The sequence below is a fragment of the Mesocricetus auratus genome, unplaced genomic scaffold, assembly GCF_017639785.1.
Source record: "Mesocricetus auratus isolate SY011 unplaced genomic scaffold, BCM_Maur_2.0 Super-Scaffold_100020, whole genome shotgun sequence".
Lineage (NCBI taxonomy): Eukaryota > Metazoa > Chordata > Mammalia > Rodentia > Cricetidae > Mesocricetus > Mesocricetus auratus.
In genome coordinates, this window is record NW_024429201.1 from 36,661,203 (window position 1) to 36,732,715 (window position 71,513).

Consider the following 71,513-nt stretch of genomic DNA (forward strand, 5'->3'; position numbering starts at 1 on the left):
TCCCGGGACAGCCTCCAAAGCTACAGAGAAACCCTGTCTCTAAAAAAACAAAGGGGGGAAAAGGTATCTGGTATCCGGTAGACTCCAGATGGACCTCCCAAAGTCAATTGTCCTGCATACTGGAATGATAGCTGTATGACACCACACCTGGCTTCTGCTCCTGCTCTTTATAAATTATAAATACATAGACAGATGTGGTGTCACCTGTAACTCCAGCATTTGGGAACTGATGCAGAAAGGTTTGCAGATTTGAGGTTAGCTGAGGGTGCATGAGATCATCTCAAGTGCAAATAAGTAAGTGAATACAACCAAAATTGTCCCTACACATATGACAAAAGCTTGTCAAATGCACCAATAGGAAGCATAACACATAGACACAGGTAATAGAGAACAAAGAACCAGTGTTTGAAAACATTAATGATAAAGCCTTGATATACTGAAAATATAATAGTCCAGATGAAAACATAAATAGGATTAGAAGATACAAGTTAAGGAAATTTCTCCAAATATTCAGCAAAGCATGAAAAAAAATGTGACATAAAAAAAAATTATCAGAGCTGAGCAGTGGTGGCCCACATCTTTAATTTCAGCACTTGGAAGGCAGAGGCAGGTGTATTTCTGAGTTTGAGGCCAGCCTGCTCTACAGAACAAGTTCCAGGATATCCAGGGCTGCACAGAGAATCTCTGTCTCAAACCACCACCACCACACCCCCAAAAAAGGAAAAAGAAAGAAAAACTCTCAGAACAATACAGAATTGACTTAGAGGCCTAAGGTCTAATCAAAGTCATTCTAGAAGGAAATAGACAAGAAGATAAAGACAGGAAACATCTCAAGAGTTGTCAGATGTGGCCAGGCGGTGGTGGCACAAACCTTTAATCCTAGCACTCGGGAGGCTGAGGCAGGCAGATCTCTGTATGTTCGAGGCCAGCCTGGTCTACAGATCGAGTTCCAGGACAGGTTCTAGAACAATACAGAGAAACCCTGTCTCGAAAAACAAACAAACAAACAAAAATAGCAAGAAATCTGTGGATAATATAACTACAAACAGAATACCCACTCAATAAGTGTCAATTCATTCGTGTTGACCAAAATCCATAAAAGTTTTCGAGACTTTTTTTGTGCCACCGCCTCTATAGGACTGTCCCTAGGACTGTCTTAGGACAGCTTTGAGCCGCCACACCCAGCCATTGTGTCTGTTATGTCAATCAGCATATAGGTAAACTAATGGGAAATTGTGGTGCTTTTCTTTAATAAACTTAAACATCACAAATATAATGAAAACCCCAACAAAAATAGAGACTGGTGTAAAGATTATGCCGGTGTCTATGAGCTGCAGGAAAGGAGGGAGGGGCAAGACTGCCTAACAGCAGGAGTTCAGTCCCTAGGGCTAAGGAGAAAACAGACGCTCTAACTGTCTTCTGAGAAACCCTTCTTTTGCCTATCTGGCTATTTTGGCTGATTTAGAAAGAAGGCATGACTCAGCCTGAAATACAGCGCGCAAGGGTAGCTAGTAACAAAAAACAAAAGCAGAAGCAAACTGGAAAGCATTTTGCTATATTTCGAAGCACACATTTTATTTCACTTGGGTGCAGAACACTGCTCTGTGTTCTCTTAGTGAATAATCGATGCGTATTCTCACCAGTACTTTTTTATTATTGCTGTGTACACGCATGCAAGGTCATGGGTGGGAATCCGTGCCACGGTGCAGCTCTGCAGCAGAGCGTGTGGCTAGAGCACGCAGGCCTTCAGCGCAGCGCCATCAGCCCCAGAATGACTGCATCACAGTGACGGGGTCCACTGGTCTTTTTTCTGGCCATCTTGTGTTTCACTCTCCCCGACATTTCAGACAGAGAGGTCAGGGAGCACAGGGGGTCCCCAGCCTGGAGCTGTGGAGTTTCTGTTACGTTGAGTGTAGGGTGTTTACATCTGTTCACCGACTGAGCCGGAGACCTTCAAAACATAAAATGTCCTTCACATTCATGCATGGCATTGCTTTAAGCCCAGAATCTGACCCGGGAGGCGTTTCTCAAGGCCCCGTAGTTAATTCCAACGCTCTGCTCTGATATAACGAAATTTTACCTAATATTTATTGTTTATTCATTTATTTGTAGTGCTGAGATCAACCCCAGAAAGCCTTACATTCCCATTCAGCCTTGGTTTTCTTATGCAACTAACATTATAAATAAAAAAAAATAGAAATCCGTGTGTAGCATATAGGCAAAGCAAATGCAAATCAGAAAAAACAAAGATAAAGTTTAGAAATTCTGTTGCCTTCCACCAGAATTCAAAATCATGTGTGGTCGTCTCTGTCCCCAAGTCTGATAAGACTTTCAGACACAGGGGCCCAGGAGATGCTGGCACATGGCTGGTTTCCAGTTCTATCCGGGATATTCTGCAGCTCCAGCTAGGAGTGAGATCGTGCTGGGACAGTTGGTCCAGGCTACACTCGGAGAAGTGCTTATCTCTTGTCCTCTTCGTTTTAAACTCCAAGGAGGAAGCAATGAACTTGGCCACTGTGAAGACACTTCAACGGGCCGTCTAAATCCCCACGACCTCTGAAAGGGCAAGACAGCTAATCAGCGCCTGAGATGACAGATAGGATGTGGCCATGGAGGCTCTGGCTTTTACAGTAAGTCACTGCCTGCACACCATGCCAGATTCCAACCTGACTTGCGTCACCACGTTTGTGGGTTTGTGACAAGATTAGTTATCAAACATTCTGAAAGATAAACTATGAAACGGGGGAGGGGAGGGGGAGACAGAGGTTTGGAACAGCAGAAGTAAAATCCCGAAAGGAAGTCGTCTCAAAGTCATTCACTGTTCAAGGACAAAGTCGGGGATCTGTTCCCACTAGCTTCCGTTGGGACAATTTGATCCCTAGATCAGTTAGTCCTTAAAAGCAAAGGAAGCCACGCAGGCAGTTAATGCTGGGTTTGGTCCGGCTTCAAAAGCTGTCTGCTCCGGGAAGCGACCGGTCTGCGATGCACTGAGGGCTCCGCACCCACCGGCGCGCACGGACCCCGCAGCCCTCGGCAGCGACGCAGGGCGAGCACCGAGTCCGGAGAGCGGTGACTCAGCGCTGAGTCAGACAAGAGCTACGTGCGGCCGCCAGCGCCGGCTCCGCGGCTGCCGGGACCCGGTGACGTCCAGGATCCAAGGCCCGGGAAGGCCCCACGTGACCCCCGTTTCCAGGGCTTAGGCTGACGCTTTTACCCGCTGTTGTTTCCTTAGATCTGAGATTCCACTTGCTCTGGCGGTTTTTTGTTTTGTTTTGTTTTGTTTTGGTGGGTTTTTGCTTTGTTTTTGCGCGGGTTTACATTTTTAATAACCCGGCACCCATTTTTCTGGCAGGGGAGTGACTTTTTTTTTTATATATAGCTGCCATTTTTTTTTTAAAGGAGTCATCAGAAGAATGAGATAGTAAAACAAAACCATGTGTTGCAAATGATGCGTCGAATCATCCCACGACTTTGAGGCTGAATTAATGTGGCCGCGGTGGAAGCCCTGAACATTGGGTAACCATGGAAAGTCTGTAGGATCTGATTCGCCGTGTTAAAGAAAGCAAATCTTTGCTCTTTGTTCAGCCACTTTCTAATAAAGGATTCCAGAAGCTGGAGACGTATTTGACAGTGATTCCTTACAGAGAAGCCTGGCGGCACACTGGGTATTCGGCCCTCTAGCATCCTGTCAGGATTGTGCCAAGCGTGACGGTGATGGTTTTGGTGATGCTGGGTGGAGAGCCAACAGTGGGTATCGCATGGTTCAGTGCTGCTGGTCAGTAAGAAACCCGGTGACAGGCCAAGTAATAACTCTCTAGGGACACCTTTGAGCTGATTTTTAAAACAATCACACTAGGTCTTTAAGAACCCGTGCCAACTGTTGCCAATTGTTCTGCAGATTCCGGAGTGTTCTATCTGTCCTTGTGGATCTCCGTGTGCCTGTGAGACAACGCACAACCGAGGAGCAGCCTTCTGCTCCGAATGCTTTTCCTGCAGGGAAGAACTTCGAGGTTGCATTGGCTCTCCAGGCTATGTGTAGGCATAACTTCTCGATTTTTTAAAAGGAAGTCAAAGACTCCAAACTCAAAAGGGAAGGAGGGAGGGAGGAAGAAGATGAAACTGTGAGAGATGGGAGAGCTGAAAAATGGAATGTGATGTTTCAACTACTGATGACAAGACATTTAACATGTTAGGTTAGTTAGCCTCGGAAATTTTGAGAACGTTGAATAGAATATTTAAAATACAACTAATTATATTTGTCAGCTGGTGTTCTGGGTAAGTGATTATTCTTATTTAATCCACATTTATATTGTAATGCTTTGGGGGTGAGTTTGAAGCCTGCATTCACTTTAAAGTGTGACCTTGGGACGTTTCTCAGCTTATCTAAGTCTATTTTCCCATCTGAAAAATGGAGACAGTTATCAGTGGTTCATCAATTTGTAGACAGCATTCAGTGAGGGGGACTAGAGATGCTGAGCGCAATGCCAGGCACATTTGTAAAAATCATCCAATAAGTTTTATCTTGTCGCTAGTGTTGAATGCCATGAAGCAGCTGGTCAAGTGGTAAAACATAGGAATCTTACTTGGGGTGATAAGGGCTTTGGGGATCTCTATCACAAACATGGTGGTTAAGTGACCTCGGGCAGACTCTTGGCTGCATTCTAAAGCATCTGGGCATGTATTCCTCCATTATCAGACAGAATCAAGTAAAGAGACTCTAAACCAGGAGATTGCTGCTGGCCCTGGGCTAGCTGGAGAAGTGACTATGCATTGTGATGGAGCACGAGCCCCCTTCTTGCATCCTTACAGAGAGCTTGGGATGGAGGAGCAGGGCAGTCCCAGAAGAGAGAGTATCACCTTTGCCCTTTGTGTTAGAGATCAGCTCCTGGATGTGTAGCAACTCTTTATCCCCGAGTCAGGAGCTTGCTTCTTTCCAGGTGTGAGGCTGAGGAGCTTAACTGGAGACCGAGGTCAATGGCCAATCTCCCATCAGCTTCTCCAGCAGCTCATGGGAGAGGTAGTCTTTTGGAATACTGTAACATGTGCTTGTCTTCGTCAGCATGGGCCATAGCAAATACCACAGACTGGGTAATCCCGACAGCAGACAGCGTCACCCAGGTGGAGAAGCAGCAGTCCAAGGTCAAGAGGAATGATAAGAAAGATCTCATTCCAAAGCCTCTTTGATCACCCTGCAGGTGCAGGCTCTTTTGCTGTGTGCACAAGGGACCTGTAGCTTGTGCAAGACCAGTGGTGCGTGGGGGTCGGTGGGGTAGTCAACACACACATTTCGGGTTAAAAGGAAAAATCACAATCAATGCACTTTAAAGTTCTAGTCGTCTTTTCTTTGAGATTCTAGAATTAAACAAAGTGTGCTTGACTAGGCCTAGGTCAGCTGGGGTTTTGGCAGGAAGAAGGAAACAGGATGGAATGAAGGCAGACTGATAACTTCAGTCAGGTTACTGCAAGCGATTCTTCTAGTAAGGGCGTAGCAAAGGGGACTTCCTTATTACCATGATTTGGTTGTCCTGGTCCTTTCCAGTTCATGGCTATGGATCTCCTTTTTTCCAGGAAAAACTTGTCTGTTCGGTGTTATCTGTTCCCTTAACATTCCAGTATGTGACACTTAGCAGTAATGGGCTTGATCTATCAGGGAATAGTATGGAAGTTTAATCCAAAGCAAAAACCACCAGTTCTAGTTAACAGGGAGAACACACTCCGGGTCACAGTAATACCTTTTAAATGTTTCCCAAAAAGAGAGCAACTGCAGCTCGACAGTAGCAGTTCATGCCTTTAATTCCAGAACACAGGAGGCAGAGGCAGGCTGATCTCTGAGTTTGAGGCCAGCCTGGTCTACAGAGCTCCAGGAGAGTCTCCAAAACAATATAGAGAAACCCTGTCTCAAAAAAAAAAAAAAAAAGAGAGAGAAAAGAAACAAACAACTCTCCTCCCCGCCCCAAAAAGAAACAATTGCTTTGAGAATTATTTCAGTCCTGCTAAGAACTGAACAGGAGTGCATTTTATGTGTTAAATTATTTGCTGTAATGATTTTCATATATTTCCTTCATAAGCCTGTTCAGTAGTCTCCGCATTTTCAATTTCAGGTCTCAGAACCTTCCTGGTGCTTGCTTCTCCTTCTGGACTTCTATTTAAGTAGCCGCATGACATGTGATTTGACCCTCTCCTCTCTGTGAACACAGCTCGATCTCAATGCACAGGTAAAGCCCTCTCCTCTCTGTGAACACAGCTCCATCTCAATGCACAGGTAAAGCCCTCTCTTCTCTGGGAGGCCAAACCTAATGGATCTCACTCCATATACGACTAGTAAAATACATCCACTCTCCATGTCCCAGCTTCTTCCTTTTTAAACAATTTTTCCTGTCAGCATTATCTGCAGGACTGGAGCGTTAACATACTTGAGCCAGTAGGCAAGCAGTACGCCACTCCTAGGCTCCGTTTAATCCTTTTTGGTCCTCGAGCTAGCCAGCCTTTGTAGGCAGTTTGTTGGAAAAAGTAGTAGGATGTAATTTACACCCTCCCCTGTTAACCAAATCAACAAGGAATAATGGCAGCTCATAACATCTGTACCCAGGAAACAATAAACATGGCTCCTGCCCTAAGTTTAAATTATTATTTGAATTTTCGCTGAATATTCCTTGGGGAAGGAGAAAGGAATAGCCCATGAAATATATGTAAGAGCAGCCTAGACTCCTCCCTTCCAGAATTTCTTTTCTACTTTAGGAAACAAAGTCAAGAGAGGAGTTCCAGGGCACAGTAGGACAATCTTTGACTGTCCCAGAATCATCCTCACTGAGTGCATTGTTGAATCAAACAAACCTCAAACCACTAAGGTAATGAACGACCCTGAAGGCCTGAGTGAGCAAGAAGCCATCAAAGGGAGAGAGGGTGTCACCAAAAGATGATGGTGGTGCTGACCTAATCTTTATTTGTCCCTAACCAACTAAGATATTCCTAGATCTCCTCTGGGATTTTCCACAGCCAGACCAGAGTCTACAGCTGGTATTCATCAGTAGACAAACACTTGTTTTCAGTATCCTTAGCAATTTCCTGGATGCCAAAGAAAGTTAAGTAATATAAAACAAATCTTTCCCATGTCTTCAAATGTCTAAGTTGTCTCAGTGTTGAAGATGGTCATTTGTGACTGCACATTTATTTCACAGGTACACACAATTCCATTATTCTGAGTCCAGGTGATTTACTCAATCTGTGCTTCCAAATGAGTTCTGAAGAACCCTGGAAGTTTTGGATAGGCTGTCAGCTCATGCTGCAGGGTGTTGTAACAGCTGCGTGGACACAGTGTGCCTACTGGAATAGTTGCTAAATGTTGCTCTGCACATGACTTTTCTTCTTAGCAAGGTACTTATCTAGGAGACATCTGTGTGAATTAGGGCAGTCCTAATTTACTGACATCTGGCCAGGTACATTCATGCTTCCTCATGGAGTCAAGACAGGCACTCCTCTAGCTAAATGTTTCCCTGGGGGAAAACCTACCTTCTAATGGAATAGGAAGATAACTTTCAAGATCTAGGAATGAAAATTCAAGAGATCAAAATGAATCTAACAATAATCTTGAAGAAATTTAGAATATCCACTGCTAGTATGTTGTTAGCTACAGGTTGCATTAATATGGGAAGGGCTGTATTTGAACAATAAACCATTCACCGTGTGACTGAAGCCAGGGCCGGTTAATGATACATATTTGCATGGACTTTGTTCCTCCAATGAGATCCTCACCTTGCTACAATACCTCTTGAGGCAGACTCGCACAATATCATCCATTATTCTCCCAGTTTAGTGAATTAACTGTATCAAAAGATTACGTGCTTTATTGAGGCACCCAGAAACAAGGCCAACTTTAATGCCTCTGCTGCCAAACACAGCAAGACCACGAGGGATAACGATTAGATTTTATTACCCAGGGTCTGGCACTCCTATAGGCTTTGCATTTTGATGGTGTGAGGATGGAAATAAGATTGAACAGCCATTGTTTTTATACAATCTCTCTATGTAGCCCTGCTTAGACTGAACTATGTAGACCAGGCTGATCAACTGCCAGAGATCTGCCTACCTCTTCCATCCAAGTGCCACCATGCCCCCGGCCTGTCCCGCCACTCTTGAATAAGAGGTGAGAGATTCTTGGACAAGAAGTTTTTGTGAGTCACTTGGAGCAGAAGGAAGCCCCAGAGAATTCGCTGTTGATAGGGACTACTACCACAGTAAACAGTTGCTCACTGTGACAGGAATGTCTTCAGCCTAGATCGTGGCACATAGCAGTAAATTCTAACACTTTGGAAGTTGAGACAAAAATAGTAAGTTTGAAGGCAGCCCGAACTACATAGCAACACTGTCTCAATCCACCTTCCCCAAATTAACTAATTAAAGTTAAGAAAAGAAGATGGATGCTCCATAGTAAACATACTTGATGATCTGTTCTTCTACAGGAGCTTCAAGCAGAGCTCTTCAGTGAGTAATAGGGTAAGACTCCAGCATGCTGTGCCTCCAAGGGCATCTGCAAAGGGAAAGCCTCTGCCCCCGTGAGCCTTTGGGCTGCTGTCCACCCTTCCACCTAAGTGAGGGACGATGCCTGGGGAACCTGATTTCTTCACTCAAGATGCAAATTTCTACCCTGGATCATGAGGAACTTCGCTTTGACTTTCCTCAAATCCAGAAATACATAACTCTTTCCGAGAGCACATTCTCAACAGTAAACAAATGAGCATACATAAAATCAAAATATAGGCAGGGACAGTGGTTCGTGTCTGTAATCTCATCAAATGCAGAAGGTGTGCCTGGATTTGAATGAAGGCAGCTTGGGCTACAGTGTGATGCCTTGTTCCCCAAACCTAATATGTTGCAGAAATGTTTTCCCAGTTTGCTTTAGTTTGACACAGCCTAGAGTCACCTGAGAAAGGAGTCTCGACTGAGGGATTGTCCAGCTCCGATTACTCCATGGATGTATCTGGAGTGAACTGACTGTCTTCTTTGTTACTGATGTAGAAGGGCCCAGCCAATCGTGGGTGGCACCATTCTCTAAGCCAACAGTCCTGGGTTGTGTAAGAATTCCAGCTAAGCATGAGCCTGAAAGCCAGCTACCAAGTACTAACTCCTCTATGGTTCCTGCCTCAAGTCCCTGCTCTGACTTCTGTCTGTGGTGAACTGTCACCTATGAGACGAAATAAACTTGTTCTCCTATGAGTTCTATTTAGTCAAAGAGTTTTATCATATCAACAATATTAAGAAGCAAGATGGCGGGCCCGCGGAATGAAAATCTGTGTGCCTAGAAACAGATTTTAGAAGCCATTTCTCCTCACAATATCTTTTTTCAAATCACCTGATGAAGATCATGGCTACAGCAGTAAAATGGGTGTCAGCAAGCAGAGCTATCTGGAAACATTTATTTCCAATCCAAAGTGGAGCTTTGTCTAGTGTGTGTTGTAAATCTACATATTCTTCTCTTCCAGATGACTACAACTGCAAGGTAGAGCTCGCTTTGACATCTGACGGCAGGACGATAGTCTGCTACCACCCTTCTGTGGACATCCCGTACGAACATACCAAACCTATCCCTCAACCAGATATTTTGCATAATAATAAAACACATGAACAAGTGCTAAAAAGCAAATTAGGAGTAAAAAGTGCCCAGCTTGAGCGAGGAACCATGATAGATCAGCTCAGCAAGGTGTTCTTCACTACAGAGCACCACTGGTACCCGCAAGGACAGTATCACAGACGTCGTAAGAAACTGAATCCTCCCAGAGACAGGTGACTGTTCTTGATTTGCGGAGCATCAAGGAGAGTTTGGATCTTATTTGTCAGCTGAGAAAATGCAAATGGTGTACTGGTTATGATGTCATGTAGGAAAATAATAAAAATACACTTTCATAAAAAATATTAAACCATAACACACACACACACACACACACACAGAGGTTCACATTAAATAGCAACACTGACAACCCTCTGCACAAACATCCCCTTAGCCTCCAAACAGCAATAGGAGCTAGATGTGGCATGCATACATACAACAAGTAATTTTACCAATAAGAAATTCAGACAGTCGAGCTGGAGAGATGGTTCAGTTGTTAAGAGCACTGGTTGCTCTTCAGAGATCCTGAATTCAGTTCCCAGCAACCACATGGTGGCTCATAACCATCCATAGTGAGATCCGGTGCCCTCTTCTGGCCTGCAGGCATACATACAGTCAGAACATTGTACATAATAAATAAATACATCTTTAAAAAATTCAGACAGTCAAAATTCACACACACAATGGTAAGAATAGCTTATTATTTAATAATTATGATGACCATGCTGGTGTTGATGATGGTAAATAGTATTTACTAAATGCTCAATGGTTTTATATCTCGTTTAATCATGACGATATTCACAACACTGCTGTTCTTAGTTTACAGAGCCTCAGGCTGAGGAAGTTGCCCAGGGTCATCCAGCTGTGACCGGGATGAGCCATGATTTAAGTCCAGGTCTGTCTGCCTCTCAGGCCTGTCATACTATGAAAAGCACACAGACACGACACTCATTCAGTCATGCATGGTGTCTGTGCATATCACAGTGAACAAAAAATACCCACGTAAAGACGTGCAGGGCTGTGGCTTGCTTTCTCTGTCATTGATTTTACTTAAGCCAGCTCACGAGCCCAGCCTCCACTGCCAGTAAAGAGTTGTGTTTTATCCAGATCTCAATTCTCTTTTGGATAATTTTTCCTTTGGGTTATTCTTTTCTATCTTCTCTTGCTACCAAGGAAAAGGGAGAGAAAGAGGAAGAAGGGGAGTCAGAAGATGGAGGGTGTTAATGAGATTGAACATGAATCTTCTTGGAGCCCAGCGGGCATCAGGGGACCAGGCTCGCTCTGCTTTTGATCCCTGCTGGTCTAATTGGTACTGCAGATGTCTTGATGTCGATGCCCCGTCTGTATGTTATAGATGTATCTGTCAGGGCCACACATTCTGTCTCCTGCTCCCACAGGCTCCTTTGGGTGCCTTAGCTGCTCTCATCCCCAGGCCCCTTTTAAAAACTGTAGTATTATTCAGGTACAGAAACATTTGTCTGTAATTCCAGATATTAGGGAAGTGGAGGCAAGAGGAGCAAGAGTTGGAGCCAGTCTAGGCAAGATAGCAAGACCTGTCTCATCTCTAAATAATAGACAAAATGTTATTAATTATATTATGACAAGAACTCACCTTATGGTACAGCTCCCTCAGAACCTCCCCTCAAATTATCTCTCATCCCTAGATGTTGCACCACCTTGCTGCATGTGACATTTCTCTGACCTGTGTCCCCTCAGACTGTTCTCTGAGAACAGAGGCAAATCTCCTATCTTCCCCATATCCAGTCTTAACATTGGGTGAAGTTTTCTCAATGTTAAGATTGGAAACAGGTAGCATGGAGGCCTAAACAGACTCCATTTGAACCTTTCCGTCCTTCAGACTGGAGAAGTCTTCATCTCCCTCAGTGCTGGAGAAATGAGCCATTTTGCCAAGGCTGGTCTGTGACAGAAAACCAGGTGCCCTGTCCCCTTCGGGTTCTTAGTCTTGGCAGCTTGCAGGCCCTCTTTCTCTTGCAATGATGACTTTCAAGTTTCTCCTCTCCGAGTTAGCCTCGGAAATGCTGCCGAGTGCCTGGCTGTCATTCTCTGGACAGATATGGGCACACAGGAGAAATGTAGGAAAGGAAAATTTAAGTCGTTACCTTCTTGTTTCTGCAGAGAGAGGTGCATCTTGTATGAACTGGTTTTATTATTGTCTTCTGTGGGGACAGTGTACTAACCTCATCTTTCCTCGTAAATTCAAGTCTAGCACTCACACTTCACAAACACTCAGGGTGTGTTGCCTCTAATGGAATGGAATTAGCACGGGAGGGGATGCTAGACTTTGAGGTTTTGCAGTTACACTTTCATTAGCAGAAAAGCAATTAAGATGTGTGAAAAAGCATTGTTTTGTGTGTGTGAACAACTAATTAGGCTGTCTTTTTTTTACATAAAAGGCTAATTACCATTTGTGCTAATAGTGATATAAATGTAAACTATAAAGTAGCCATAGGAAAATTTAATTCTAATTTCTACTGAAATTTAACCATTGAATCTTCAGGTGACTGTTGTGGGACCTTGTTTAGGATGTGGGACACAAAAACCCTAGTGTCATGGCTGCAGTTTAAGTGGTCACACCCTCTCTGTGTGGTCCAAGACCTGCAGGTCACCCCAGAACCCCAGCACAGGGCAGATTATAGCTAGTTACTCCTCCAATTAAAATCCGCACTTACATTGTGACAAATATTTCATTTAAGTACAAAGCAAAGAAAACACACACACACACACACACACACACACACCTTCAGCATCCCTTCAGCAAAGTTGAGAAAAGTTCAGCAAAACATGTCATCAAAGTGTTGGCAGTCATTACCTCTCAAGAGTGAAACTGTAGACAGTGGGTGCAGATAGATTTTGTATTCAATTTCTGCATTCCGAGACTTGTACTTGCTTCCCCAAGTCTACTACCCTGGTATGAAGCACACTTGCTCTTTGCCCTGGTCCTAATTAAGAGGCTCCTAAAACCCATGGGACTCTAAGCATTGGTGTCTCCTCCCTTTCACAGTATGTGCTGTATCCTGCTCTTAGTCCCAGTGTTCCTTTTAAACACTGTAGGATGTTCAGGTGCAGACACAAACCCACATGGCCCAGAGTCAGGAAATCAAGGTCATCTCAGTTACAGGAGGAATTGCAAGTCAGCCTGGCTGAACGAGACTTACTCCTAAACCCTGTCCCCCAAAACCAACCAACCAACCAACCAACCAACCAACCAACCAACCAACCACAGTGCCTTTTGGACAATACTTGGATTCATGGTAATGAGGTAGCGTAGACAGGGCTATAGGGACCCCAGGGTTGGTGCCAGACACAAGAAAGATCTATGGATCACAAGACTGGAGGGTTAGAGTTGTAGCCCCCACCCTTCAGCTGCCATGAACCGGGGTGAGCTGTGGCAGGTAGAAAGCCCTATAAAAATGGTGCAGAGGTTAAGAGCACTGGCTGCTCTTCCAGAGGACCCGAATTTTATTCTTAGCACCCACATAGCAGCTCTCAGCCATCTACAGCTTCAGTTCCAGAAGATTCAACGCCCTCTTCTGGCCTCGGACGGTAGCAGGCACACATATACACATGCATACACATAAAAACTTTTAAAGTGGGAGGAGGGACCATCAGGCAAGTTTTGGGACCCTTCTGGGCCAGGGAACTAGGATGCCCTGGGTGGTTGTCCCTAAAATGGAAGTGGAGACTGTGTCCTCCCCCACCAGCCTCACTTTGCCTCTCCATCTAGCTATTTGTCTATAATCTTTATAGTAAGGCATGGAATTGAAATGGTTGGCTCCCTGAGATATGTAAACAATACTAACAAATTATTGAATGTAAGCATCAGGTTGCGAGAACCTTGATTTGTTACATCCTCAAATTTAAGACCTTCGCCTGAGGGATTGGAACTAGTTCCAGGGTAGACCTGCATCACAGAGGGGTCACTCAGTTGGTGAGTGCTAGGGAATCGCTCCATGAGTTAGAGAAGCCCACATCTGACCACTCATGCATTCCATGACTCTGAGAATGGGGAAATGAAGTTTTATTTCCCTCTTTGACATCTGTCAAAGGACTGATTAACAGTTAATGATCTAATTGATTTGATTGTCCACCTTGTGACTGCCTAACACTTGAGTCCATAAAGTAGAGGAGGGTGTTGAGCTTAGCTCAGCACAGCAGATAGATTGTAGGAACAGAGAGGAACTAAGAAAACCAAAATCCAAAGAAGAAAGAGAAGGTTGGGCAAGGTGGTACATGTTACATGTCCCAGCACCCAGGACACATACCCCTTGCGTGGCAAGACCCTGTTCTCCCGCCCCCTCCCCCCCCCCAAAAGAAAGAAAGAAAGGTAAACATCAAGTGGGTCATTTTAACTTACTTTCCCTAATTGTTTAACAAAAAGCTACTTCAAATCACTTCATTTGTATAAGAATTAGCTTAATTATCGAGGCAACTGGAAATTACCTAGTTAAGAAATTCCTGTTTTCTTTCTACACCTGATTTCTCAGAAGATCAGATAAGTGGATTCTTTGCAGTTTGGTGACACTGAACTTCAGTGTGAGTGACTCCATCTGATTTCAGCCTGTGCTGTTGGGACACAGTACAAGAGCTTAACCCCAAGCCCAACCCTCCTGTGATTTCTAAAAACACTGAGACACTACACAGAACATCAAATGCCAGCCTTGTAAGAGGACAGACAGATCATGTTGGAAGGTAGGTTGGAGGTATTTGCTTCCATCTGATGTAGGGTGTGGGAAATCCTGCTGCAGTATTTGGGTCTTCAGGGAAAAAAAATTTAAAAAACGAACAAAGGGTCTTTGTGAGGTCTTTGCAAGTCTTACAAAAGAAAAAGGAAGGAAGGAAGGAAGGAAGGAAGGAAGGAAGGAAGGAAGGGAGAGAGACAGAGAAGAAAAGAAAGAAGAAAGAGAAAGAGAGAGGGGAGGGAGGGAGGAAGGGAGGGAGGGAGGGAGGGAGGGAGGGAGGGAGGGAGGGAGGGAGGGAGGGAGGGAGGGAGGGAGGAACGATACATCCCAGTACTCTGAGAAAGGTCTGTATTCCCTAGCTTCACTCAGACTCTTACCCAGGGTGTCCTTCCCAAGTTGACCCAACAGACTCAGCAGCATGAAAATCACATCTTAATCCGACCTCTGCCCAGCTGGCCAGAAATCTGGCATATTAATGAAGGGAAGGCTTTGGGACAAGCCCAGTTCTGTGGTTGGGACTCTGCCCTGGCACCTTTCCTGCTGACATGTGCCACTCCTGGAGTGCTGGGTCACTCCACCCTCTAACTAACTCCTGGCTGAACTGGGGGCATCCTGGCCTCTGCAAAGGAGAGGCTTCAGTCCTTGTTTTCACACTTGAACTTTTGGTTCAGAGTGAAAGCCAAAAAATGCAACCTATCTGGAGCAACAGCCAGGATGTTGATGCTGCCAGGCAGTTTCTGGCTCGCTAGACCTCTGCCTCCTACTTCTGGATCCAGAGGATACATGAAAGACCAAACTCCTACAGTGTAGACCTTGCTAATATGTCATTCATCCCAATAGATTGCTTCCTTTGCCTAAATTTTTGCTTGGTCATGACTTTTATACTGTGCAAAATGCATTATCATTTAGACTAGTCGGCTATAGGTGAAATAGCAGAAATACATGTAAGATTCTTTTAAAAATAGTGGCCTCAGAAACTAGAGGAGATTTAGAGAAGGCAGAGTTTTATTTTTAGTTCCGGATTTACTCTAACAAGCTTAAATCTTCACGGAAGTTCTATTGACATGAAATTCATTGTATCATTACCACAATTCTAGTATCATCATGTTCTTTCTCTGCATAGAACTGCCAAGTGCATTGACTTTAAAATGATGTGAATGATTCTTGATCCATACAGAATGGGCTGTGACTTAAAGTAAATAAACATGTTTATGGTTCCCATTAACACGATGTAGTACAGGGAAACACATAGTAAATCTAAGAACATTGACAAAATACATAGTGAAAGACTGCACAGTGTGTAGATTATCTCAAAGGCTTGCTTCAGGAACTGACAATAAAATCCTAAATTTGCATTTTATTTTCATATAATCTATTATTGTCACTTTACATTTAAAAACACGCTGATGAGTCTTGGTTACTAGAGCTCTTGCCTAGCATGCATAAAGACCTGTTATTGGCCATTAATCCTAACAGATGGAAGGCAAAAGTTGGAGGATCAGAAGTTCAAAACCACCTCAGCTACATAATGGGGTATAGGATAACCTGGATTGCATGAGACTTGTGTCAAGTAAAGTAACTTGAGGACTGCAGTTGGGTCCTCTGAATCCATGTGTAGGAGTAGGAGTGGAAGCCTATCGATTGTGATTCCAATGTTTAGGAAGTAGTCATGGGATACCCAGAGCAAGCCGGTTAGTTAGACTAGCTCTGGGCTCAAGTGGGAGACTCTCTCCGAGTATAAGGTGAATCATTGACACACACACACACACACACACACACACACCCTACATGTACATGTGAGGAACAAAAGGAAACAGAGTCAGTGAGATAGTTCAGTGCTGCCTGAGCAGCACTCAATTTGTTCACTCAAACCCACAGCGGAAATATTGCCAAGTGCCAAAAGTTGTCCTCTCATGTTCATGAGTTTGCCCACACTTACGTACCATACATACACACAAGAGATAGAAAAAAATAAAAATAGCCTCGCATTTTAAATCATGAGGATGGACATTCCTGTAATGCACAGGCCCTGGATACAGTCTCCGACTGTCACAAACTCCCAAACAACTGCTTTCACTGACAGGATGGCACTTGCCTGTCTGTAGTCCCACCACACAGGCAGCGGAAGGATGAAGAGTTCAAACCCTTGTCCCCAAAAGTAGCAATAAAGTGAGATTAAGAACCCAGGAGCCAAAGAAAAATTAATGCTCCATGGTGGTTTGAAAGAAAAGGACCCCCACAGGGAGGGGCACTATTGGGAGGTGTGGCCTTGTTGGGGGAAGTATGTCACTGTGGGGGTGGGCTGTGAGGTCTCTTATGCTCAAGCTATGCCTAGTGACACAGTTCACCTCCTGTTGCCTGAGGATGGAGATGTAGAGCTCTCAGCTCCTTTTCCAGCATCATGTCTGCCTGCACACTCCTTATCTTGCTCTGATGATAATGGACTAAGCCTCTGAAACCTCAAGCCAGTTAAATGTTTTCCCTTGTAAGCATTGCTGCGGTCATGGTGTCTCTTCATAGCAATAGAAAACCCTGACTAAGACACCTTCTAAAGGTTATTAAATAAGTACAACAAAGACAAATTCTTTCTGCTCTTTCTTTAGCAGGGGCTCACTCTGTAGCCTAGGCTGGCCTCAAATTCAGACACCTCCTGCCTCTGCCTCCCAAGTGACAGGATTGTAGATGTTTATCACCAAACAAGGCAGCCAAAGAGACAAATTTCAGTCATCTAACACCAAGCCAAGTGTGCAGTTTGTTGAAATGACTTGCCTCTAAAGTTGGTGTTTCTAGATAGCTGTGTTCTATTCATATTTTTTTGTGGGGACACCAGACCTTGAGCAGAAACCCACTTCCCCTTCGGCCTGGGAGCAGGCATCTGTGTAATGTTTACTGAAAACAATTTAGTGCTTTAAAGCTCTTCATAGGGCTGAGATAAGGGCTTGTTCACTGAAATACCATGTCTTTTACACCTCCTATGGCTAGATGCCTCTTCCTGTTTTTCTGTGGTGTCTCCCCGATTTTGGGGCCGGAGATTAGACCACCAGCCAGGAGGAAAGAATGGTATGTAGATGAATGGCAGAAGTCCTTAAAAAGGGAAGCTCCTTTTTTAGAGAGAGACTTCTCCTGAGACTTTTTTTGAGAGCTCTCCTAAGCGGACTGGGGTCTCCTCCTAAGCTGACTTGGGAAACATAAAGTTTTTTTAAAGCAACCGACCGGTCTCTGTGTCATCTATCCCGACCACCTCGCTACATTTTTGGATGTAGGCCGCACAGCAGGTGTGACAATTGGAGGTCCCACCGAGATCATGAAAGCGAGGTAAGTGAGCCGGTTCATCTCTTTTTCTGGCCAGGGACAGATTGGGGAAAAAAAGAAAAGAAACCATGGGGAATAGTTCTGGGAAGCTCAAATTACAGTATCAAGTTAAAAAGTTACTTAAAGGACATGGGACTACAGTAAAGTCTAAAACCTTGGAAGGCTTTTTAAAATGGATTGAACGTGCGAGTCCATGGTTCATTACTGGGGGAGACTTAAATGTCCCAGATTGGAAGGATGTTCACTATGATCTTTAGAGTCGGGTGTTGGTGGCATATGCCTTTAATCCCAACACTCGAGAGACAAAGGTAGGTAGGATGGAGGCCATCCTTGTATATAGAGCGAGTTCCAGGACAGCCTCCAAAAGGATAGAGAGAAACTCAGTTTAAAAAAAAAGGAGGGTAAAATAAGAAATAAAATAAAAAATCTCCAGTCTTTCACCTGATCCACTGAGGTCAGGAAAGTAAAGGAAAACTCAGAGATCTAAAAGGATAGCCAACAAGTAAGGCTATAAGTATGTATTAAAAAGGGGTTCAAGGTCCCCCAAAGACGGGCCAGGGAGGGTGACCCTACTTAACATAAGACAAGAGTGCCTCATTTAAAAATAAAAAGAGGTAAATTGTGGGGACACCAGACCTTGAGCAGAAACCCACTTCCCCTTTGGCCTGGGAGCAGGCATCTGTGTAATGTTTACTGAAAACAATTCAGTGCTTTAAAGCTCTTCATAGGGCTGAGATAAGGGCTTGCTCACTGAAATACCATGCCTTTCACACCTCCTACGGCTAGATGCCTCTTCCTGTTTACCTGTGGTGTCTCCCCGATTCTGGGGCCGGAGATTAGACCACCAGCCAGGAGGAAAGAATGGTATGTAGATGAATGGCAGAAGTCCTTAAAAAAGGGAAGCTCCTTTTTCAGAGAGAGACTTCTCCTGAGACTTCTCCTGAGAGCTCTCCTAAGCGGACTGGGGTCTCCTCCTAAGCTGACTTGGGAAACATAAAGTTTTCTTAAAGCAACCGACCGGTCTCTGTGTCATCTATCCCGACCACCTCGCTACATTCTTGGATGCAGGCCGCACAGCAGGTGCGACATTTTGTTTTTTGTTTTTTGTTTTTTGTTTTTTTTCGAGACAGGGTTTCTCTGTGGCTTTGGAGGCTGTCCTGGAACTCGCTTGGTAGTCCAGGCTGGTCTCGAACTCATAGAGATCCGCCTGCCTCTGCCTCCCGAGTGCTGGGATTAAAGGCGTGCGCCACCAACGCCCGGCTTATTCTTCATATTTTTTAAGCATTAAAAATTTAAAAACACAAACAAACAGGGAGCTGGATAGGTGGCTCTTGGTAAGATCATGCATTAGTCTTCCACAGAACTAAAGTTTCATTCCCAGCAACTATACAGACAGTTTACAACCACCTACAACTCCCACTGCAAAAAATCTGACCCCTCTAGTCTCTGAGAAAACGTGCGGTGTATGGCATATTCTCCACTACACACACAAACACACACACACACACCACACACCACACACACATATCACACATATACCACACACACACACATACACCACACACACACACACACACACACACACACACACATACGCAGGTACATATATATGATTAAAAATAAAATCTTAAAAAACTCATTTTGCGTCTGTCTACTTGGCATGCACATATCAAAAGGTCCTAGGACAATTGGCAGGGACGGTTCTCTCCTTGCACCAGGTAGGAACTGGTAAGTAACTATTGTCAGGTTTGAAGGAGAGTCCCTTCTCCTGCTGAGTCATGCTGCTGACCCTATTCTCAGTGCTGTTTCAAATCTTTGTCTTCTTTTAACTTGCTTAGTGTAGACGAAACGTCAGCCCTACTCCATCTGACCACATACATGACGAACACTTTCGAGTGAGGACGTCTGAGCTTCCCTTCCCTTGTTTCCAATTTGGCTGGGGAGAAAACAAAGTCTTCTTATTAGATTAGACACCCTTTGTGCTTAAGTGCTTGTAGGAATCCAGCTAGTAAACCGTCAGAGAAAAATTAGCATTTCTCAAGACCGAATCTTAGTTCCAGCCAACTTCCCATCAAGGGAAATGAACAGGAATGTAAGCTCACATTTAAACTCTGTCTCTCTGTTCCCAGGATTTCAAGCTTTACTTCATGTGCTTGTTGACACATGAGTCTTCCCTTTTGGATGTCCAAGCAGACTGAAAAACAAATTGCAAAACCTCACCAACACTAAGAAATATTGCATCACTCCACCCTGCCTCAACACTTCCCTCCCACCGTTGGCCCAGGAGATTTCCTCACATCTGAGTGCTTCAGCAGTGGGAACTGGCATTAGCATTGGAGTCCTCTTAGTAGGACTGCCTCCCAAGGATCCTCTTCGGGCTGGAGACACGGACTCTCGGTACATTGTCTCACTCCACCCTAAATAGCACGGAGAGGCAGAACTGACAACTTCTGCTGTCCTTAAAACCATGTTAAGATACCATGTCTTTTATTTTACATGTCTTCCTTCTATGTCAGCAAGCAGTGAAAAAAAGCACTGTTAAGAAAAGATTTCTGCAAAAGGCTAGGTGTCGGCGGTGCACGCCTTTAATCCCAGCACTGAGAGACAGAGGCAGGGGGATCTCTGCGTTTGAGGCCAGTCTGGTGGACAGATTCAGGACAGGCTACACAGAGAAACCCTGTCTCGGGGGAAAAAAACAGTCACAACGCTGTCACCTCCTGCAGCTTTTATAAGAAGAGTGAGTTTAAGGCCATTCTCATTGGTGGAAGCTTCACTATGCAGAAGGGGAGGCCAAAGAGTACCAAAAGAACTTCAGGACAGATTATTTGTGTGGTAGGAATGGATGTGGCCACAAAGATAAAGCTAGTTCACATCAGCCTTTGATATTTCATCACCCTAACCAATCATAATCAACATCCTTTAAGCTAGCTGTTATTACAAACATTTCTAGCTGTAATTATTGTTTTCTATTTCTAGTATGTTGATGTTTGGTACAGTGAAGATAATCAATCAATAACTTTATGGAATGAATGACAATAAAGAGAAAAATTACCACTTAAGGAAAAACAATTTGGTTTTTGTTTTGTTGTGTGTGTAAAAATATCCCTTTTAAAATTAGCTATGTTTAATATCTTTTATTTTGGACCATGCTTTCCCAAAACATTGCTTTTATTCTGTCTCTTCTGGTTAGAGCTAGTAGGGTGAGCGCCTCAGTTTCAGACAGATTTTTAATTGTTTTGTCTTGTGAGACAAGATCTCATGTAGCCCAGGCTTTGAACTCATTGTGACACTGAGGATGACCTTGAACTCCTGATCATCTGGACACCTCTCAGATTCTGTGAGTACAGAACCTATCAGCAGATGTCCATCTGTGATGCCCGAATCAGTGGACACTCAGAACTTCTGCATGAGTACTAAGGTACTTGCATGTCCTGTAGGCACATCCTCCCTTCTGCTCCCGGTTAATTGTCAGAGCCGAGACATGAAACAGTTACTACTGAATATTGTTTGGAGCATAATAATGAGGGTAAATTTCTGCACATATTCAGTACAGATACATTTCGTGATGTCTTGGTTTGGTTGAGTTTGAAAGCAGAGTCTGTGGTGCAGAGGGAGGACCATTTGTGCCTTTCAGCCAGTGTACTCTTCCCAGAACGCTTGTTGACAGCAAGAGCGTGAAAGCTCTTTGTTGCTGAAGGGTGAGAAGACTGGCAGCCATTGTTTCTCATGGGTGACTGCGATGTGTGGTACTGAAGCAGGCCTTTATCTCCAGCTCGCTCCTCTTTATCCATCTGGAAAGAGGAAAAACAATACTCACTGGTCTGGTATGGAAGCGACTGCCAAGAACCTTGTGATCTGCACAGAGAAGGTGACACCAGTTGCTACATCTTACAGATGTTTCCCTGTGACTAATAGGTGCTCAGTTCTTTTGGAGATGCTAATCAAGAAAAACAAAAGCAAAAATAGATTTATAGGTTTTAGTAATATGTACACATTTCTTCAATGTGTTAGCAAACCTCTTTTAGCCTGAAGTTTCAGACCTCAGGTTTCTTTAATCCATTGTCTCTTGACCAGGGTGTGTCACACTCCTCTGTGGAATCTACAGTTTCCCTGGCTTCTCCTTATTTTCCGTGGTACCAAACAAGCCATTGTGTCCAAGTTTTTCTTTTTCTTTTTTTTTTAATAAAAAAACAAGGTAAGTAGAAGGGAATAAGAGGAAGGGGAAGTAGAGGAGAAGGAGGGAGGGATTGAGAGTTGGAGGGGAGGGAGAAGGAAGGGGTGTTGAGGACCAGCCAGTAAGCACAGCATCAGAAACGAAGTCTTCATGTAGTATCATCTTCTGAAATGGTATTAGGTCTTCAAGTTATTAAAGACATGCCTCAATGTAACTTTCTCTGCATGGCATTGTGATAGGCACTTCCAAGGTTTCCTGGGACATTTTATAGTCTATAACCATTCCCCATTCCATTTCCTATCTAATCTATAAGGCACCCTCAGATTAGTCTTGTTGGAAATAAATTCAAGCCCTTGGACATTTTCAAAGAACCATCAGTGTTGGTCTGCATCATGTTAGAGCATGGATCCTTTGGTATGGTTCTGGATTAAAAAACAAACAAAACTTTGTTTTCCTTTCTGCCATTTTCCTGGATGTGAACTCCTAGAGGTGGGAGTCAATACAGGAAAGGAAGTCAGCAGACTTGTTTCTTCAAAAGTACCAACAAATAAGTGTCTCTGTCATCAGTGTGCTTTGACCGGTGGCTGCTGACCTCTGGCTTTTCTTGTATCTATTATTCTTCACCGCCTGAGGTGATTTGAGAGGGCTGGGTAGAAGCAAGCACTCGCGTTCTGCTTTATTTTGTTGGGCAGGGTCTCCAGCCATAGTCCAGGCTATCCCGGAACTCAGCACATAGGTGAAATGGCCTTGAACTGCCCAGGAATCCCATGTCTCAGCTGCATAAGCACTAGGCTTGCAGGCCCAAGGCACCGCGCCCTACAGAAGTCTGCTTTTCTAACAAGTAGAAACTTGGGCAGTGGAACTTGGAGAAAAACCCTTCATGATTTCCACTTTAAAGCCTGCTCCTTCACACAGAGAGGGAGAACAGGGAAATAATTATGTTGATTGAGGGAACCATTATGGGATTAGTGAGAGACTTGGAACTAGGGAAATTCCCAGGAATCCGCAAGGATGATCCCAGGTAAGCCTTAAAGCAATAGTGGAGAAGGTACTGCCCTTCCCCTGGAATCAGATTGATGGCTCCCTGATTGTCATCATAGAACCTCCATCCAGTAACTGATGGAAGCAGATGCAGAGGTCCACAGCTAAGCACTGGGCAGAGCTCCTGGAGTCCAGCTGAAGAGAGGGAAGAGTGATAAAATGAGCAAAGGGATCAAGACCCCGATGGGGAAACCCACAGAAACAGCCGATCCGAGCTAATGGGAGCCCACGGATTCTTGACTGACAGCTGGGGAACCTGAATAGGACCAAACTAGGCCCCCTGAATGCAGGTGACGGTGAGTGGCTTGGACAGTTTGTGTGGCCACTGACAGTGAGACCAGGATGGATCCCTAGTGCGTGAGCTGGGTTTTGGGAACCCATTTCCTCTAGAGAGATACCTTGCTCAGCCTAGCACAGGGAGGGAGGGAGGGCCTTGTCCTGCCTCAGCAAGGTGATGAAGAAAAGACTCCGTTGACTCCCTATGGGAGGCCTTGCTCTTGATGAGGCGTGCAGGGGCTGGGTAGGGGAAGGTGGGGCAAGTAGGAGGAGGGAAGAGAGGGGTAACTGGGATTAGTATATAAGAAAATAATAAAATAATAAAATAATAAAAAGAAATCTGCTCCTTCAGCAGGAGGGGACAGAAAAAGTTGATAAAATGACATTTCTTTCTGTCAGTTGATGTTGTGGGCTCTCTGAGTAGAGTGTCTCCTTACGGCCTCGTCAACTCTCCCAAACACACAGGAGATCACGAACCTTGAGATGGGAGGGTGGCTAGGTTCACCTGTGGTCTTGCGCAAACCATTCACTCTCCTACCTCTTCCTACAGCTCAGTTGCAACTTCTGTATTCCTACAGGTACGCTGCAGTGGGCCTTCCCAAATTTCAGCCTGCGCGTTGAGCCTGTGTAGCTGGCAGTGTGGTTCCAGTATTGTCCAGCCTCTGGAGTAAACTCTAATTCATCTGAGTTACGGGTGACAATGCTAATCCTCAAGACTCAGGGAGACAAGCCCCGCCACCCCGTAACTACTGCTGTGGACATAAGCAACTGACCAAAGTCAGGCTAGCAAAAAGGAGTTCTTTCCACTGTGTGTAGAGGGATTGCTACAGCATTGCCTACACTGAAGCGGAAACAGTGACCTGCTGGCAGCCACACTACAGACAGGATTCGCATTAGGAAGTACCCAACACTGAGTTTCAAGACAGCAAAGAGTGCTGGGAACCTTGGGTCTCTGTGGTGTCACTGATCTGCCGTTTCTCCAGACTTCTGGTAACATGTGCCAATAAATGGCCTACTGCAGCCAAAATGGCAGCTCACACCTTTAATCCAAGGACTTGGGAAGTTGATGCCCGAGGATTTCCAGGAGTTTCAGGCCAGATGCATCGCAAAGCCCTGTTTCAAAAAGACAAACAAACATAACTAAACCAACTAAAGGGCTGCAGACAGTAAAGTAAGTGTGGTACATGAGCGAGGACCTCAGGCTGAGGTACAGCACCCACATGAAAGGTTGCACATTTGCCCAGAGCTGGGAGGCGGAGACGGGGCATCCCTAGGGCTTGCCTAGCCTGACAATGGAGCCCCAGGTCCTACCCAGAAATCCTGTCTGAGAAAACAAGAGAGATGTCTCCAGAGGACCCATGCCTGGGGTTGACCTCTGACCTTCACAAGTATGCACACAAGCATGCACATCCATGAGTACACACACACACACACACACAGAGAGAAAGAGACACACACACACACACACACTCATACAGGGCTTTGCACCTAATTCACCAAATGTCAACTAATATCAGAAAAGTTACTAGGCCCACATACCAAACATTCAGTGATGAGTGATTAGATCAGCCTATTCAGACATTCTCTCTTCTTTACCAAGAGCACAAAAGACCTTAAATGCCATTAGTGTCTGACTGAATGGGCCTTTGAAAGTGCCCTTCTCCCGGGCAGATGAGAGAAACCACACAAAGTGAGTAACACTGTTAATGAGGGGGACTTGGCTGCCACTGTCTTGGGATCTAGGGAATTATGGAAAACAGAGTGGGCTAACCTTTAGGAAGCAAAGTAGCAAACATCCAGCAGGTGTGAGTCAATAGCTGAAGAAACCTCCCAAAGCGTCACTGCACGGCTGGGCTTCACCCAACCTTGGTGGTCAAGGTACTAGATATGGATGTCTGTTCTTTTTGCTATCCAGCAAAACACCCTTTCCTCCAGGGCACTGCTGTCCTCAGCATCCTCCAGGCACTGCTACCCACTGCATCCTCCAGGGCACTGCTACCCACTGCATCCTCCAGGCACTGCTACCCACTGCATCCTTCAGGCACTGCTGTCCTCTGCATCCTCCAGGGCACTGCTGTCCTCTGCATCCTCCAGGGCACTGCTACCCACTGTATCCTGCAGGCACCGCTGTCCTCTGCATCCTCCAGGGCACTGTTACCCACTGCATCCTCCAGGCAATGCTGTCCTCTGCATCCTCCAGGGCACTGCTACCCACTGCATCCTCCAGGCACTGCTGTCCTCAGCATCCTCCAGGCACTGCTGTCCTCAGCATCCTCCAGGCACTGCTGTCCTCTGCATCCTCCAGGGCATTGCTGTCCTCAGCATCCTCCAGGCACTGCTGTCCTCAGCATCCTCCAGGCACTGCTGTCCTCTGCATCCTCCAGGGCATTGCTGTCCTCAGCATCCTCCAGGCACTGCTACCCACTGCATCCTCCAGGCACTGCTGTCCTCAGCATCCTCCAGGCACTGCTGTCCTCAGCATCCTCCAGGCACTGCTGTCCTCTGCATCCTCCAGGCACTGCTGTCCTCAGCATCCTCCAGGGCACTGCTAACCTCAGCATCCTTCCGGGCACTGCTACCTACTGCATCCTCCAGGCAATGCTACCCACTGCATCCTCCAGGCACTGCTACCCACTGCACTAAACTTGTGATTCTCTTCAGATTGCCAAAAATATTTACTTCCTTTTTTATTCTCTAGGTCAATACAAAATCATTGTTTCTTTAATAAATACAGTCATTGCTTTTCCCCAAACATTACAATTTTCAAAGTGCTAATGAAAGAAAAGTAGAGAGTAGGGCTTAGTAGCTCATGCCTGTAACCCTAACATTAGGAAGATGACACAGGAGGATTGCTGTGAGTCTAAGGCCATTAGCCAGGCAGAAAGCATAGGCTGGACTACCAGACAAGGAGAAGGTTGGGGAGAGGAAGGCAGAGAAAGACGCCATTCTGTCAAAGGAGTAACAGCCAGATTACAGGTAAGCCATAGCATCATGGTAATACATGGATTAATAGAAATGGGTTAATAATTAAAACAGAGCTAGCCAATACGAAGCCCAAGATATCGGCCAAACATTATATACTTGATATAAGTCTTTGTGTGTTTATTTGGGGCAAAGCGGCTGTGGGACCAGGCTGGACAGAAACCTCCATCCTCAGTTGTCTTCAATGACTAGTTTCAAGACAGTGTTTTTGATAGGGTCTAGGGATACATGGGCCATCACTTCAGAGAAGAATGCATGAAAATCATCTAGGGATGTAACGAATTGTTCCATCTGAAAGTTTAAAACTCAGCAATTTTGAGGGTAAATGTTAGAAGGAACATATGGGTGTGCACATATGTATCTGAGTGTGTGCCTGTGTGTGTATATCTCTGTATGTGTCTATGGGTATCTGTGTGTGTGTGTGTGTCCCTATATATCTGTGTGTCTCTGTCTATCTGTGTATGTATCTATGGCTGTTTGTATCTCTATATGTGTATCTATGGATCTTTGTTAGTGTGTCTGTAGATATCCGTGTCTCTATGAGTGTCTGTGTGTATCTCTTTGTGTATCTGTATGTGTATGTTTCTCTGTGTATTTCTCTCTGTGTATGTCATCTCTGTGTTTCTGTGTGTGTTTCTCTCTGTGTGTGTATCTCTGTGTCTCTTTGTGTATCTGTATGCATCTGTATGTTTCTCTGTGTGTGCTATCTCTGTGTTTCTGTGTGTGTTTCTCTCTGTGTGTGTATCTCTGTGTGTATGTGTGTGTCTGTGCGTTTCCATGTGTGTGTTTTTCTCTCTGTGTGTGTATCTCTGCATGTGTGTTTACGTGCACACGCGTGTGTATATGTGAATTTAAATGTGTTGGTGGGGATTTGTATCATTGTCTCATTCTTGGCACCCACTCAGTAGTCAGGAAAACCAGATTGAAAATTTGGAATCTGTGCCGGCATGGATTGAAACTGGCCTCCAGTCACTAAGGAAAAATCAAAACAAAACACACAAGAATTTAGAGAGGACATTTTTCCTGCCAAAGAGTAATTTTTCCTTGATGTTATTTCTTATCCGAGCCAATATTCCAATGGAAAAAATAGGCTGGTCAAGAGTTCAATATAATTTGCTGTGACATCCAACCAAAAGTAACATAATAAAACATTTAGAGGCTAGGGATGTAGTTCAGTAGGTAGAGTACATGTCTAGCAGGGTCGAAGCTCCAGGATCCATCCTAGGTACCATATTAAATCAGGTGTGCTGCTACATGCATGGAATCCTAGTGATTAGATTCAGCCATATAGTGAGTTTAAGGCCAGCTTGGGCTACATGAGAACTCCTTAAAAATTAATGACAGAAAATTGTATTCTTTCTGGATTATATGTTTGTGACTATTTCATAAGAATTGTTTAAAATAAAAACATAGAAAATAGAATAATCTAATGGGTTTTTTGTTATTTGGAGAGTTAACTCTAAGGTTTATTAAATAAATAATAGTTATCAAAATTTACTATATGTCAGGTTGTGTCCTAGATACAGATCCTTGGAGTGATTAATTAAAACACAAGCTAACAAAATTGCACGTACAGCTGAAAGTTTCAGTATTGTCAGGCTTCTAAGATTATTGCAAACCAATTTATCTTCCTGTATCCTTGCCATGAATACTTAATAAAGAGTGTTTAGAATGCCTGGATTTTGAAAGCACAAGTTAAAACGTGGTCTGTTGAGTCAAATGATGTGACTGACAGGTGAAGAGAAGCAGAGAGTATCAGTGTTAAACTGGCTTGAGAAGACAGAGGGTTGGGTCCTCTCCTTCGTATCAGATGTGCTGAAGCAGCCTTAGGACAAAAAAAAAAAAGACTCACCTGATGTAGGCCACATATACTTCTGACAATGCCAAATATTATCATTTCACATTTGGAAACATATTACTCACATATATTGAACTGTTAAACACTCTGTATGGAACTTACAATCTTTTTGATGAGGCATTTCAGTTTATGACCATTTTAATGATTTCTATGAGTATTCCAAAGAAAGGCATGAGTTTGCACAGGAGGAGACAGTGTAGTCACAGAATTCCATCATTAAACATGAGGTTATCAGTCAGACCCCGAGGAAATGGCTGGCCTTATTACGCACAAGCCAAGTCACAGGTGATAGATAGCCAAAGTAGGCAGACAGGAGGTAGGTGCCCAGCAGCATCCTGGGTGCTGTTGTACTGAAATCTCGTAGCTGCTGGCTGACATGGGTAAGTTACTCACTGCGTCAGGGGTTTGCAGTTCTTCTTTTACTCAGAGGAGCAGCGAAGGACAGAAGAATGGTCGGTTCTCTGCCATCAGGGAGTCTGGTACATTCTGAAGGGCAGACCTCTTTTACCTGCAGAAGTGATCCCCAGGATTTGCGGTGTTGACAGACACGTAGAACTGCCTTTCTGGAACTTTACTGCATGACAGACCATGTATTTCCTGGGGCACTGTGGAATCTCTATACCCACCTGAGATCCAACAACAAAAACCTTTAGTCTATTTGCAGCTGACATTATGGAATCCAACTCTGTATACTGTATGGTCCCGCACACCACTCTGTGTCCTGTGTTCTCCCCTACGCAGCAGAGGACACGGCAACTTCTGAGCACTTGCTCAAAACACGGGAACAAATGAGAACAAATCAGTGTTGCTTCACTGATGAGAGGCTTCCCGTGAAGCCTTGTGGACCTAGGGCCATCCTACACCGCCCAAGCTGCCAGCAGGAAACACCGAGCCATTGTACATTCAGATCTTTTAGAGTGGTCATCCAGAATACATACCTTGCAAAAAGTTAGGGAAATTCAGGTTGAGTAATGATTCAGAGGTTTGCAAATAACACACGCTCATTTTTATGTTGCTAAAGCCTCCTTGCTAGGAAACGAAACACATGTAATTCAATATGCAATGTTCTCAAGAGTCCCAGGCCAAACCATCTCAAGCTGTGAACGCCTTGGCTCTGGGGAGCTAGGCAGGGGTCAGGGCAGGGCAGGCTCTGGCCTGGTGCCTCCAGAGTAAACCAAACAGCCACAGGAAGCGGTTTCTGTGATTCAGTAGGTGGCACACTTCCTTTTGAGTCAGAACTGAATCACAGCTGTGAGAGGCGAGAAGGGGTTTTTTCTTTATCCCATCTCTCTTCCTAGTCCCAATCATAAAGTTATCAAACTCTGTCAAATGCTGGGTCCTGTTGTTTAGCATATTAAAATGAAAGGGGGACAACTTTTAGAATCAAGGGAAGGGTGGGGAGTACAGCAGACTGAACTGAATCCTGGTGGTGTTCCATCACAGGGCCACCTTCTCAGGGATGTGAAGGAAAATTACCGTAAGGTGTCACTGGGGTCATAAAGGGCCCAGGTTGTCCCAGCTCCTATCTGACCCACTTCCAGTGGGACCATTAGATCACACACTTACATAAACCATGTTACTTAAGACGGCCCTGCTCCACTCGTCACTCGCGGAACCTGGCTTACCCCCTTGTCTGATGGACAGCCGTCCTCAGTACTGTCCCAAGCATGGCCTTCCGTCAGTTCCAGCCGAAACGATCGTGTTCTGAATGTACTGAATGCTGTTGGCAATGTTGTACATTATTCTGAGGCCCGAGGAGAAAACCCCGCAGACATCAACAAGTCATAAAAACAAGCACAGTTCTCTGCCTCTTTCCCTAGTGTATGTCTTATTGTTTAACATCAGAAGTTCTGGGAATGCACACATATTTAACTACGTTTTCATCTGATGACCTTTACTTTAGTATTTCTTTCTTGCTTCTTTCCAAACCAGCTGATTTAGATTGGTAGCATGTTTCTGAACATGACTTCATAGGCCCAGGCTAAATGCCCTAAGTTTGTCTTACTCCTAGAAAACTGATAATCAGGCTGGGATCCGAAATCTTATTATAATGCTAATATATCATGGTTCCTGCTGTGAACCTGTCCAAAAGTTGAAAGATCACATTGATTTGTGTTCAGATTAAAAATAAACAAGCATCAGTGACTGTTTATATAGTCCAATGCTTAGTATATTTATCTGTAGGGCTTTGGCTTCTATCCTCAGTAGGGCAAAGTGTGTGGGGGGGAGGGGTTGTGGAGTTGTGAACCCTTACATAAGTCAGTCTCTCTGAGCCCTCATTTCTTCATTCTATAAAATGTGTTTCTAACACAAGGATGGCATTACTGTGAGAACGGACACTTTCACCTGGTGTCCAGGACAGCTCCTTGCTTATGCTCAGTGTTTGAGATCAGTTTGTGCTCGTTCCCTTTATTTACAACACCTTCCCAGCATTTGGACACACAACATGGGCATGCTGAGTCTCGTCTTGCCCAATGACATCATTTACATCAGCTCCCATAGCAATCCCATCCACAACACCTGCGGCCCATGTGACAGCAAGTGGCATGTTGGACTCCTCAACGGACTGGCGGAGAAGCAAGCCAGGCGGTCTTCCAAGCCAAAGCCAGCTGTCTGGACTGGACAGCATGGCTTATGGATGGCGGGCAAATGCGAAGAGTCCTCATCTGACACACGGGAGGGAGAGCCAGAGGAGCGGCGGGGGCAGGGCCAGCAGCAGCAGCACTCACAGTGGACAGACTGGCAACGAGTGCCCAGGTCAAACCAGGTAAAGGCTGGCAGACGAGGAGAAATGCTCAGCTCCGTTAGATACGAAAAGCCCTTCAGAATCTCCCGTTCTCCTTTCATGCCTCCTGAGTCTGCAATTGCTCCAGGAGGGCACTCATTCTCAGAGAGCAGTGTGCGCAGTAGGGCTCCTCCCCTCTGCTCCTCCAGGATGCAGGTCTAGAGCATTGTTGACACCACTGTGTGCTCACCTGTATCAGAACCAGAACATCGTGTACTGTGGTTGGCTGACTGTAGTCTTCACTAGACTGTGAGCTCCTAAGCACAAGGAATCTCTCCCAAATGCTGAAGTTACAGACAAGTGCCAGCATGCCTGGAAAGGTCTCTGTCTTATTTGTCTTCTAACTACCTCTGGTCTGTACCTCTCTGTGCATCTCCCACAGTGGGTGTTCAAACAATGTTTGCTGACATTGAAGACATTAAAAAAAAAGTCAGAAAAGAACATTGTTACCATGAGAAAATTTGGAAGAGGAATTTGGGACCTCAGGTGCTAAAGTCCCTGAGTGTTAGCTGGACAGGCTCCCTCAGAGTAAAGGAGCCCAGAGTCTGAAGCCACTGGGACCGTATGGCGCAAAGAGGAACAGAACAGCTCTGGCACAGGCTAGCCCAGCTGACAGTGTTGGCGCGGGCTGTCTGAGGTGACGTCTGGCATTGTCTAAGTGGAGTGTGCCGTCTCCTGAAAGCTCACAGAGCAGAGTGACTCAGCAATCAGAAGATGGGACATTTCTGCACAGCTACCCTGTGTAAGTGGTGAATCACATTGCCCTGGGTGTCTGCAAATCAGAGTGGTCGTCTCCATGCTTTCTTGTCAGGCTATCACCGGGGGTGCCAAGCCACACTTTACTGATCTAGGGACAGATCGAATTTGCTTGCCAGGCATGACCGCATCCTGCAAATGCGGGCACTCACTCTGAGATAGTTCTATCAAAAGGCCCTGTTTGTGACAGGGAGACTGAAGTGTCCAGACTATGAGTGGTGAGTCCTGCGGTGTGCGCTGTGTCTGCCTTCGTAGTGTGTGCCACCTTCCCTCGCTCTCCTTGTGATAATGGCTCGCTGCCACTTACTTGGGAGCACTTTGTCCCTGGCAGATAGACTGTAGCAAGACAAATCTTTAAGAGCCAGGTCTGGTAGGAAATCCTATCTACTAGCTATTTCCTGGAAATTGCAGAAGTTTAGTAATTTGCTTTCATCTGGGCCACAGAAGAGAATAGTCTGTAGACCTGTGGGACAAACGCCAGCCATCTTTCAAGTAGACCCCAGGAGAGTTCACACAGAAGATCAGAGACTTTTCTACAAGAAGTGGATTTGGAGACTGGGTGTGTGAAATAGACTAACTGAAGTTTCATCATAGCTCTAAATGTCAAATGTGCTTTAACAGGTCTGCAGGATGGTCTAAGTTTCACATTCTACTTTTTTTTGACATGCAGCTGAGATTAAGGAAGTAACTAGCACTGTCTCCCACAGCTCTGTTTGTCACCACCAATACAATCCTTCATCAGTAAGTCTCAGGCCATCAAGGACCCAGAGTTCCTGTGGGATGTCTTATGTACAGTGCTGAATATGCTTCACGTTACTTCTCTCTCTCTCTCTCTTCATTTGTACACACACACACACACACACACACACACACACACACGGGGGTTTTGCTCACCTCTGTGAGGGTGTGGAGGCTAGGGGTCAATATCGGGTATCTGTTTTTGCTCCCCACCTTATTTTTTGAGACTTCTCTCACCAAAACTGGAGGTCGCTCTGAGCAAGGCTTGCTGACCAGGCTCCTGGTCATAGATGCAAGCCACACCCCTGGGCGTTATATGAGTGCTGGGGATTCCCACAGAGGTCTCCATTCTTGTGCAGCTCTTTATCCAGTGATTCAGTGACTCATCTTTGTAGCTCTTTGTTTCGCTTTCTTTGGAGACAGCGCATCACGATGTAACCCAGACTGGCAAGCCTTCTGCCTCAGCCCTGAGATTACAGGTATGAGCCATGCGCTTGGCTGTCTCTGAAAGAGGAATTCCAACCTACAAACCCTGCACATTCTACTTAAGGAACTGTGGCCCCGCCCTTATTTTTCTTGTTGACCTCATTATCACATGCAATATTAGTTTCTTTTGGCATGCAGTGTTCATTTTAAGAAATAAAAATACCATTTTAAGAAATGCTATTTTGCTTGAGATAAAAATTTGTGTAACAGAAACAGAGACAGAAAATGTCCTGCTCAGCCGGGCGTTGGTGGCGCATGCCTTTAATCCCAGCACTTGGGAGGCAGAGGCAGGAGGATCTCTGTGAGTTCGAGACCAGCCTGGTCTACAAAAGCTAGTTCCAGGACAGCCTCCAATGCCACAGAGAAACCCTGTCTCGAAAAACCAAAAAAAAAAAAAAAAAAAAAAAAAGTCCTGCTCACAGATCTGCTTCCCGTTTAAATTTTTTGTTTTAAGTTATGGTGTAATCGTAAGTCCTAAGGATACCATTTTGGACCGCCCATAATAGTTTAAGAAAAACAGTGAGACAACCAGGCGTGGTGACACACACCTGTGATAGCACTGTAGAGGCTGAGGAAGGTAGGAAGCTGGCAGGGAGGGGGGGGAGGACAAAGGGGACAAGCAGAATCTGTTTCCATGGTTTCCTGTGGATACTTCAGACTATGAAGAGCAGGCGAGGCGGCTCTACCTCTAACAGTGCTTCCTACCCGTTCTGATGTCCTGGGTTCCTGGGACCCATATGGCGGAAGGAGGGGACCCTGCACCCTGCAGCGTGCCCCTCCAATCCCATGTCCACGCAGTGCCACACTCATGCACATGTGCTCACACAACAGAAAACAGATGAGTAAATAAATGTAAAAGAAATAAGCAAGCAATTAGGCACCCAGAAGAAACCCTGAGATATCCACAGTCTCAGCCCTGGAAGAACTCAGGCTAACACTTAGGATACATGATTATCACATCTAAGAACACACTATCTCATTACTTTTACTAGTTGTTAATAAGATGATTTGCTTCTTTTCGTAACAAGGCAGCTGCTAGGGTGCCATTTTATGACTTTATCATAATGTATTTCAGCAATGTTTACTGTTTTGTTATTGTAGTTTTTGTTTTTCTGGCATGAGTTGTTTGGAGAGGGGTTATGAGAAGTCGAGAATTCTCTTAGGTTAATAACAAAGGGGTTTATACACTGCCTAAAACCAAAGGGCAAGAAGAAGAGAGCCATTGAAACGTTGAGAAAATGCCCAACAGAAGCTCCTCTGAAAGGACCTTTTCTCAAAAGAAGTGACCTTCCTAAGAGCTCATCACAGATGAACAAGCGGGAGGGTGGGGCATACACCTGCTCCTATAGCCCTCTGTGTTTCTGGGGGACAAAAAAAAAAAAAGACAACAAGCTTAGCCTTTCTGAATTTGTTTGAAACATATAGCTACCTGTTCTAATCTGAGACTTTGATCACTTCTTCATTTCACAAATAGTCCAACAGAGCTTGCTACATTTTTTATACAAAGCTACATATTTCCCTCTATATACATACATCTCTCTCCTACATGGCAAAACACATTATTTGTGGGCTGGTGGTCCAAAGATAGTCCGACAAGAAAGTTTACCAAATGGTGTGCCTTTCCTAAGGAGGATTGTAGGGTATGAGCTGAGGCGAATAGACAAGCTAACCCTGCCACTGATGGTAACTTTTTCTTTTATTTGGTTTCAACTCCAGAAAAATAATTGAATTGGAGAATATATTCTTAATATATGAAAGAAATGATTGTATCTGGGATATATAATTGATTACTATTCATCAATAAAAGGAAAAGTGGGAATATTGGTGAAAATGGATAAGGTATTTTTTCTTGTAATTCATGCAAATAAAGAGATTCCTGAATCTAGTTTGAACTGTTTATTTTCTGTCTTACAGAACTTCTCTACACGATGTAAGGCTTTAATATCAGGGAAACTGTTCCACAATGAGGACTGATTCAAGATGGAATTAAGGATGGAGTGCCCAGGGAAAGACTCTAGCCAGCTAAACTCAGACTTGTAAAAGGAAAAGTCTGAGAAATTTCTTGCACCTACAAAACAACCACAATGGAAAAATTAGGAAAAAGTGATTCAGTAAGGCCATGCTTCACCCCAAGCTAGCAGTTGGATGTAGCAGTGTCATCCACAGAGTTATGGCTTTAGAGTCATGAAAGATGTGTGAGAAGAGGCTGGGAATTCTTCCTATGTGGTTAAGGAGATCCACTGACACTCCAAGTATTGTGGAATATTGGTTGGAGATGTGTTATATTCATTTATGCTGTGGAATACTTGTTTACTGTTGCAATGATGTGTTGCATTCTTTTACGTTGTTTAACTCTGTGAAGCTGTGTTAACTTGCCTGTATAAAGCACCTGATTATCTAATAAAGAGATGAATGTCCAATAGCTAGGCAGGATAGAGGATATGAGGGGCTGGTAGGCAGTGAGAATAAATAGGAGGAGAAATCTACAGCCAACAACATATACTGGGCAATAGCTCTATTTGGGGTGCTTTTCTAAGCACTGGTAGATTAAAGAAGAAAGGCAAAGACCCTGCCTTAGGGAATTTAAGCTACATAGACAGAATTACTCAACAAACAACGTCATTTCAGGGTGTGCGGTGCTTTGAGTGAGAAACGTCCCCAGAGGTTATGATGTTTGGGCTCTTGTTTAGCAGCGCTGCTAGACGAGGTTTAGGCAGACAGCTTTGCTGAAGGAAGCACCGCATTGGGCCAGGTTTCGAGATTACTTAGCCTCATCCTGCTTTCAATCCATTCTCGACGCTTCACGCTTCAGTTTGAGTACATGAGCCCTCAGGTTCCTGTCCCTGCTGCCATGCTCGCTGCTTGCGGCTGTGCCTTGTCATCTTGGTATGGCCCTTCTCCTATGGAGCCATAAGCCCAAATACACTCTCCCGTAAGTTGCCTTGGTCATGCTGTTTTACAGCAGCAGATGAAGACAGACTGCAAAGCGTATGTGGAAGAAGATTAAAACAGCATGCATGACTTAGCGGTTTTATTGCTGTGAAGATACACCATGATCACGGCAACTCTTATAAATGAAAACAATTAATTGGGGTGGCTGGCTTACAGTTTCTGAAGTTCAGTCCATTGTCATCATGGCGGGGAGTATGGTGGCATGCAGGCAGACGTGGTGCTGGAATAGTAGCCGAGAGTCCTAATCTTGCAGGCAACAGAAAGTTGATTGAGACACTAGGCAGTATCCTGAGCATAGGAAACCTCAAAGCCTGCCCCCATAGTGACACACTTCTAAAAAGGCCATACCCCCTCCAGCAAAGCCACACCCTAATAGTACCACTTCTTTTGAGATTATGGGGGCCAGTTACATCCAAACTGCCATAATGCATATGTCCTTATAACAAAGTGTGGGGGTATACATGGTCTGGGAATCCAATGTTATCATAGGAAAAACCTGTTTCTAAAACTCACAATTTTATTTCTAGGAACTCTGATTGTGAACAAGTCTAAAGAGAAATTTTAAAAATATCCATAATTCCAGGCATTTAAAGAAACCTTTTGCCTTTACCTTTCTAGTTTTTGTCTCATACTTACCTGGCTGAAGAACACGCTAGTTTTAAACATTCTAGGAGTGATCTCTCATTCTGCCCATGTAAATAGCAGTAGTCACAGAATTTCGAGGTCTGTCCACCCAGTGAGAAGAATTTCTTCTCACAAAAGCAAGGCCGTGTTCTGTGTGCCAGTAGTTAACAAAAGATTTCTGAACGCTTCAGTCTCCACTAATTTGGTTAAAAGCATTCCCTCTCCCTTCTAAAATAGCTACGTGACGTACACACAGGCTTGTATTTTAATTAAAGTGGGTTAAAAATTCATTCCCATGGGTGGAAATATTTGCAAAATGCTAGAGATCATCGGAGAAACCACAGAAGACCACAGGGCAGGCACCAGGAATTACAGTGTGGAAATGAACACCACCAATAGGAAAAACCTTGCTATACTCTTGAAGGCTATCCTGGTGCATCTAAAGAAAGGGTGGGGGCAGCCCCAAACCACAGTAAATTCCATCTCTGTCAGACCACTAAATAACACCTTTCTGCTCCGTGAATCTGCAAAATCAGGAGTCTTTTGACACGACTTTTCCTGTTATAGCCTAAACCCACTGCCTCAGCAAGTCCTGTTGGCTCTGTCCTCAAATTAAACCCTGACTCTCAGCTCTCTCTCACCGCCTGATGATCACCCATGCTCACAGCGCCATCCTCTCTCACCTGGGTTCTTATCTGGACTCGCGGCACCGATGTTCTCCTTCTCCTTCTTCAGTTTTTCATGACAGGCTTCTCTGTGTAACAGCCCTGGCTGTCCTGGAACTCACCTTGTAGACCAGGCTGGTCTCAAATTCCCAGAGATCCGTCTGCCTCTGCATCCCGAGTGATGGAATTAAAGAGACTGACTTGCCGCCTACTGCCCTAAAACGGCTTGAGTGATACGAAGGAGAAACTGCAGTCAACCTTCCCAAGTCTCAGGTGCCCAGGCCAGCCTGCACGAGCATTTGCAGCAGGCGCTTCCTCCCTGAGCCAAGCCTGCCTCTATTTCCAGAGACTGCTGACAAAGAGATACCTGACCCAGAGACACCAATGAGAAAGGGACAATGCAGCAGAGTCAGCCACCAGAGCTGATGATGGGACCTTGGGAGGGGGTACGAAGGCAGGCCTGACTTCCTTAATCAAGGAGTTTGCAGCAAGCTCTGCTGCTCACTGACTCCCAGTGCCTGAGTCACTGGTGCCTCCTCATCCCCCCACCAAGGAGTGCCGAAGCAGGGTCACCCACAACAGTGATGGGATTAAAGGCGTGCACAACCATGCCTGGCTTATTACCAAAGATTCTAACTAGCCTTTGTTTTCTGGTTTCTTTTGGTTCAGAGCTGCAGAGATTCCAGCCCATGGTCAGTCAGCCTTGTTGGCTTAGGCCTGTGATGAGGCCAAGTATCAGTGATGTAGGGAATCTCACTTCATGGCAAGTAGAAAGCAGAGTTGAGAAAGGGTCAAGTTCCCATGATCCTTCTCTTTTTGTTTGCTTGTAGAGACAGCGTTTCTCTGTATGGCTCTGGCTGTACTGGAACTCATTCTGTAGTCCAGGCTGGCCTCCAACTCAGAGATCTGCCTGCCTCTTGCCTCCCTGAGTGCTGGTCTGAAAGGTGTGTGCCCTCAAGCCCATCAGGCCAACTATCATTTTCAACGGTATGTCAGCAGAGATCAAATCCCCCCCCAGGCCTTACCTTCTGAAGGCTCCAGTAATTCCCAGTAACTCTCGGCTGAGCAGTAAACCTTAGCACATTAAGTGTTGCATGGGATGCTTATCAAACTACCACCTGTTCATCCCAGACCTCCCCCCTCCACACGTCATCAAGTGACGTGCTGGCCACATTCTTCCAGCCTCAAATTAGCAAGTCCACTTGGCTGATGACTCTAAAAACGGTGCCTAAGAACCAGACCTGTCTGAGTAACGGGGCCATGTCTTGGCTCCCGTGTCTACTTCTGGATGGTGTGTCTTTCTCGATACAGTCTACAAGCTCTTCCTGCTGTGACCCGATCGTCTGTCCTCTCACACTGTTCCTTTCTTGGGCATGTTGGCCTCCTTGCTGTGCCTTGGGTTCCTCAAGATTGGCCTGCCCTGTGTCCTTCACATGTGTAGTCCCTGTCTGGAGTGTCCTTCCTCTACCCGGCCACACAAGCTGAAACTTCTATCAGATCTGTGTCCCAATGTCACCTTCACCACAAGGATATTCAACCCCGCCTGGGAAAGCAAACCCCGTGAACCCACTTCTAGGGGTTAATCCCTTCACTCATTTTGTTTATCTTTACGCCACCCATCACAACAACAAGTGCACACATATGTGCCCCATGCTCCTCCATGCCCCACATGGGGCAGCGTCTATGCATTCACTGCACCGACAGGAGCATGGTAGTGAGCGCTTCCTGAATAATTCTTGCAACCTGCCAGGCCCTGCTTTGTTTCACAAAAGTTAACTTAGTCAGATCACCTTATCACTCCATATCAACTTGCTAAGGTAGGAACTGTTACCACCTGTGCCCCACAGATAAGCGAACTGAAATGCAGAGAGATTACATAACCTTCCCAAGGTCACAGAGCTAGGCAAGGGGGGGTGAATTAAACACAGACAGGAAGGAGTTCACCTTAAGTGAGAGTTGCTTTGCTCGTGTCCCATCTGCAAGGCGTTCGACTAGAGTTCGACACTCGGTATAAATTAAAGAATTAATACATGATAAAATATGTGCTTCTTACACGTGTCTTGAGGATCAGAAATATTAAGACATATGAGCTTAAATCAGTGCCTTGCCTGTAGTCCAAGCTCAATTAAAGGAGATGGGACCTGCATGCAGCTGCCTTCCAGTTACCTTGGGGTACATTAATGCCACCTCCCTCCTCATAGCAACAAGCAGGTATTAGGGCTGGTTCCAACTCAGTATAGTTTTCAAGCCATGTTCAAATCTACCATCAAATCTGCAATGCTAGGCTCAGCTCGATTAAAGTTTTCACTGTTAAAAACCAAATAATGGAATTTTCCCAACTCTTGCAAAAAATACCAAACAAGTAGGTTGAATTTTTTTCTCTCCTCTGATTTTTTTTTTCAAACATCAGCAATGCAGTCTTATCTGCTGCGTAGAAAAGTGTGTGAGCAAGTAACAAATACTGACAGGAAAAGATGGAAATGGTCTCTGATGGAAACCAGGAAGCAGACGTGTTTTATTTATATTTTTAGGTCTGAGAGGCATGACTTATATCCAACACTGAATATTGTGCAAAAACAAGCAGAGTGGGAGTGTAAACATTTGTATCGCTACCCAGGGATTTGAATCTAGATCCGAACACGTACATGGGTCTTATTTCTCTAAATCAGAATTTCTGGGTTAAAATGAATACATCTGCATTTCGTCACGTAACAATGAATCTCTAGAATTCCACATTGCTCTGCTTCCTGAGTAAGTTCTGAAAACTGTTGAGCTAGGAGGGCGCAAGTGAAAAAAGGCAATCCTCCTGCTGGACACTTCCCAGCGTCTCCCTTGTCACTTACATAGGAGACTTGCGAGGACTGGGGCAGAGCTGTGACTGAGCTCTTCCGGTTACGTCTCACCCACACGCCGTACGTCTCGCCCACATGCCGTACATCTCACCCACACGCTGAAAGCGGTGCAGCCACACGGTTGTTCAAACCCGAAAGACAATATGGAAATTCCCTTTTTTTCTTGTAACCATCATGAAAATAGGGAATTTTGTTTGTTGCTTCATTTGAGTTGGGTTTGTTTTCCAGTTTTTGTTTTTAGGCGTTTTGAGACCAAATCTGGAGCAGAGGCTGGCTCAGATGCTGTTGTAGCTGAGGCTAGCCTTCAAACTTTCAGACATCCTGTGTCTACCTTTTTAGTGCTATAGTTATAGGTGTGTTCCATCAGGTCTGACTGAATTTCTTTGTTTTAATTAGTAAAATCTAAACCAGAAATGCTTGTATTTTAAAAGAAAAATCCATAAACTTTTAATTATCTTACTTTTTTTTTGCAAAGTGATCATCTCAACATAGGAAATGGAAGGTAAGAAAAATGTGTAGCTGAAGAGTAAATACGTAAAAATAACTTGTCATGTGAAGGGCCTAATTATGCTTTTGGAAAGGACAACTGAACTGTAGCTATTTTCATTAGTGGGTAGTGGCTACAAATTCCCACTTTAGTCAGGCTTTGCTGTTCCCCAAGCCACGCCCTTTATGTAAATATTAGTGCGATTTCTACAACCAGCATAAACCGCAGGGATAATAACCAGATCTCCTCCAGCGGTTCCACCGAGCTCCTCCTGGCTGTAATGAATCTTGTTCAGGAGAGATGTGTTCATTTAAAACATTTAAACATTCACTTGGTGCAAGATAGGAGAGCTGCAACACTGTTCTGCAAGGGATGAGGAGACACACAATTACAGTAACTAGGGGAGAAAGACATACCCCAAATCTAAAAAGCAAGACATGACATCCCACCCTGACACACAAAGTTAAAAAAGCTTTTCTCCAGAAACCAAAAGAAACATGAAAATCTTAACACTTGGGATGTCCCCTTCCCTTAATTTCCTTTTCCCTCAGGGTTGGTCTCGTGACACTTCTCTAGTCTGTCATTTGTAATATCACTGAAGAACGATCCTGTCTCTTAGGCTGTGTTGATGGAACCAGTCTGAGCTTGACAACAATGAGATCAGTCTGTCCCCTACAGAAGAGTTCTCACTCACTCTAAGAACCAGGCTGGCACCCATAGGCAAGCACCAACAGACATTACCACTTCTATGTATCAGTGTGGGACCTGTTCTGCCTATCTGCTTTCTACAGCTGATAAGAAAGTTGCACTTAGCATGCTTCAGAAAAACAGACATAAATAGAACCAGGGGTGTGGCTCATTGGTGGAGTGCTTGTTTAACTTACAGCCAACCCTGGTTTTACTCCCCAGCAGGAGCTGAAACCAGAGGAGGAAGGACTAGGTCTTCATCACTTTTCCTGATTCGATAGTAAAATACCCAGCAAGTTAAGGGAGAACGCACTGTTTTCAGCTTACAGCTGCAGAGTCCAGGGTGTCACCATGGGTAAGCACTGAAGGACTGAACTTGAAGCATGCACACTCAGGAAACAGAGTAGCAAAGTCTTGTGCTCACTTTGCTCTTTGTATTCAGTCTGGGACCTTAATCCATGGAAGGATGCCATCCACACAGGGTGAACATTACAACCTCAAATCATCTAACCAAAATAATCTCTTCCAGGAATGGTAGAGGACCATTTTCCAGGTGATCCTAGAGCTCATCGAGTTGACAGCTGAAATCAACCACTATAGTCTCCCTGCTTAAAATGTGGATTAATAGATAAAATGCTGTGATGGGAGATGTCATTCTGTAAATATGTTTCTCTTATTGGTTAATGCATAAAGCACTGTTCGGCCAAAGAGGCAGAATGATAGGTGGGACTAGGAGACCAGGAGGATTCTGAGAAATGTAGGCAGAATCAGTTGCCATATAGGATGCTGGAGGAGTAACAGATCCCCGTACCTTTTCCTGGTAAGTTAAGATCACGTGGAAATACTTAGATTAATAGAAATGGGTTAGTAATTATGACTAGCAAATAAGAAGCCCTAGTCATTGGCCAAAAGTTTCATAATTAATATAAGTCTCTGAGTGTTCATTTGGGACTCACACAGCTGTGGGACCAGTCTGGTAGGAAAGAGTTATCATAACAGTGCTGCAAGCAGTCTCATATTGTATTCACAAGCCCCCGCTGCTGCTCTCTGGTATCCTGCTTTATATAAAGACAGTCAGCTTCAGGTCGCACTGTAAACACATACAGTTACTCTATGTGAAATAAAGCAGATATTACCATAGTCTCATTTAGTCAAGTCTAATAAATTTGAGGTTCACGTACCAAACAGCTTGTTTATGCTACCTCAGCTTTGCACGTATGCTAGTCAGCTTTTCTTCATGGTAACAAAATATACGAGGCAATCAGTGTGGTGGCCTGCATGGGGATATCCCCCCAAAGAATTCTTGGTAACCGGTTGGTGTTGCTATTTGAGGAGGGTTAGGAGGTGGGGTGGGCCTGGAGAGTTTTAGCCTCTCCTTACCTCCAGCTAACTCTCTCCACTCTGCGCTTGTAGTGAAGGATGTGATGTCTCATCTTTTTGCTCCTGCTGTGCCTTCCCCACCATAATTAATGGACTCTCTCTCTGAAACCCTAAGTCCAAACAAATTCTTCTGTCAATAGATTGCTTTGATCATGGTATTTTGTCACAGAAACAGAAAAGTAACAAGTGCATCATCATAAAAAAGAAAACAATCAATTTGTGATCACAGTTTCAAAGGATTCAGTCACGTCCATCATCTCTGTTGCCTTGACCTGTAGTGGTGCAAAGAGACAGCCGCAGAGATCTGTTCACCTCTGGCGGCTGAGATCCCCCCCCTTCCAAAGACATACATTTAATAGTTGCTTCCTTCAACTAAGACACTACCTACTAAAGGTTTCACAGCCACTCAAAACAGTCACAGCTGGCTTCTGGCATAGCTCAGTGACAGAATGCTTGCTTACATAGATCTTAAGAGATCTTAGGTTAATTCTCTAGTATTGGGGTTGGTGGTGAGAAGTGATTTCTGGGGCAGGAACTCTGAAACTGAGTTCCAGAAAGCTAGGGCTACACAGAGAAACTCCGTGTCTTGAAAAACCAGGATGATATATATATATATCAGAGAAACATATACACGTAATAATGTACAAGAAAGGCTTAAGTTAATATTTCAAAAAATAAAGTTGAAAACATGTCTTAGTTAGGATTACTACTGCTGTGATGAAACATTATGACCAAAAGCAACTTGGGGAAGAAAGGGTTCATTTCCCTCACAGTTCCCTCTGACAGATCATCAAAAGCAGTGAGGGAAGGAACTCACACAGGGCAGGAACCTGGAGGCAGGAGCTGAGGCAGAGCCCATGGAGGATGCTGCTTGCAGGCTTGTTCCTCATGACTTACTCAGACTGATTTCTTATAGGGCCCAGGACCACCAGCCCAGGGATGCACCACCCGCAATGAGCTGGGCCCTCCCCATCAGTTACTCATCAAGAAAATTCCTTATAACCAGATCTTCTGGAGGCATGTTTTCAACGGGGGTTCCCTCCTCTCAGATGACTCTAGCTGTGTCAAGTTGGCATAAAATTAGCCAGCACAACATATAGTTTAGAATATAATTAAAATGTTCAATGTCAGGCTTGGTGACTCAAATCTGTAATTCCAGTGCCCAGCACCTGGGAAGCTGAGTCAGTAAAGCCAGCCTAGGCATGTAGTAAGACCCTGCCTCAAAACAAAACAAAACAAAACCCAAAAGTAATTGTATTAAGTCGGGAAAGTGTCCTACGTTAGCATATAACTGAAAACATTACAGAGCTTTATAAAATTGTTTTTTATTGTGGTACTGGGCACTGAACCCCAGGCCTTGCACACAGTAGGGAGACTCTCTGCCACTGAGCTACACTGTGGATTTCCATCATAAAGTGAAGTTTTAAACCTAAACTCAGGAATAGTCTCAGGACCATTCAGTCTAAGACTGGCCACAGCTCCCTTCTCTGTGTCTCGTTGACTATATTAATCCAGTTTATTGTAGCAAGCTTTCTTGTTGGACCATCTTTGGAACATCAGCCCACCAAAAATGACTGAAAGCTTGGCCTTAGCTTAGGCTTTTCCCCAAGTAGCTTTTATAACTTATTTAACTCATACTTTTTAAATCTACATCTGCCATGTGGCTTCAATTATTTCTTAGTACAGCACATCTGACTTGCTCTAAATCTGCTGGTGAAATCATACACCTAGACTCCTCCTCCCTGTTTCTCTCTCTCTCTCTCTCTCTCTCTCTCTCTCTCTCTCTCTCTCTCTCTCTCTCTCTCTCTCTCTCTCTCTCTCTTTCTCTTTCTCTCCCCCCCCAGAAGTCTGGCCAATTGTCTCCGGCTTAGCTGTTGGCCATTTAACTTTTTATTGAACCAATAGAAGGTGCCTTAGGCAGAATCACATCTTTATAGTATAAAAGATTTTACAGTGAAGAGTTGAGCATGATAGCAAGTGCTTCAATCCCAGCGCTGGGGAGGCAGAGGCAGGTGGGTCTCAGGAGAGGCAGGTGGATCTCAGAAGAGCACGTGGGTTCTAAGAGGAAGAGGCAGGTAGATCTCTGGGTTCAAAGTATATAGTGAGTTCTAGGCTAACCAGGAAGCCTCTTGAAGAATAAAAAGAAATTTTATGTGAAAAAAAAATAACATAGTCTATCGTCTCGCATCCCTAAGTTTACAGATGAAAATGAGGACGAGACATTTTGGAAGATGTGGGTATAGTCCCGTACAGACACAGGTCTATAGTCAGCACTCAGAAGGATGGCAACTTGAGGCCAGTGTTAGCTATATAACAAAACCCCGCATCAAAACACAAATTCAAACAAAACATCCGACACTTCAAAAAAAAGAAGAAGAAGTTAGTATGCTTTACGAGTGTAGGATTTCTTTACTTCCTACATCTTCACATCCATTGACCACACAGTCCTGTCTATGCTGCAAGAAAGACCTTGCCTGTCTTTGAAGTCCCTTGTCTTTTAGTCTGTCACTAGACTCCTGAAGGGGCTTCCCTGTCTTCCCATAAGTTTTAGTTACTTTCTGGTCACTATGACAAAATACCTGGGCAAACATTTTAGGAAGGAAGCAATGTTTTGTTTTTGCTCACAGTTTTAGGACTTGTCTTTCTCTGTGGTGGAGAAGCAATGGAAGTTGCAATGTGGGGAGGCTGCTCACACTGCATCCGGGATGGAGGAGGGGGGGCGGGAACAGAACAGAAAGGCAGGCTGTTAGCAGTTCAGTGAGTCCATTCTTTTTACTCAGCCCGGGGCTCAGCTGATGCCATTGTGCTAACGCATGCGCATGCGGGGCGGATGGATTGCTTACCCAGCTGTACTAAGGCACGAAGGGCGGATTGTCCCGCCTCATGTGCATCCTCTCGTCATTGTTGTTGTTTCCTTGAGACAGGGTCTCACTAGGCAGCCTGGACAGGCCTGGGATTTGCTATAGAGACCAGGTTAGCCTGGACCTCACACAAATTTTCCTGCTTCTGCCGTTCAAGAGGGCTAGAATTAAAGGCATCGACAAAGTTATGTGACTCTGGGAACACCCTATGCAACTGTCCAGAAGCCTATCTCTTAGGTGGTTCTAAATATAGTCAAATTAGCAATGCAGATTAATCATGGCAACACCTTGAGGTATTGTAATGATCTAAACCAAATCATTTGACTCCCCTTCTTAAAATCCCGAGAGCATTCCAATGTGTTCAGAGGAAAATGTAGACTTTCTTGCATAATCCCATGGCTGTAGCCTCCCCGAGGACTGGCACATTAACTTTCATTCGCTGTGTCCCAGGCACACCTTAGTCTTTCCCATTTCTCTGATGTGCCGAATACTTGCCATTCTCTTGGCCTGGAACAATGCTTCCTATATATTTAAGCCCACCCTAGATGTACTGATCCTTGGACACAAATAGTCACTTTCAACAGTGATGTCATTGTCGTTATCACTCTTTTCTGACACTCTGGAAAGATCTCGATGGTTTATGAAGATCTGTGTTCTCTTTGGAACCAAGCCATGTGTGGTCAGGCAAGGTCAAGACCACGTGACCAATGCCAGCCAATGAGATATAAACGCAATTAAGATGCCGGCAACCGGCCCCTCAGGGCTTTTCATGACACATCCGTCAGTTCCATTCAAGTCTTTGTTCAAGCACCACCCACTCCGAAGCCTCCTCCTCCAGCTTGGCGAGTGTAGGCGAGGCTTTGGTTTTCCCCTTGGGTTGCACTTTTGGCTGTTGAATTCATGCCTCTGTTTGTTTCTTTGCCTGCTATTTTGTATCCCACTAAGAGTATTAAGTTTCATAAGACGAAGGCCTTTCATACTTTGCTGTGTGTTAATCGCCTGTGCCTGGTGTTGTGCATAGCCAGTGCTGCAGAGATGAGTTCAAATTACATGAAAAAAGCCAAAATTAGGAACCTTACACCAATCATGCATAAAATTAGGAACTTTATAACTTTTGAAGACTTCGAATAGGAATATGACACCGGGCCACTGATAATTCATCCATCTGTTTATTCACAAAAATTTTAATCCCCCCCCCTTTTCATTAAGAGTAGGGTTTTACTCTGTAGTCCTGGCTAACATCAAACTCAAAGAGATTCACCATCTCTGCCTCAAGTGCTAGGTGATAGGTGTGCACCACCTCACCCAGCTGATTCAACTCTTTTTTTTTTTTGGTTTGGTTTTTCCAGACAGGGTTTCTCTGTAGCTTTGGAGGCTATCCTGGAACACCCTTTGCAGATCAGGCTGGCCTTGAACTCTCAGAGATCCACCTGCCTCTGCCTCCCGAGTGCTGGGATTAAAGGTGTATGACTCTGGCCCCCTGCAGCTGGTTCAACTTTTAATAAGAACCTGTTGTGACTCAGGCACTGTTCAATTATATTGTGAAAAAGCACATAAAAGAAGGCTCCAGCCCGCCGGGCAGTGGTGGCGCACTTCTTTAATCCCAGCACTCGGGAGGCAGAGGCAGGTGGATCTCTGTGAGTTCGAGGCCGGGCTGGACCAACAGCCTCCAAAACAATACAGAGAAACCCTGTCTCGTAAAAACCCAAAAGAAAAAGAAAAAAAAAAAGAAGAAGAAGAAGAAGAAGGCTCCAGCCCATGCAGAGCTCTCAGCCTTTGGCAAAACAATGCCTTAGTTCATCATGTGATTTTATAACAAAATACCAAGACTGATTTGTTGGGTTTGATTTTTGTTTTTGTTTTTGTTTTGAGACAGGATCTTGCTGTTCAGCCCTGGCTGGTCTGGAATTTGCTATGTAGACCATACTGGTCTTAAACTCACAGGAATCCCGCTGTCTCTGAAGGACTAATGGCATAGTACACCACCATGCCTGGCTTTCAAGGTGGATTTGAAAAATAAATAGAGATTAAAAAAATAGGTTAGGGGCTGGAGAAAAGGCTTAGTTGGTAAAGTGTTTTGGCACAAGTGTGAAGACCTGAGTTCAGTAGCCATTAAAAAGCTAGGCATGCTGGTACTTGCCAACAATGCCAGCAATTACGGGCAGACAAATGGATGAGACAGCTCATTGACCAGCCATACTAAGTCAGTGCACTCCTGATTCAGTGAATATAAAATAGTGAGCAACTAAGGATGGCATGGGATGTCAGCTACTGTGCTCTTCACACACACACACACACACACACACACACACACACACAAGCAATATCAAATAAAACGGTTTACTGGGCACAAGATTCCAGTGTTTGTAAGGTCCAAACGGCATGGTACTGGCATTCTGATAGAGACTAGTATACTCTTAACTCTGTCACAACATGACAAGTACTTGGAGATGCGATCAGAGGCACATATGCAAAAGAGGTGAGAAGCGGAGAAGCAACCTCAGGGTATCTTGCTTTTGTTTCAACTTCTTGTGATAAAATACCTCAACAGAAGCAATTTAGGATGAAAAAGGTTTGTTTTATAGGTCAGTCCAAGTAATATCCCATCATAGCAAAAAAGCCACAGCAGCAAGAGCTGGAGAAAATAAACATAGCACATTCTCCATCAGTTGAAGTGAGTAATAGGAGCCCGCACTAGTGTTGGGGTTGCTGTTTCTACTGCGGCATAATCCAGGACCCCCTGCACAGAGAGTGGAGCCCCTGAGAGTGGGCTGGTCTTCCTACCTCACTAGCATAATGAAGATAACTCCCCACAGACATGCTCACAGGCCAGGCTGTTCTAGACAATATCCCTCATTAAAATTCACTCTCCAGACCATTCTACAGCATGCTTGTCAAGTTGAGAACTAAATCAACTATTGCACATAATTGAAAATATGGTATTTAAGGGAGCAGTTTTTATTTCCAAATATGTGACTTAAAAGGGAAGTTAGTTTGAAAAGAAAAGAAATTCCTTATCTGCACTTATTGCCTAAATATGTTTCAAAAGAGTAGCTATGGGGGAGACTTAGATACAAGGTTGCAATAATGTAGTAAATTTAGAGCTAGGAGAAAGATCAGGAATGCCTTATTCAGAGCAAGGGTTGCCGCATTGCCAATAGATTTTTAAAACTAAGCTAGAAAAAGAGACAAACCACAGAAGAGAGTTCTACATTCTGGGCCTCTTGACAGGAGCAGAAGCTGGAATCCCATCGGTGTGTGTTCTTACCACATCCCAGGAACCCTGATGCAGTTTGTCTAGGATTGTAGTCTGATTCGGATGAACAGGACACCAACCTCCAAGCATGAAGACACCTACCTAAGGAAGTCTTCCTCTGTCCACCTCACTGGGTTCCTAGACATTGTTTCAAGGACACAGTGTGCAAGTGGAGAGAATCTCTGGGACAGCCTGACCATCCGTTCTGTGCCTGTATGCAGCTTCTGAAAGCTGTCCCCATCCTTTTAAGTGCTGATAATGCAAGGGACTATGTGGATGTTGCACAGGGCTGAGGCATTCTGCAATTAAAAGAGGCAACAGTCACCATGTAGACACCCATCCCACACACACATACTTGCACACACACATTCTACACACATGAACACCCCACACACACTGCACATATGCACACCCACGACACACACGCATACACCCCACACCTACAGCTGTTATTGCACTTAGTCTATGTGTACCTTGGCTGGACTCTAACTTGTGATTCCCTTGCCTCAGCCTTCTGAGTTACTGGGGTTACAGATCTATACTACTACACATGACCAAAACTTGTATTACAAAGTTGATTGTTCAAGTAAAAAATGTAATTTCTTGACTACTTATATATGCATTCCTTTCAGGCCAGCTTCAAACTTACTGTGTAGCTGAGGATAACCTTAATTGTTCTGCCTCAACCTCCTATAACCTGGATTACAAACCCAGTTTATGCAGAGCAAGAATTCTACCAATGCAATTATACCCCAGCCCCTTTTTGATTTTACATGATTGCTTACAGGGCGTGGTTGCATCTACCTGTAATCCCAGCATTTGGCAGGTTGAGGCAGGAGGATAATACATTTAAGGTCAGTCTCGTCTATAACAATCCTGTCTGTTAAAACAACAAACAAACAAATGTAAAAACGAGGCATGCTCCCTCTTTGCAGTCACTTACTCCTTCATTCATCTCTTCAACAAATATGTAGGACATCCAAGGTGACTTAGTGCCCACAAACTTAAATTCCAACAGAGAAAACAGACAATAAATATGTTGAATAGGAAATGATGTACCAGAAAGAGTTAAATGCTGTAGGGAAATAAATGGACCATGGCACCTGTGGTATGCATTAGGATGGCTAATCTGGCATTTGAGGACTAGCTGGCAGACGTAGCTCAGGCCTGGTTCTCATGTAGCTTTTCGTGCTTCCTGGTCAATATCATGTAAGAAGCTGGTACTATAACGTCATCGCTGTGGATCAAGCCACTGGACCTGACATGCTTCATCCACTGTAATGGACTGAGCCCTCTGGAATGGTGAAACCCCCTTCCTCAAGTTGTCTCTTGGGTATGTTGTCATAGTAGCAGCAAAAGTCACCGATATGGGATGTTTTCAGAGGCACGTTGATTAAGTTTCCTGTCAGGTGGGAAGGGAAGATCAAAGTGAAGGATGCTGCTTTGGACTAAGCAGAGCTAGGACAGAAGAGGAAGATGTATTCCAGTGTTTGCCCAACCTTGCAGTGTTGTGGGATATTTGATCACCTTTGAAGATGTGTCTCTGCCCTTCCTTGCCTGCCTAAGGCACCTTCTGATTGGCTTAATCAAGGGCTGAACAGCCAATCTCAAATGGTAGAAAGGCACTTAAGGAAATGCTCAACATCAGGGAAATGCAAATCAAAAACACTCTGAGATACCATCTTACACTGATCAGAATGGTTAAAATCAAAAACACCAATGACAGCTTATGCTGGAGAGTACGTGTAGAAAGGGGAACACTCGTTCATTGCTGGTGGGAGTCCAACCTTGTACAGCCACTGTGGAAATCAGTACGGTGACTTCTCAGAAAATTAGGGATCAACCTACCTCAAAACCCTGCAATACCACTGTTGGACATATACCAGAAGGAGGCACATTCACACCACAAGGACATTTGCTCAACTATGTTCATAGTACCATTATTTGTAATAGCTACATCTTGGAAACAGCCTAGATGCCCCTCAACTGAAGAATGGATAAAGAAAATGTGGAATATTTACACAATGGAGTACTACTCATCGATAAGAAACAATGATATCCTAAAATTCACAGGCAAATGGACAGAACTAGAAAAAAATTCCTAAGTGAGGTAACCCAAAACCAGAAAGAAAATACAGTATGTACTCACTCATAAGTGGATACAGACACAAAGCAAAAGATACCCAATCTACAATCCACAACCCCAGAGAAGTTAGAACCCTCTTCCAGAAACAGATTAAAGCAGATGCAGAAATCCACAACTAACCAATGGGCCAAGCTCCTGGAGTACAATTGAAGTAAGGGAGGAACAGTAATATGAACAAAGGAGTCAAGACCATGATGGGGAAACACACAGAATCAGCTCACCCGAGTCTGACAAATGGGAAACCTGAATAAGACCGAACTAGACTCCCTTAACATAGGTGACAATGGTGTGACTGGGACAATATATGAGGCCACAGGCAGTGGGTACAAGATCTAACTCTAATGCACAAACTGACTTAGTGGAGCCCATTGTATATGGAGAGATGCCTTGTTCAGCCTAGACACAGGGGTGTGGGGGTGGAGAGGTGCCTTGGTCCCACCTCAACTAGATGATGGGACAGACTTAGTAGACTTCTAGGGGAGGCCTCACCCTCCCCATGGAGTGTGTCAGCTTCATGTGATGAGATGAGAGGCTTATGGGTTTATGTAGTAGAATGTTCAGACAATCACTGATTGCATAGTGTGTTCATAGTCACTGAGGTCTCCTGTATCCCTAGGGTCTAGCTGTCATCAACTCAATAAAGTTACACACACACACACACACACCAAAAAAATGAAAAATAAAAAAAGAGCAGAACAGCCAATAGCTAGCCAGGAGAAGATAGGCAGGACTGCTTGGCAGAGATAGGAACTCTGGGAATGAATCTGGCATTCATCATCCAAGCATGGAGGAAGTCGGAGTAAGGTGCTGAGGAGAGGTAACGAACCATGTGGCAGAACATAGATTAATACAAATGGGTTAATTTAAGTTTTTTTCTTTGTTTTCTTTCTTTTGCTTCTCTCTTTTTTTAGATATTTTTATTTAAATTAAAAACAACAATCTTGTTTTATACACCAATCCCAGTTCCCTCTCACTGTCATCCTCCCAAGCCCCCCCACAGACCCCTCAACCAATCACCCATCCACTCCTCAGAGAGGGTGAGGCCTCCTATGGGGGATCATCAAAGTCTGACACATCATTTGGGGCAGGACCTAGCCCTCCCCCATGTATCTAGGCTGAGAGAATATCTCTCCATAGGGAATGGATTCCCAAAGCCCATTCATGCACTACGGATAAATACTCCAGTACCAGAGGCCCCATAGATTTCCCAGGCCTTCCAACTGACACCCACGTTCAGGTTGCCTGGTTTGATCCTACGCTGGTTCCCAACTGTCAGACTGGGGTACGTGAGCTTCCACTTGCTCGGTCAGCTGTTTCTGTGGGTTTCCCCAGCATGGTCTTGACTCCTTTGCTCATTACTTCTGCCTCTCTACAACTGGATTCCAGTTTAGCTTAGTGCTTAGCTGTGAATCTCTGCTTCTGCTTCCATCAGCTGCAGAACTCCAGAGAAGTTGGGAAACAAGGAAGACCCTAAGAGAGACATACATGGACCTCCCGGAGAAGAGGAAAGGGACAAGATCTCCTGAGTAAGTTGGGAGCATGGGGGGAGTGGGGAGGGAGGAGAAAGAGGAGGATAAAACTTTTTGGGGGGGAGCATGAGGGATCAGGAAGATTGAGTTGGGGGAAAAATAGAGGAGAGAAAGAAAAGATGTATCTTAATAGAGGGAGCCATTATAGGTTTAAAGAGAAATCTGGTACCAGGGAAATATTCAGGGATCCACAAGGATGACTCTGACTAAGAATCTAAGCAATGGTGGAGAAGCTACCTTAAATGTTCTTCCCCTATAAAGAGACTAATGACTACCTTAATCTAAGATATAAGAGCTAGTCGGGAACAAGCCTAAGGCCAAGTTTTCATACTTAATCTCTGTGTCATTATTTGGGAGTCGGTGGTCTAGAGAAAGACCAGCTACACTGCAGTGTAGTCAGAAGTCAACCAGTCCTAACAAACAAAATGAGGCACGGCTGCATATCAGGTAATTATGAAGCTCTGAGAGCAGACATGACATAGTTTTGCCTTGTCACTTGGGAGCTGTGTCACTCGGAAGCAATGTCTAGTGGCATCTCTGTGCCTCTACTTCCTTCTCAGAAACATGAGGATAAGGATAAGTCCTGCCTCAAGACATTTGAAACATTTATGGGATTGATAAATAAAAACACTTAAAATAAGAGTCCAGCCTGGCTTTCACAGCAAGTACCAAGCTAGCCAGGGTGGTATAGTAAGTCCTTTGTTATGGGATTTTATTTTAAGACATGTTAGCACTTGTTTATGCTATGGAATATTTGTTTAATGATGCAAAGATGTGTTGCATTCTTTTACATTGCATTTGTTTAACTCTGTGAAGCTGTGTTACTTTGCCTGCCTACACCACCTGGTAGGTCTAAAAAGAGCTGAACGGCCCATAACAAGGCAAGAAAGAGAAATGTAAGCAGGACTGGCAGGCAGAGAGAGTAAGTAGGGGAATCTGGGGAGAAAAGGTCAAGGAACAAGAAAAGGAGGGCATCAGGGGCCAGCCTCCTAGCTACACAGCAAGCCATGAACAAGCAAAGGAAGGTATACAGACACAGAGAAAGATAAAATCCCAGAGGCAAAGGGAGATGGAATAATTTAAGAGAACTTGGTTAGAAACAAGCCAAGCTAAGGCCAGGCATTCATGAAAAAGAATGCAAAGCCTACCTGTGATTTATTTGTGAGCTGGGTGTTGGGTCCCCAAAAGAGTCAAAGAGTAAAAAAAGAACGACAAACCTTGCTATACAAAGCAAAACCAAACCAAGGACTACAGCTCAGAAGCTAGAGATCTGCGTCAGTTACCTGGACAGTCTGAGCAGTCCATGTGAGAGGTAGCAGGGTAGCGGTTCTTTTTTCTGTCACATGAAAGTACCCTCCTCCCCTTCCCACGGGTGACTCTGCTGGGAAACTGCAAACTTTGCTGGGTGCTAAAATAAAGTAGGCACAATGTCCATTAGCCTGCCAGATAATGTTAAAAGAGGAAAAGCAAGAGACGCGTGGACACACCAGAGGGCATATCCGCATACAAGCAAATATTTAGACATTCTCAGCAGTTACGTTCAGATCCACACGCTAGCTGTTGATGATGCTCGGCTGAATAGAGAGTTGGATTCTGAAAAGGAGGCAGAGATACAGCAGAGCTTAGCCTTGCCCTTACTCATTCAGCAGTTTGCCCTCTAGCCCAGTTCCAGTATTTCTCCCTGCCCCCGCTCCCCCAGAAAGGAATGTCAAAGGAGACAGAAGGTAATGCCACAGGTTCTTCCAAGTGGGTGGTAACTGCAAGGTTGGAATGTGTACATCCAAAACTCATGTTTGTGTTGTTTGAGAACAGATTCATGAAGGTAATAGAATTAGGATTAGATAATGTCATGAAGATCAAGGTTCCTGGTGTCATTAGTGATTTGTTTTGTTTTATTTTCTATTTTGAGATGGGTCCTGCTTTGTAGCTACCTGTTTCTGTGTCCTGATAGCAGAGGAGCAGAGACCTCGTACTAGTATGCTTGTGCGTGTGAGAACCTCTCCCATGTTAGGAAACAGTGAAGAAGCTCTCATCAGATGTTCAGCACCAACTTCTCAGTCTGTAGAACTGTGAGTGAATCAATTCAATCAGTAATGACTCTGAGGTGTTTTTTTGTTTGTTTGTTTGTTTGTTTTGTAGTAGCAGCAAATGGACTGAGTGTACCCTTGGTATTGCTTGGTACTGAAGGAAGCTATCACTATATAGTGAGTGTAATAAAGGAGGTTGAAACAGAAACACAAAGACCAGTAGAGAATGTGTTTGAAAAGTTTAAGCATGAAGAGTTCAGTGGACTTTGTTGGTAAGGTCCTTTTGTTGCAGGCATCATACAGTTTGGTTACAGGAAATAGAGAAATCAAGTTGGTACTGGCCAGGAAGCTTCCTCCTAATGGCTATCTCTAGCATTACTGGAAGGTCCTGTTGTGACTACTGTGAAAGGAAAGTCATCAACAGTTTTGCAGAATTGTGAACCCCATGAGCTACAATAACCACTTGAGTATCAAGACATGCCCATGTTACAATGATGGCATGAATGTTGTGCTAGTAACTCTGGTGGTTTGAAAGAAATGACCCCCAAAGGGGATGGTACTATTAGAAGATACAGCATTGTTGGAGAAAGTGTGCAAAACTTGTCTCCTAACTGGCCCTTTTGTGCCGGTATCCAGAGTGTTGAAAATATAGATATGTATTACAAGTGTGTGCCACCATGCCCAGCTGCCTTTCTTTGTTATCAAAAGGAATCAACAAAGAGTTTTGGGCAACATTAATAGCTGATGTGTTCCTAAAATAACAGGGAGGTGGAATACTCCAATCTTGCCATCAGAAATAACTGAAACCTTGTACAAGTCATAGGTTCATAGGAGGTAGGGGCAGGAAGTTCACGGCCATCATTAGTTACACAGCAAATGGAAGCTCAGCCCAGGCTCCATGGGATCTTTTCTTAAAAACAGAAAATAACAACACACCAGCAGGACTTCTTATCAGTTTTTGTTTTGTCTTCTTTTGGATAGGTCTCCAAAGGAGTGGTCCTATTACCGGGCTTACCAATAATTGCTATTTTAAAAAAATATGTATTCTTTCACAATTTTATTTACATATTTTGGTTATTTATCCTCCCATTATCCATACCCCCTGAGATTCTTTTTTTGCACACATCCTCTTCCTACTTTGATGTCTTTCTTTTGGGGGGAAGGTGACCTGAGTGTCTCAAGATGGCTGCCAGAACGTCAGTAGGAGTATTTACTTGAGTTTACTTGCACAAGGACGGCATACCAGTGGTTGCTCCAAGGAGGACTATGGTTTCCCCCTCCTTGTAGTCATTTCTTGCTGGTAGCTCCTTGCAGACGGGTGGGTCTCATGAGCCCCTCCCTCATCCATGATGCAATCTTGTTCGAGTTTTGTGCAAGTTTTGTGCGGGTAAGCACTGCTGTTTTGAGTTCATGGGTTAAACAGCCATGTCATGACTGGAAGATAGCTTCATAATGTTTTGTTCTCCGACTTTTTCATTCTTCCTATGCATTCTTCTAATTTCCTATGCATTTCCGTGTGTGTGTGTGTGTGTGTGTGTGTGTGTGTGTGTGTGTGTGTGTGTGTGTGTTACATGAAAAATAGAAGACCCAGAGATAGATATTGGGGTTCAACCCGAATATCAGGGAAGCAAAGCAGCCAGCCACTAGCTCTCACCTCAAGCTCGGGCTTAAAGAGCTGATCCATGCACAAGCTCTTCACCAAGTCTCAAACTGCTGCCATTCCTCAACTCCTCAACATGGCTGGAGAATGAATACTCCTATCTTCCATGTGACTGGAGAATGCATGCCTCATACTGAATACTGAAGACCCTGCTCCTATCTTTTATACCCCTCTAGTGCTGGAATTAAAGGCATGTGGCCTTTAGACTGACTCAATCTCATGTGTCCCTGGGTGACCTTGAACTCACAGAGATCCGTCCATCTCTTAATCCTGAGTCCAAAGATTAAAGGTGTGTGCCACCACCTCCTACCTTCTGGCTGCTGGGATTAAAGGTGTGTACCTGGAGCCAGGTGTTGGTGGTGAATGCCTTTAATCCCAGCACTCAGGAGGCAGAGGCAGGTGGATCTCTGTGAGTTCGAGACCAATCTGGTCTACAAAAGCTAGTTCCAGGACAGTCTCCAAAGCCACAGAGAAACCCTGCCTCGAAAACAAAACAAAACAAAACAACAACAAAAAAAGATGTGTGCCTGGCTTTTATGGCTTGTGACTGACTTTGCTTTTCTGAATTCTCAGACAAGCTTTAATAAATCATACGTAATATATCACTTTGTGTTTGTGTGTGTGATAGATGTCCTATTTAGGATGGAGCACTCAACAGTCAATACAATTCAGCACTTTGAATAGTTAAATGTCACTATTGACTTCTGTCCACTCAAAACAGAAACTTCTGTGACACATTAACTATGGTGTAAACATAAACATTAAGGTCCTTTGACAATATGTCCATTTAGCAAAAACAGTATTAGTAGGGTCCCTCAGAGGGCACATGACATCCCCAAACATGGACTTTCAACCCAGGCAGAATAGGGCATGAGTTCTTCCCATGGAGTGAGTCTTATGTCCACATGTTGGTATCCAGTTTTCCTAGCACCATTTGTTGAAGAGGCTATCTTTTTTCTAGTTGATAGTCTAATTAGGAAGAAACTAATCAGTTCAAATGAAACAAGATGATAATTATAAAGTAACAAGCATATCTAAGTTATAGGGTATGTTACAAATTAAATAGCCTTGTACTACTTAACAGTGAGGCTATGTTCTCAGAAATGTGTCATTAGGCAATTTTGTTGTGTGAACATTGTAGAATGACCTTTTCAGACTTGTGTGGTGTGGCCTAATACATACCTAGACTATATGGTGTATGTATACAGTCTAGCCAATAGATACTTGAGGCCATGGTTGAACAAAACAAGAGATTAAATCAAGCACAAGAGAGAATGATGCAATCAAGAGACATAATAAGCCCAAGATACACAAGCCTGGTGTGGGTGTGACAGGGCACTGTCCTCCAGTAAATGTTTTACACATTCTCTAAAGTAAATGTATAGTACAGTAAATAGATAAGCCAGTAACAGTCGTTATCATCACTACCAAGTCTTTTGCACTGTATACAATGACGTGTGCTGTATTTTTATATGTATGAGTCTGAGTGTGTAATGGGTTTGTGTATGCCAGCAATACCACAAACATGTCAATGAAGCACCACATAACATCACTAGGCTCATTCCAGGCTCCACTAAAACATTATGGGACCATATTGGTATATGTAGCCTGATGTAGGTAGAAATGTTTTGAGGAACATGCCTGTGCGTAAGTACTGTATGCTCTAACATACAACCTGTCTAACCCCATAAGTATTCAAATATATGAGCCTATGGGGTCCATTTCTATTTAAATCACCACATATTGTTAAGCGTACTACTAGTATTATAACTCACCTCAAAAAAGAAAAACCCTGCTGTTGAGACATTACAGCTAATGTGATGGTACTAAGGTATGGTTGGACAAGGGGGGCTCCCTTAGAATGAAGGTCTCATGTAGCATCTGGCTTTCTAGCGTTCTGTGTGGCACCATGGGGAGGACATGCCACTCTTTCCTCTGAACGTGTTGTCTTAGCAAAGAGCAGGCTAACTGCGCAGTCAATGCTGCCCTCCTTCATCTTAGACCTCTCAGACTCCAGAAAGGTGAGAAGACATTCAGTTTTTATTAAAGGTTATTTATTTGTATGTGCAAGTGGATACACGGGGTGGGGGGGTGTCTGTGTATGCCTGTGCATAGAGACCAGAAGAGGGTAAAAGATGCTCTCCTCTATCACCATCTCTCCATGTGTTAGTCAGGGGTCTCTAGAGTAACAGAGCTTAGAGAATGAATTTTTCTCTCTCATCTGTCTATCATTTATCTATCTATCTATCTATCTATCTACCTACCTATCTATCTACCTATCTACCATCTATCTTTGTTAATCTCACCAGTCAAGAATAAGACCACACCACAATTTAAAACCAAATTTGAAACAAGCTTTAATTAAATACTGGTCAGACAGGTGGGCTCTGGCATGGTCCATTCCCAGGTTCCCCGGGAAGTGGCCCCAAGTCACGGTTTGCAGTGGCTTAAGTATTTCCATCAGGTCCAATCATAGGCAAGCATACATCCTGATGTACCTTCAGCCTATATCCAATCAGGGGCAAGTGTAAATCCTGACATATTTCCTACCTGTGACCCTCCTGCCCACATGTGATCAAGCACATCATTGCAGATGTGTCAAACACACTTGTTTAGAGGAGTGAAAACATGTGGCTTGTTTTCTCCCATAAACAATAGCCTCCAGCATTTCAGGAACTATCTGTTCTTGGACAGGGGCTTGCATATCAGAGGCACTTTCATTTCATGGATCTTTACAGCATAGGAATTAAAACTTCAAATGTAGCTTTGACTCTCACACTTTGTGTCTAGTTCAAGAAGTTTGTGTGTGTGTGTGTGTGTGTGTGTGTGTGTGTGTGTGTGTGTAGGGGATTTAGTATAATGACTTACAGGTTGCAGTCTGATTCAGCAATGGCTGGGTATGAATGGAAAGTTCAATAACTCAATAGTTGCTCAGTCCACAAGCCTGAATTTCTCGCTGGTCTTTAATAGATAGACACTGGAATGTTGAGGAAGTAGGCTCTAATGCCAGTAAAGGAATAGACTTGCTACCAAGATAATGACAAGCATGCAAAGAATGAAACCTTTCTTCTATACCTTATATTGGCTTCCAGCAGAAGGTGTGGCCCAGATTAGAGGTGGGTTTTCCCAGCTCAGTGGATCAGGCTTAAACGCATGTATGTCCTCTTGTCTCAAAGATCTGGATTTAAAATGGCTCTTCCTACTTCAAATTAAGCAAAAATCTCTCACAGGTGTGACCTCCATTTGGAGGGTTTTAGTTAATTCCAGATGTCGTCAAGGTGACAACCAAGAATGGCCATAGTGCTCCCTGAAACTGAGCTTGTTTCAGCTAGACTCAAAGCTATCACGCTCCAACTTTCCTTCTGCCTCTCCCTGCCTTGGAGTTGGTATCAGGCACCAACAAGGCTTGCTACGAAGGTGCTGGGAGGAGGTATAGGAACTCGGCCTCTCTGGTTGCTCAGCAAAGGTTCTTAACCCCTGAGACATCTCTCCAGCCCTAAGGAGACATATTTCCATTCCTTATAAACTAGCCGGTATCTGCCATTCTGTCATAGCAGAATGAACAGACTTAGTTATCTGGAAAGTAGTCTGTAGTCCACCTGTGTTGGCTGCTACTGTCATTCTACTGGAATCAATTCCTCAAGCAAAGTTAACAGGCTTCTCCTTCTTATTCTAGCTTCTGTGATAGATGACACGTGCCTATAATCCTAGCACTTGGGAAACAGAGGCAGGAGGATCAGTTCATGGTCAGTTATAGCTGCAAAGTGAGTTCAAGACCCACTGAGACCCACAAGACCTTATGTCAGAAAACTAGTAAGAAAAGTGTTTAGTAGATGTGCTTTGCAAACCAAGTGTCATATGCTGTTAACAGGCCCTACCATCTGTTCAGTGATTTAGCAGGCTTAAAGGCTATAACATGACTAGGTGGGTCATCCCAGACAAATACAATTAAAAATATCAAGGTCCACCCCACATTACAAAGTATCTTTGTTATAATTACTTCATTATTGTTATCATCATCATTACTATTATTTGTGTGTGCTTGTATGTAATGTGTGTGGGTGTGTGACTGCATGCCATGTTGCCCAAGCAGAAGAACCGCTCTGTCTAGTCTCCTGCTTCCTTTATGTGGTTCTGGGGATTGAATTCAGGTTGTCAGGTTTCCATGGCAATGCTTTACCTGTGGAGGCATCTCCATCCCTAAAATAAGTGTTCTAATGTGGAACTTCTCCCAGTGCCTCTGCACATATGTATATATGCTCTTGGTTGCCAAATTAAATGTGGTTGTCATTAGAGTCCGGGCAACACCTGCTCTGTGGCTGAGAATTTCCTCTGACCACGTACTGCACCATCCCCAACTGGCTTGGGTTAGAATGTATCTTAACCAGGATCCTGAAGTCCTTTTCCTTCTCACTCTCAAGTAGCGAAGCTCTGGTCTAGCTCTAGCAGAGGGTGGTGTCGGAGAGCAAAAAGTGTCGCAGGAAAAAATGAATGTGGGTAGAAAATGCTACTCTACTCGGGAAGCTGTCAGCTCCTCAGGGTCCTCTAAGGTAACAACATCTCTAGAGCAGAACAGGAAATGTGGCTCACTGACTTTTTCTTTACTTCTCTTTTTTGTCCCTTAAACTACTACTACTATAATTATAATACTACTACTAATAATAATTATTCTCTCATTAGCTCCCTGCCCCCCCCCCATAAACACACTTCTAATTTCTCTTGAAAATATCTGAGAAAATCTGGCATTACATGTGGCTATTTTGAAGGGCAGGAACTAACAGAATTTGGCATTCTGGTTTTAAGTATTAGGTTTGAGTTTTGTGCATGCAGGTGTACGTGTGTACGTGTGTGTGTGTGTGTGTGTGTGTGTGCGCGCGCTCGTGTGTGCGCACGCGCTCGTGTGTGCGCACGTTAAGCAATGAACACAAGCTGACCACATGCTTTCATGCTAAGCTAGATCCCAGCCTTCCATGCTGATTCTCAGCTGCTTTCCTTCCTTGTGGGCTTTATTAATCTGCCGTCATTAGCTCGTCTGTAGGTTTTCCCTCTCAAAAGTGATGTAGATGTCTGACCTCTGAAGCAAACAGTTTACCTAAAGTGTATTATCCCATCTGCACAGAAAACATATCATTCTGGGCCTCCTGCTGCTTGCGAGTGGCTCCTTGCTAGTTCTGCCTATGCTTCACAGGTCTCTGTAGTGAGCGGGGAGCTCACCCATCCTAGTGGGTGATGATCGCCCTCTTCACATCCCCTTGCACTGCCCTTTCAAATGTCCATTCCCTTGTTCCATTGCTCAGTTCAGAAACTACGGTGTGTTGACCTGAAAGGGAAAATTAACCAATTTCTATCTAACGCAGTCATGTCAGCTGCATTAGTGCCAGATGGATGGCAGAGACACTTTCTAGTTCACGGGATTGGAGACAGCACGTACAAGCCTTTGGGGGGAGTAGTTGAGTGAGAGGGTGTACATTTTCTCTTATGGACAAAACTTTCTTGGGATCAGCTCAGCTTTTTCTTCTGTAAGAGAGACGTTTCTGGCTGTACACAATTGAAAGGCAGACTCACCCTGGCTTAGGCAAGGAAGGAAATGTACTGACCCACAGAGCTCTGAAGCGCATGGCGAGGTCAGATTTCAGGGATAATCAGGTCAGCATTCCAGCTCTGTGACCTTTTGAGTTTCTTAGTTCTGCCCATGCCCATGTCTTAGTTCATTTTCCATTGCTATAACCAAACACTTAAATCTGAGTAATTTATGTTCTGGAGGGCTGACAAGTCCAGGAACACAGTGCTGCATCTACTGAGCATCTAGAGAGGGCCTCTCTGCTGCATCAGACAGGGCACACAAGGCACGGCTTAGATTAGCAACAAAGCCAGCCCTCAGAAGCTCATTAATCCATTCATTCGGGCAGAGTCGTCAAGACCCTAGCAAGCCCAATGATCCCATCTCTAAGCATCATTAACATATGGACCTAGGGATTCCATTTCTTATAGGTGAAATACAGGGGACCCACAGAACAAAGTAGGCCACTTCAGCTTTAACTTGACTTGTGTCACAATTGACATGACTGAAATTGTTCTATGTACAGAGCTTCCAGAGAAAGACAGATGCGCTCCCCATGACTCTTAGGTTAAAGGAACTTTCCTAGAAATCCTCATAACATTCTTCTGAGCTGCTTTTGGACAACATCGTCTGGACTGAATGAGTCCCTCTGGCCTAGGCAATACTATTAAGATGACAGAGAAGTCCATTCTTGAGTAGCTTATGACTTACCTTACGGTGAGATCTGTGGGTCAGGGAAATTTATTGTTGTAAAAGAGGAGCATGAAACCATACAGGAACTCTCTCCTTCCAACCTTAAACAGCCAGGAAGCTTCCAGAACTGTGGCTGATTTTTCTGGTAATATATAGTGGAAAAAAACTATTTTGTTTGCTCTCTCTCTTCCCCCTCCCTGTGTCTCTGTCTCTTTATTACTCTCTGTTTCTCTGTGTGTCTCTCTGTGTCTCTGACTCTCTCCTTCTCTCTCCCTTTCTCTCCATAAATGTAAATGGCTACCAAATTCTATTGGTAACATCAGCTTTTCTCAGTGTCAGTCTTAATCTTTGAGGGCAGTCCTATCAAAATGACAATGGTCATATGGCTTCAACAACAGAAACTTTCTTACAGTTCCAGAGGCTGGGAGTCTGAGAATTAGATCAACGTACAGACTGCTTCAGGAAGGGCTCCAGTGAGACGTCACTCCCTGGCCCATAAACAGTCATCTTTGGCTTTAATCCCAGCACTCAGCAGGTAGAGGCAGGAGGATCTCTGAATTTGCGCCCATCTGGTTTATGAGCATATTCCAGCATGCCCAGGGCTACATAGAGAGATCTTGTCTCAAAAACAACCAAGAGAACAAGAAGCACCAACCCCATCATATCGCTGTTCTAATGTGGCAGAGGAGAGACAAACCTTTTCCTGTCCTCCACTTCTTCTTAAGGATACAGCTCAACTGAATTAGGACGACACCCTTAGGTCTCAGCTTAACTGTCAACATCTGTGGCTAGGGCATCAGCTCTGGGGAAGACCAATTCAGTCCACACAAGTGCCCCAATTTTGCCTTCAGAAACAGGGCCCTACTGTGACCTAAGCTTGCCTGTCATTCACCACACAGCTTAGCCTCACTCCAGGTTCACTGCGGTCTTCCTGTCTCCCCAGTGCTGAGATTGCAGGTGTGAGCCCCAGTCCTCAGTGCCCAGCTGTAACCACTGCTCAAGTATTTAAACATCTGTTTTAGCTCAGCTTGGACCACACCTTATGAGGAGTAGGTGAAGAGCAAAGGCCTGGGATCTTACTGTTTCATTGAAAGACAACATGGATATTTCTTTTAAAAAGTTATTTTAGAATTCATTCTTTGATAATCACTCATGGGTATATAATGTGTCTTGATCATATTCACCCCATTTCCCTGTCACCCTCCTCTCACTGACCCTTACTTCTTCCCAGCAAACCCTCCTCTTACATTCATAGGAGTTTTTTGTTTGTCTGCTTGGTGTGTGTGTGTGTGTGTGTGTGTCCTACTCAGTATGGTTAGGGTTGTTTGTAAGAACATGGCTTGGAAAGAAGTGGCTTACTTATTGGAGCATGGACAGTATACTAATAGATACATTACTAAAGAAAATTGGTCACCTTCCTGCAAGAGACAGTGTTCCCCTCCCCAGTCCATGCTGGAATGTTGTCAGGCTCAATCTTGTGCAGGTCATGTTTAGGTAATCATAGCTGCTAAGAGTTCATGAGTACAGCAGCTATGCCCTGTCCAAAAGATACTGTTTCACCACACTCTTCCCCATCCTCTGGCTCTTGCTCTTTTCTTTCATGCTTCCTGAGCATTGAAGGGGTGCAATAGATGTCTACTTAGGGCTGGCAGATCCACTCAATAGCCACTGATTCTTAGCACGTTGACCAGTCCAGAGCATCTGCATTAACTGTTGCCCACTGCAAGTAAAGCTTCTCTGACCAAAGCTAAGAGTATGCTATCTATAAACATAACCATTTAGAAGACAATTTGACAACATGTTCACACAGGAAAGCAATAGTAGTGGATTCCCTGTTAGATTCTGCGATATCTCTAGTTTCGGGGATTTGATGAGGTTTACAGTACCAGGAATGGAGAAATAGGTCTCAAATCTAATGAGAAAGTGGTTGTTTATACCATAACGTTTATACTCCTATGGTATCAGTGGGCACAACCGCCTCTGCCTCCTGCCTCCTCCTGTCTCCTGCTTCCGCCATTAAAGGTGTGTGTCACCACTGCCCAGATCAGGCCCACAGCTTTCTAAGACTGTTTATGGCAGGCAGTGGTGGTGGTGGTGAAAGCCTTTAATCCTAGCACTTGGGAGGCAAGGGGAGGCCGATCTCCAGATTTGAGGCCAGTCTGTTCTATAGTGAGTTCCAGGACAGCCAGAGGTACACAGAGAAACCCTGTTTCGAAGGGGAAAAAAAAGAAGACTGCTTGTAATCTTTGTCTCCCAAGAGGCCTGTACACTTCTGGCACTGTGAAAACTAGCCACAGTAGAGTAACATTTCATCAACCAGAACAAATACATTAGAGGTAGAGTCAATGACAGGGTCAAATTACAATTAGAGTGATCCCAAAACTCTGTGGGGTTGATGTTTAAGTCAAAATTCTATCATTGACTTGGGACAGGTTCTCATGTTTCCTAGACTGTGAACTCTAAGTAGCAGAGGATTTCCTTGAACTTGTGATCTTACTGCCTCCACCTTGTAAGTACTGGAATTAATAGGTGTGTATTACCATGCCCAGTTTAAGATGGGGTTTTAGAGAGGGTAGAAGAGGAAGAATACGCAATGGGAACGAAACCTCGTGTAGGGCAGCATGGGGATGGAATTGCATACAATCTGTATGATGGGACTGTATAGTATTCTGGCAGAAAAGACTGACAGGACATAATAACAAACACAAGAGACTCAATGGGTGACAAGACGCTTTCGTTTAATGGAGATCATAAATTAGATATTGGAATATATTAGACATATAAGAAGGATAAAGAGTTAAAACCGTTTTTGAGAAGCCACAAAGTTTAACAGATAAATTATTTATAATGTCACTAAGAATATAGATAAGGCCGGGCATTGGTGGCGCATGCCTTTAATCCCAGCACTCGGGAGGCAGAGGCAGGCGGATCACTGTGAGTTCGAGACCAGCCTGGTCTACCAAGCGAGTTCCAGGACAGCCTCCAAAGCCACAGGGAAACCCTGTCTCGAAAAACCAAAAAAAAAAAAAAAAAAAAAAAAAAAAAGAATATAGATAAGAAAGAGAAAAAGTTGGAGACAACGGATGTTCAAATCTTGACAGGGTTGAAAATTGAAGCTGAAAGAGTAAGGAACCTTTCCTGAGAAGATACGAAGAGCGATGTGTGGAGAAAAAGCAGTGAATGTCCATCACTTCACCGTGAAGGATCTTGTCACCAGTGGTGTATGACTGTGTGGCACTATTGAAAATGAAGTACTGACTTCCTCAGGGAGTATACTACATTTGCGCTATGGTCAGTGTGTGCTGGCTGCCTTCACCACCCGCTGGGTTCTAGGAGTTCACACTCTGTGTGTGTGTGTGGGGGGGGTTAATACAGTTTTCCCACTTCCACCCAAATGAGTGCTTTGGACACAGTTTGTCATTCTTACCCTTGAAGAAATACTGAATGGAAGTGGTCCCTCCATCAGAGCAAAGGCTTAATTAGCTTAGTTTTCGGTCGCATCATCTGACTGTCAGAGCAGCGTGACTGTCAGGTATATTCACACAGACATTCCCAGTGGGCAAGGAGCCTGAGCACGCACTGCTCTGTGACCTAGTTTTCTCCTTGGACTCAGGTCCACTCTTGGGCTGAGCATGGCCTCTCCTCCCTTGGCAGGTCAGCTCTCACTGACCTTTCCTTGTCAAAAGCTGCTCTTGTCAGTCTGAACTTAGAGACTTCTGTGACAGTGTGCAGTGGTCCCTTTAAATATCCTGTGCCCACTTGATTCTCTCTTAGGGGCTCAGATCCTAAAGATTTCAATATTCCCCCAAGCTGACCTCTCCTTTGACTACCAGTATTGACCTTGTAGTGCTTAGTTCTCAGGGATTCAAACTGTACACAAATGAGTTTTATGCTATTGGGACTACCTTAAAGTAAAGACGTAACTCAAACCAGGGGTTAGAGACAAGTAATAATATATGTTGGGTAACACTCGAACACAAGAACTTCAAATTCAGATAATTCTGGATCTGGGATCATTTTTAATTTGACAAATATGAGATTTAAGATTCAACCTTTAGCTGTGTGGTCATGGCGCACGCCTTTAATCCCAGCACTCAGGAGGCAGAGGCAGGCGGATCTCTGTGAGTTTGAGGCCGGGCTGGACCCACACAGCCTCCAAAACAATACAGAGAAACCCTGTCTCGTAAAAACCAAAAAAAAAAAAAAAAAAAAAAAAGATTCAACCTTTATTGATCATGGTTTCTCCTTAAAACTTTAAAACATAAAATAATAAAAATACAAAATTGAAAGTTATAAGGTTTAGTTAAGGTAATATACATAAAGAGACCTTGTGTATTGTAATATTCCAGGAATTTGAATGAATAATTTTTACATGACAAGCCCTAGATATATAAATTTATATCACTTCTCTCCATTCCAAGTCACCATATAAGGACTTAGAAGTTTAGAGATTAAGGAAGAAAGGAATACAATCTTTTCCCAGTTAAGAAATATATGCTCCAGATTGCTCCCCGATCAGAGCCTTTTGATTGCTATGTTTGGCAAGCTAGTTCATCAGTGTATTAAAAAAAAGTGGATCCTTATAGAATGGAAAGAGTTAATTTTCCTTAAGCTGGAGCAACTTCATTTCCCTCTATTGAATCAAGACAGCTAGTGTCAAAGAGGAATAGAATGGTAGCAAAACTCTATTACATTGCATTCCATTAAAGCCGAGCTAGCAGTATTGGGGGATCACATTTCACTTTGGAATAAAGGGGACTTGCTATGGGAGACTCTGTCTTAGAGTCCCCCACCACCAGCTTCGAGCATTTATTCTTCATGAAACCATCCCCAGCTCCTGATTTCTTCCTGGCAGAATCTAATGTCAACACTCTCAGAGATCATCTAAGCAGATGATGTGAGCCTGAAGAGATAAATACCTGCCCTTTTTTGAAGGGAGTTTTCAGTTTCCCTCTGTCTTGCTCCAGCCCCCACCTTCTTTCCTGCAAGCCTGAGTCATAGTATCTTCACCAGAAAGCAGGCAGGTGACCTTGTTGTCACTCTGGAGAAAGTTCCTTCCTTCTGACCCTTGTCCCAGTTGAGACCCACATGCTGTTTGTGAGTGTGAATTAATGTTTCCTGTATAAATTTTATCAAACCAAATGTGTCGTGCCCTAGAAATGTATTAATATATAGTTATACATATTATATAGTCTGTGTTATAACACAACAATTAAATATATTATGGGTTGCAGTGCACATTTCAGTACATGTATACATGTGTTGAGGTCAAGGTAATTTGTATGTCTATTACCTGGGTTGTGACCATTTATTTGTGTTAGGAATATTCAAGATCTTGTTTGTTGGTTTGTTTGTTTGAATCAAACTCTCCCTGGTTGTTTTAGAATCACTATGTAGCACAAGCTGGCCTCAAACTCATAGAGATGTCTTCCTTTGCCTCATGAGTACTAGAATCAAAGGTGTGTGTCACCAAGTCAGGTCAGTCAATTATTTGAAATGTTGTAAATTTCATTAGAAGTCACTGGAGTTGGTTGGTTTCTTGTTTTTGTTTTTTTCTTAGCTTTAGGGCTACATACTTGAACTGCTACTGCCAGATAAACATATTTATGACAAAGTTGGGCATTTGGGCATTCTGTTATCTTAAGCAAGGTTTGTTATGTATAATAACCAAACTAGCTACAAATCCCTTTTGTGACAAATGTGAGGGAAGGGGCTCTCCTGACTGTCATCCTTGTTGCAAAGGTATGCTGATATATTATTTATGATTTATTAAAGCTTTCCCGAGGATTCAGAAAGCAAAGCCAGCCACAAACTATAGTGGTCAGGCAGTGGTGGCCCACACCTTTAATCCCAGGACTCAGGAGACAGGCAGATGGATCTCTCTGGGTTCAAAGCCACCCTGGCCTACACAAGAGTGAAGAGTAACAGAGCTCGTGCCTTTAATCCCAGCACTGGGGAGGTGGAGACCGGAGTGATATGGCTGGGTGGAGAAAGGACTACAAGGAGGAAGAGACAGGAACTGAGAGCTTTGCCTCTGAGGATTCATGGAGACAGGATTGCAATTTCAGCTTGGTAGAGACAAGATCTACTGGTTTGGCTGTTTTACTTATCAGTCTCTGGGTCTTTCTATTTTTCATGTCCCCAAAAGGGTGTATGTAACTGGGAGACAATTTAGAAGCTTTGTGAAACGTTCACTTTTAGTGATAAGAATGACATTCAGGAAGTCACTGCTGTGCTCCTTGTGATTAGCTGTGCAGAGGGCGACTTGGATGGAGGTTGCTAATTCATGGCAACATGTACTTCCCCAAACAGGGCCTTTACTAGAAAAGATTGTGGCTAGTTTTAAAAGAACATGCCAGCATTCTACTATTTGAAATAAGATAGTGGCCTAATCCAAGCTCAAGCTATTTCCTAGAGTGAAATTAATTTGTGCGAATTTTAAGCTGCAGTATTTAAGCATTTGTATATCTTGCAACAATATGAATTTTCAGGATTACAGGTGACAAACAAGGCTCTGACATTTTTAGCTGAGTAGGCACTGCAAGTAAAACGATGATGATGGGAGTGTTACCAAAGTCCTTTTTTAAGATAAATGCAAAAACAGGAAGTGAGTCTACAAAGAACTCTACCTCAGTGCCTGAATCAGGCCAGTCTAAAAAGGTTTGTGTGTGTGTGTGTATATGTATGCGTGTGTGTATATGTATGTGTATTTGTGTGTATTTGTATGTGTATGTGTGTGTATGTGTGTGTGTATGTATGTGCATGTGTGTATATGTGTGTATATGTGTGTGTATGTGTGTATATGTGTATGTGTGTACATGTGTATGTGTGTGTATGTGTGTGTGTGTGTATATGTGTGTGAATGTGTGTATGTATGTGTATGTGTGTATGTGTGTATATGTATGTATGTGCATGTGTGTATGTGTGTATATGTGTGTGTGTATATGTGTATGTGTGTACATGTGTATGTGTGTGTTGTGTGTGTGAATGTGTGTATGTATGTGTATGTGTGTATGTGTGTGTGTGTGTACAAGCTTCCTTTAAACTTCTGATGTCACAGTTCAGGATTGCATTTGTCTGTAAGGTGCACTTATTATAGCTGGATTTTCCATATGTAACTGCATACTATTGTTACCAAGGGGAGAAGGGAGTGATGATGAGGCAAATTGAATCCTCAAAAAGATGTGCCATCCATCTCCGAGTGCCAAGATTACACTGTGTGTGCCACTGTGTCTGCTTTTATGTGGTGTTTGGGGATTTAGGGCTTCACGTGTACTAGTCAAGTATTCTGACCACTGAGCTACATTCCAATTCCCCCAATTTCAGTTTTTTTTGCATTACATTAGGCCAATAACATGTGCACACATATGCTTTTGACATATAAAACGAGAAACTGTTTGGATTGCTGGCTTTATTATTGCTGTGACCAACATAGCTTATGTAAACAAGCTAAAGGACTTACTTTGGTTCATGGTTTCAGAGTGTTGGCAGCAAGGGAAAAACAACAGGAAAGAAAGTCTCTTTCTCATCGAGGACAGGACAGATAGGAAACCACGTGGAGGTCCCAGGGACAAGATGTACCCCAAATCACAGCTGGTTTCTTACTTCCCCACAGCCGTACTTTTCCTGTTGTTAAGTCGACGTCCACACATAGCAGCCATGGGGACATTCAGATCTCTGCCGTAACAGTCTGCGTATTCACTTCTTCACGGCACACCCGTTTCTCTTCCCCTTTGGCAAGAATACTGCACGTAACATTCTTCAAAAATCAAAGTAAGCTCGCTTTCTAAAGGTTGTATGTGTGGCAGAGTGGGGTGCTGGAGAGGCGGCTCGGTGGTTAAGAGCACTTCTGCTGTGACAGATAAGCGGAGTCTGTTCCTAGCACCCGCATGGAGGTTTACAACCACCTGGAACTCCAGCTCCAGGCCACCTGGTGTGCTCTTGTGATCTCCATCCACTGCGTTCATATATGCACACATAATTATAAAAACACACACTACACATGTGCATATATGAGTTCATGCTTGTGTGGGCATGTCTCAGGAAGCCAAAGGTCCACATCCACAACTTGTACCTCATTTTTGGACACAGGGTTTCTCACTGAACCTGAAGCTTGCTGATTTATCTAGACTCGTCAACTGGGAAAGGCCCTGGGATCCCCGACTTTGCCTCTCAGCACTGGGATTGTAGGTGTGCAGCAGTGCTCAACATTTTTACTTAGAGATGGGGTTGGCTGCATGGAACATGCTGAATTTGAATTTACATTGACTTGCCTGCCTCTGTTGAGCACTAGGCCTGAACAGCTTCCTGCCCTCAGTCATCCCCCTGCCTCAGCTTCCTGCCCTCACACAGTCATCCTCCTGCCTCAGCTTCCTGTCCTCACAAACCATCATATCTAGCTTTTTTTTTTTAAATGTGGGTGCTGGGATCTGAAATGTCTTCCATATCAGAACACTGCCCTCTGACCCATCTCCCAACCCCAACTCATCATTTTCTTGTTACCAATACAATGTTTTCTGAGTTGAAGCATGTCTACTCTTTGTAGTATGAAATCAAAGAATGAAAAGACAAGTATCTCACCACAGTCAAGCCTTTCTGGAAATGCATGCCATTGACACTGAACTCCAAAAGTGTAATCTCAGAGGTTACAAAATTCTACCTCAAAAATATCACCTAGTATCTCAGTCACTGTTCTATTGATATGAAGAGACACCATGACCAGGGGAGCTCTTGTAAAAGAAAGCATTTAGTTGGGGGTTTTCTTAGTTTCTGAGTTAGTTGGTGGTATTATAGATAATTCCTAGAATTACTAGTGAATACACTGTTTTACTGAAGCTAATCTGAGTTTCTTGCCCATAAATCAAATATCCTGATTGTTAGTATTCAGGCACCTGTACTGGCCTACCCTTGGGGTCCTGACAGGATACACCTTCTTCAGCGGCAGCCACTAGGGCACCACCTGTGCATATTGACTATGTTCCCTTCTAAAAGAGCGCTGCTCACCTCTCATCCTTCTCTCCCTGCCTGTTTCCCTCTCTCCCCCTCTCCTCCCTTCTCTGCTGCTGCTCCTGGCCCTTGTGGCCAGTCTCCTCCCTTCCCTTCCCTTCTCCCCTCTACTTGAACCCTGTCACAACTCTTTTGTGTGCCACTTTTCATACAACACTGATATAGCAAGGTTAGCATTCAAAAAGCTCAGTTAAGGAACCTCTTGATGGCCGGGCATTGGTGGCACACGCCTTTAATCCCAGGACTCGGGAGGCAGAGGCAGGCGGATCTCTGTGAGTTCGAGACCAGCCTGGACTACCAAGCGAGTTCCAGGACAGCCTCCAAAGCCACAGAGAAACCCTGTCTCGAAAAACAAAAAAGAAACCTCTTGATGCTATTGTGTCTACATACTCCAATGCCTATTTCACAGGAGTGCT

General features: G+C 44.1%; 1 protein-coding gene and 3 long non-coding RNA genes across 15 annotated transcripts; 2 read left to right on the top strand and 2 right to left on the bottom strand.

Moving 5' to 3' along the window:
• The first annotated feature begins 2,837 nt into the window (after window positions 1-2,837).
• Window positions 2,838-9,907, top strand: LOC110339481 (39S ribosomal protein L42, mitochondrial-like). Of its 9 annotated transcripts, none has more exons than XR_005869901.1 (4): window positions 2,838-4,275; window positions 6,102-6,215; window positions 6,739-6,848; window positions 9,480-9,640. XR_005869901.1 is itself a non-coding variant. In XM_040729054.1 (4 exons), the coding sequence occupies exon 4, from the start codon at window positions 9,353-9,355 to the stop codon at window positions 9,782-9,784; it is 432 nt and encodes a 143-aa protein (XP_040584988.1). In that variant the 5' UTR covers window positions 2,891-3,775; window positions 3,899-4,275; window positions 6,102-6,215; window positions 8,460-9,352; the 3' UTR covers window positions 9,785-9,907. The 9 variants fall into 9 exon arrangements, 5 of the variants coding, with proteins under 5 accessions (XP_040584988.1, XP_040584989.1, XP_040584990.1 ...); XR_002381553.2 differs by having other exon boundaries at window positions 2,839-4,035; XM_040729054.1 differs by lacking the exon at window positions 6,739-6,848 and having other exon boundaries at window positions 2,891-3,775; window positions 3,899-4,275; window positions 8,460-9,907.
• A 10,179-nt stretch (window positions 9,908-20,086) lies between these two features.
• Window positions 20,087-26,720, bottom strand: LOC110339485. 3 transcript variants are annotated; one of them, XR_005869868.1, is made up of 3 exons: window positions 24,879-26,720; window positions 24,148-24,220; window positions 20,087-21,407 (listed from the first exon to the last, which is right to left on the bottom strand). It is a non-coding gene; the product is annotated as an uncharacterized LOC110339485 (long non-coding RNA). The 3 variants fall into 3 exon arrangements; XR_002381556.2 differs by having other exon boundaries at window positions 24,051-24,220; XR_002381554.2 differs by having other exon boundaries at window positions 23,646-24,220.
• A 96-nt stretch (window positions 26,721-26,816) lies between these two features.
• LOC121133128 lies at window positions 26,817-29,765 on the bottom strand. Of its 2 annotated transcripts, none has more exons than XR_005869869.1 (3): window positions 28,886-29,765; window positions 28,050-28,573; window positions 26,817-27,914 (listed from the first exon to the last, which is right to left on the bottom strand). It is a non-coding gene; the product is annotated as an uncharacterized LOC121133128 (long non-coding RNA). The 2 variants fall into 2 exon arrangements; XR_005869870.1 differs by having other exon boundaries at window positions 28,341-28,573; window positions 28,886-29,746.
• Window positions 29,766-39,730: 9,965 nt separating this feature from the next.
• LOC121133107 lies at window positions 39,731-41,328 on the top strand. Its single transcript, XR_005869838.1, has 3 exons — window positions 39,731-39,865; window positions 40,281-40,307; window positions 41,202-41,328. It is a non-coding gene; the product is annotated as an uncharacterized LOC121133107 (long non-coding RNA).
• Window positions 41,329-71,513: the final 30,185 nt, after the last annotated feature.

Excerpts from the sequence above, each read along its gene's own strand:
- LOC110339481 (XM_040729053.1), top strand. The coding sequence starts at position 9,353 with ATGAAGATCATGGCTACAGCAGTAAAATGGGTGTCAGCAAGCAGAGCT.